This window comes from Ixodes scapularis, unplaced genomic scaffold, assembly GCF_016920785.2.
Source record: "Ixodes scapularis isolate PalLabHiFi unplaced genomic scaffold, ASM1692078v2 PGA_scaffold10__122_contigs__length_95168666, whole genome shotgun sequence".
Lineage (NCBI taxonomy): Eukaryota > Metazoa > Arthropoda > Arachnida > Ixodida > Ixodidae > Ixodes > Ixodes scapularis.
Window position 1 is genome coordinate 33093087 of NW_024609836.1, and position 72089 is coordinate 33165175.

The 72089-nt window shown below is 47.1% G+C and overlaps 1 protein-coding gene and 1 pseudogene across 1 annotated transcript; both read left to right on the top strand.

Annotated features, from left to right (window-relative positions):
* Positions 1–23909: 23909 nt before the first annotated feature.
* On the top strand, positions 23910–24803 carry LOC121834757. Its single transcript, XM_042288517.1, has one exon. The coding sequence runs from the start codon at positions 23910–23912 to the stop codon at positions 24801–24803; it is 894 nt and encodes a 297-aa protein (XP_042144451.1).
* A 1698-nt stretch (positions 24804–26501) lies between these two features.
* On the top strand, positions 26502–47997 carry LOC121834758 (annotated as a pseudogene).
* Positions 47998–72089: the final 24092 nt, after the last annotated feature.

A 72089-nucleotide genomic window follows, 5' to 3' on the forward strand; every position in this document is an offset into this window, starting at 1 on the left:
TGCTTTGCCTTTTGACAGAGAGAGGGCGCTCCATTGACAAAAAGTAAGCGCGCTTTTGTAAGGAAGCGCGCCAAAAACATGTCTTCGGCGCGGAGGTCTGCTTTGGCGGACGAAGATATACAAAGACTTCTTTTTGAAAGTGATGAATGCGCCAGTATTTCTGACGACGAATCCTGCTGCCTTTCCGATTACTCGGAATCCGATGAGAGTTCAACGGACAGTGAGAAAAGTGTTGAAAACGATGCGAATCCTGGAAGCATTTCATCGACTTCGGCGTCTGCACGTCAGTGGAACTGGGAGAAGAGGGACAACCAGCCTGCTCAGTTCACCTTTGTAGAAACCCCAGGTGTGTCAGCAAGGGTTCAACGCAGTCTTGGTGAGAAGACAAGCGCCTTGTCGACCTTTTGCGTGTTCGCAAGTCATGATTTTTGGGCGTCTGTCTCTGCTGAGACAAATCGCTACGCCGAACAAGAGATGGGCGACGAGGATCGTCCCAAGAAATGCTATGAAGAGCAATGGTTTGACACCACTCCGGATGAGATAAAGGCATACTTTGCCTTGTGCATCATTATGACGCAAGTGAAAGAACACACAGTCAAAATGAACTGGTCCAAAGGTCCATAGTGGAGACCCCAATTTTCGGCAAAACGATGTCCTATGTGAGGTTTCTGCTAATCTCTCGATTTCTATCATACTGTGAAGAACTACTGAAGAAGAGGAAACGACCAGAAGTCCTGGTATAGAGCACGAGACTACGCCTGAAAGTCAAGGAAACGTTTTTCTTTATTTTGACGCAAATTGCTTGATTTAAATAAAGCTTTCTGTACGATCTTTAAAGAAAAAAAATGAGTAGGCAAAGGGTTAACTACGTATTCGACATGAATCTTCAAAAAAAAAAAAAGGTTTGACGTTATGTGAACTTTATGATATTTATAAACAGACACTGCAGTAAGAGCTTTACTGTTACGATGGTAGGTATCAGGCACATATTTAGAACGTGACACTCTTATTGATTTGCATTTGTCAGTGTTTAGTTCCATTAGCCACTGATTACACCATAGGTTACACCATAGCGTTATCAGGTTAAGGTCAGACTGTAAAAGGTTAGTGTCGGATATGTCAGTGATTTTTCGATAGATTACGCAATCGTCAGTAAACAGGCAGATAGAACAGGAGATGTTTTGCGCGAAGTAATTAATGCAAATAAGAAAGAGCAGCGGGCCAAGTACGGAGCCCCGTGGGACACCCGAGTTAACTGGAACGGAGCTAGAATTGCTATTATTAGCAGTAACAAATTGCAGACGGTTAGATAAAAATGCATGTATCCAATTCAGTATTCACGAATCGATGTTAAGTGATTGTAATTCATGAAGTAGAATTTTGGGGGAAACTTTGTCAAAGCCTATGGAGAAATCTAAAAAAACACAATCAACTTCGTAATGACCATCAAGATAGTGATGGAGATCGTACATGGATGATGTTAGTTGCGTCTCACATGAGAAACGTTTCCTGAAGCCATGCTTCGAGTTTGTGAAAAGTCATTAGATCCAAGAAAGTTTATCAACTGCGAGTAGATTATGTGTTCGAGAATTTTACATGACACGCTTGTTAAACAAATTTGTCGATAATTGAATACGCATATGCTTTTCACCAGATTTATGTATATAAACCACCTGTTAAACTACCCAATCGCTTCGTACAGTACCCTGGTTAAGAGATTGCATATCAATATATCAGAGAATTATCAAGCAATACATGTTAAATTGTTTTAAGAGCTTGGTGTTAATTTCGTCGATTCCGGCACGGGATGAAAGTTGCATAATATTAATAACGCCAGCCACACCAATTGCGTCTGTGGTTACAGGGTTAATTGTAAAAAAAGGTATGGACGGGGAACGTTCGCAATTGATTAACATTGGAGGCCGTGAGGGACATACAAAACGCATCGTTTAATACACTAGCACTTTCGAGGACCGCTATATCTACGCCATCAATAAAATTCAGAACAATGCTAGATTGAATGTTAGGATTAACGATATTCCATGATTGTTTAGGATTATTCGCTAAGACTACCAAACCGCAACCTGTATTTCGATTTCAAACGCGTTCCATTTTTCTTTCGGGTGGGTTGGGGGGGGGGGGGGCGGGGGGGGGGGGGGGGGGAGCGGGGGTACGGGGGCGCCGCGAGCCGCTCTTTAATACGTGTAGAGCCGCAGCTTGGTCACCCCTGATCTAAATCATGAAATACAAGGTTCTCTCTGCGTGCGTGGTCTTCTATTTCGTGTAATCTGAAGTGCCAAAAGGTTGTTATTTTTTTCAACGCGCTGAACAGCTTCGTAGGCTTTAGCCAACTCATTGTGAAATTCGACGATTGAAGCTGCCTTTAACTCGATAGTAGAAGCCCTCGTACCGATATTCGCAACCGTGACTTTTAGTTGTTCATGACTTGATTTTAGTTCGTTAATCGAGGTAAGTATGTTGTTTTGCCCTTGTTCAACCCTCTGAGTACGCAAATTTGTATCTTGCAATAACTGCGTTACTTCATCTAGTTCCTTAGCCAGTTCGGAATTAGTTGGACCGGGGTTAGCCTCGACGTGACCACCAAGTAACAGTAACAGCACTCTAAACGAACTCAGCAAAGCTTCTGGGAATGGAAGCACTACAATACAGACATCGTTTGACTTAAACAATAACAACCGTCTTGATTACAAACCTTTAGGGTTAAGAGAACGAAGTTTAAAATGTGAATCTTTGGCGTGCATCCATGCCCACTGACGATCCACGGTAAGGGGACCAGTAGTGCCACTAAATAAGCTACGCTTCAGAGTAACGACACCTGACCATGTTGTGGCTTAACATCATGGTTGCCAGTTATCTGAAGCTTTATCTGAAATCACAGGAAACGCTTTTCCGCCCTTAACAAATGATTAAACAGTTCGCTACAGAGAAAATCAACATTGCATGAGTTTCCTAACACCGAGTCTAATGTTGAGGAAGTCGCACTTTTGAATCATGACGATCGACAGTTGCGTCTGGTCTGCACAAGCCCCAAAATGGCGCCGCTCACAACAATGTTGGGGAACGGAGTGCCGATACTCTAAACGCAGCTCATTTAGTGGCTCTAGGGACCAGCTTTCTAGCCCATTGTGATGGTTCAGGTGTCGATGGGGCTGTTCCGGAAGGGCAGAGGCGAAGCTGGTTGCTAACGGGCACGAAGAATGACGCGGTTGCCTGGCCCAATTTCTGCTTGGTTATACTTGAAACTCCGGTAAAGGAAACGGCTTCCATGCCGAGCGAATCCCTTGGTGCAGACAGATTGGCGACCGAGCAGCCAGGTCGGAGACCAAAAGCCGTCCCGCTCGGCAACTTAAGGGTTAGAAGAGCAAAGTCTAAGATGTGCATCTTTGGCGTGCATCCATGCCCACCCACTGCGGGTTTAAAAAGAAACCCACAATTTAGACGCAGTTTTAGAATTCGGTTTCCCATCAGAGCGCATCTTTGCGTCAGTGGTTGTCACATGGCCGTGGCGCGGGGCTACGGGCTCGGCTTCCTCGTAGCATGGAAGAATAACGCTGGTGCGTGCAGCGTCTCTCGGTCACCGATGGAAATGACCGGTGGTGCAGAGACGCGCTACGATAGCAAGCCGAGACCTAAAAACTCGTCCAAATCGAGCAGTTTTTTAAACGCCTAAAATGCTGCTTCCGCCTCGCATCTGTCTAAAATCAGTTGATTAAAAGGTTTCCGATGATGCTCAGGAGGGTTATAAGTGGAACAACATGCTTATCTTCACTATTTAAGAAAAAAGCAGATTAATAAATTTTAGTTACTAAAACTGCTTATGTCTTTTTTTCGTTTTTGCAATTCGTGACGTTTACCGTGGCGGGCAGGTTGTTCCCGGAAAGTGTTTATTTTTTTTATTTCTTAACCACATATTTTTAGTAATTTTTGAAAGTATTCGGTAAAACACCCGGAAGTTTATACCAACACAATTTTTCTTCCTTGACGACCTACTACGATGTATCTGTAGGCAGTTCGGAAAATCAAAATGTTTGTTATTTTAGAAGGTTCTTATCCGAGGTGTTTTATAATTTTGTTTGGAACATAGAAGTAGGAATGAAAGTACCCTTCTTTCCGGTAACCCTTTTGAGAAGTATTTGTTTAATGTTGAGCGATTCTGCTTTTATGAGTGGTATAAAAAATTGATATGATGCTCATTAGCTAGATATTTGGTTATTCCAAAGTCAAATCCTCACATGTACTTTTTAAATGTTTGTTTCTTGTTACAGAATGATCACCTTTTTACTTTTAGCTCTAGCCGGGGTGTCAGCGGGAGAGAATGGCGAAAAAAAGAAACCACCTCACATCGTTTTTATTCTCGCAGATGACTTGGTATGAAACAGCTCAAATACTCACGCAATGAACAAGCAAAGCAAACTGTTGTGTGTATGTTTATACAGCCGGAAGTTAGTCTGCCTCAGTGGGCGTCTGGTGTCTCAGCTGTAGTTGAGCAATTTAGCCAGTGCGGTAGAACCGCTAGTCTGGGGTCTTTAACGTGCACCACGCAGTAGTGATACACGACCGCACACCGGTACGATGCTCATCCAGATCGAAATGGGCAGGGGTGGGGATTGAGCCCAGGATTCCTGGGTTTCTGCAGCGCGAGCTTTCGCTCTACGTGCTCCGAGCTGGTGTGCGCTAGGCCACTCGGCCATCGATCCCCCACTCACGCACGCGTTTTAAAGGGACCATGAAATGACCTTTTTACTTTTTCCAGAGAACTTTTACATTAAGCCGTCAATGTTCACTGAATGCCGAACAGGCATCCGTTTTTGTCTCGGTTTATTAACTTCTACACAAAAAATTATTGAAATATCGACTTTTTCATTCTCTCCAACTGACCGCAAAAGAAGCCGTGACGTAGGCCGTTTCCGGAACCGGAAGTTCTCTCGGCAGTAGGAGAATGGGAGTGTTAGCGGCAACGAGTTGGGGTGCGCCGGTAGGTTTTACTGCGCTGATGTCACCGACGTATTTCCTGAATCGGCGCCTCTCATCGCCGCATCGCAGCTGAGCGAAATTCAATGAGATATGTTGCGCTACAGCGACAGCATGGGACTAGTCCCATACGCCGGTATGCCTGTTGGGAAGTGCAGCGAGTCTTCCGGTGAAGACTCCAGAAGTCAACCACCCCGTCATTGTTGGCAGAAGGGCCGGCCCGTGTCAGTCGTTTGCAAAGCGACGTAGATGGCGTTTTTCGCGGCCTCGGAGATGCAGGAGCGAGCCGACGTTAAAAAAGATACGTTTGAACTACGAGTGTCAGCAAGAGCCACGTAAATACCTGTTTACACTCGGAGCGGACGCGCGCGCTTGATGGAAGTCTTGTATTCGCGCTGTTTGTAAGCGCTTCGGGAGCGTTCTTTTACGATTGCCACTCGATACTGACGCGACACTCGGCAAAGAAAGGTTGGACCGGGGTTGTACGTGTACCTCCCACGAACTGTTATAGCTCGACAGTGACGTGCAGTCTGTCAGAATAAAAATGGCATACCAATAACAAAGTGTACATACCGTGTTACGAAGGTAATCCATACGGCGTTTATTTCAGCTCTATATCACACAAAACAAGAAGATAGAATCGACGAGAGTCCCTTTTCGACGAGTGTTCGTCAACACTGCCTCGGAAAACAAGGGGAAGAGATTGACCTCACCTCTTAATCTAGAATTGAGGTCAGTGATCAAACTATAATACGGGAAGGGTCCACAAGGGTCGCGCGGGCATATTCCATTTAGCACGCCAGCCGATCGTAGGCAGACGGTCTTGCGACGAAGCAACGCAGCGCCGAGTCGGAATGCCTGCTAGGCCTATACGCCTCGTCGGAGTCGGTGGATCCAGCGTTCTTGTTCGTCGTGGTCTGTTTTAAGTACTGTTTTCTTGCTGCTTGAAGTCGGCACGCGCGGGGAGAACACGTAGAAAAATAAACGTTCAGTCAGTCAGAGTTTTGAGAGGAAGGAAAACAAAGAAAATAAACGTTCGTCGCTGGCCGCCACCCAAGTAACTGTCGGCCCTGCCCTACTGCGCACGCGCAGTAGTTGCTTCGTTTACCACACGATAGATGGCGCCTGGCTCTCAGCATTATCAAATTTGGCAATTTTCGCCACACATCTCTAATTATGCTACAAAATGTGGATCTGAATATTATTTAACAAAACTTTTAGGAAACATTCGCCGGCTATTTATTGTTTACGATCGCGGTGCTGGTGAGGTAGGCTCTTACCCAATAGGCGACCTGGATTTGGCTGACGTGCTCCATTTCCGCGGATGCATCGTAGTGAACAGGCGAAGGAAGGAAGGCGCAAAAGAGTCCAGTTTTCTTTTAAAAGTTCTATAGCAAATAATTTTCTTTGGCTCCCTATTTTTGTGTTTTTTGTGTTTCTTTTCACACCTTTTACGACGTGCGGTGGATGAAACTCGATTTTAAAATCATTTCATGGTCCCTTTAACTGGCAGTTCCCCTAAAATTCAAAAGGGTTCTAAGTTTTGAATTCTAGAAACTGATTCTTAAAAAAAAACAAAGATAAATAAAAAAGTGCATGGGAAAGTTTATTTGTCTAGAAACTATGAATGAAACGCCTTTCTTAAATCCCATTGTCAAGGCTCCGTATAGGTGCAGCCAGTGGGTGCAGCCGCTTGCCGCTCCCTCCCTCTTGCGAAGAGCCGCGACATTGAAACGGGCGGCGTACACACTGCTAAAGGCCGTCGTTGGCCAAGACACTCCCGCAGTTGTGGTGTCCGAAACTCTCCATCTGATTTTGCACCGACGCTATTTGCTAACGAGCAGTTCGTTAAAACGCCGTTTGTTAAGATGCAATTTTCGCATGCGCAATTAGTTGAGATGCGATGTTCAGGGGGAATTTCTTGACCCACACCTTTGCATTATCCGGAAACGGGACTCGCAAGTGATATGTGTGAGTGACGATACGTATGAGGTGAGCGCTGACAACGCTCCCTGTAAGTAAAAAAAAAAAAATAGTAGTGCAAAATTTCATGTTGTACCGCAGCGAAGGCTAGAAGCGCGAGCTCATAGCGTTGGCAGCTGCACTTAATGTACGAGAGCCATGCCGCCGAGAGCAGCTTGCGCTCGTAGCCTTTCCTGTGGTACATCGTAAGGTGAAATAGAGTATAGAGAGTGTCAATGCAGATTGGACACGAGTGTTGCCTCAGTGTTCGGCTGACACTCGTGTCCTCATCGATTGTTTCTACGAGTCTTCTTCGGATGACGGCAAAAATTTAGCCTTTTGTGTTGGCGATGACGTGCTTTTACGTGACTCAGAGCTGGTGGAGTGGGAGCGTCGATACAAAAAGGGCGGTGTCGACGGCCCCGAACGGCGGCAACGCCTGCACACATCCCAACGTAACTGTTTTAAAACACGTTAGGGATTAAAAAAATAGAAGAAAAACTTTTAGCCTTTTCACTCTGGTGAAGAAGGAAGAGCAGCGGAGCTGTAGCTTTGTTCTCGGCGGTGGCTTTCCAGGTGAGCGATCTGCTCTTCTTTTGCAAGGGAGTTTGAAACGCTCGACGCAGTAGAACTTGAAGCGATAGCGGCCTCGCGGCGGCTGCGGAACCCTTCGCGCTGTTGCGCACTTGGCCGCTCGTTCCTTTCCTGCTCTTCTTCCTCAAAGAAATGTTGCCGCCATCTATGAGTGACGGCAGCAACGAGTTGCCTGGTTTCCAAAGCTCGAAAGGTTGCCGCGATCTATGAGTGACGGTGACAAGCCGACAACCGGCAAACTCAATACTCTGGACAGCTAGCGCCATCTATGAGCGACTGCAGCAACCAGAGTGCTCTGTCAAGCACGGGTGTCGACATTTGTTTGGTACCGGGCATGATCCTGGGGGAGAGCAGTTCTTGAGGAGCAGGAGGGAAGGGCACGGAGGGGAGGGTATGCCCCTCCTCCCCCTCCTCCCCTCCTATTTCCCGCTCCCCTACCATTTAGCGGAAAAGTTTCGCTAGATTTCCTGCTAAATTGAGCGGAGAAAATTCCCCGCTAAATTTAGCCGGGAAAGTTTCCCGCTAAATTTAGCGGGGAAGTTTCTCCTCTAAATTTAGTGGGCAAATTTTTCTGCTAATTCTATTGGATAATTTTTTCGTTAAATTTAGCGGGGAAAATTTTCCTCTAAACTTAGCAGGGAATTTTTTCCTTCAAATTTAGCGGGGTAATTTTTCCGCTAAATTTAACGGGAGAGTTTTTCGCTAAACTTCGCAGGGATTTTTTCCGCTGAATTTATCGGGGAAAATTTTCGGTTAAATGTAGCAGGGAAATGTTTCCGATAAATAGACCGATCTCACCAGCCAGTTTGACTACGCCACCGCTGCCGCAATGCATCGAGGGAACTTTAGTCTTTCTGCGCGTGCGGCAACCTCGCTGGAACTCTGCGCGTGCAGGGCACGAAGTCTCGTGCACTGCCGAATGCCTCCTGGGAACTAAAGTTATGGCTGCCTCGCGCAAGCGCCAAGCGCTTGGTGAGATCGGTCTATTTAGCGTGGAAATTTTCCGCGAAATATAGAGAGTATATTTTTCTACTAAATTTAGCGGGGAAAATTTTCCGCGAAATTTAGCGGTAAAATTTTCCCGCTAAATTGAGCGGAGATTTTTTTCCGCTAAATTGAGTGGGGAAATTTTTTTTTCTACATTTAGCACAACATTTTTTTCGCGAAATTTAGCGGGGAATTATTTCAGCTAAATTTAGCGGGAATATTTTTTCGCTGAATTTAGCTGAGAAATTTATCCATAATATATAACGGGTAAATTGTTTGGCTCAATTCAGGGGGTAAATTTAGCGGGTAAGTTTTTTCGCTCAATATAGCGGGGAAATTTTCCCGCTTAAATTGACGGGGGAATTTTTCCTCCAAAATTAGTGGGGAATTGTCCCACTAAATTTAGGGGGGAAAATCATCCGCTAAATTTAGCGAGAGAATTTATTTCACTAAATTTAGCGAAAAAATTTTGTCCTCCTCCTTCCTTGTGACCCTCGTGACGTCACGCGTGACGTCACGTGTGACGTCACTATGGGAAACGTCCCATAATGCAACGCGCGGTTACGCCGACGGCGACGCCGACGCCGCTCAAGCCGGAAACGGGCGCCTAAGGGCTGCGCTGTAAAAACAAAGAGGGGACAGTACGTTTGCCATACCTGACATAATCGTCACACGTAAAATAAAAATTTGGGTCAGAAAACTCTGTACAGTCGTTTGTATAGCGACACTCACAAGGCGAGTTCCGTCGAGTACGCCATTGGTTTTCGTTATGGTGAAATTACTGCTTAGCCAACCAGTTAGAGTGAAGCGCCACCTGCAAGGGAAGTCCAGACTTGGAAGTAATCCGTGACAAGTAACGGGATTACTTGTAATTATTACTTTTCTTGTAATTTAGTAATTAATCCGGTACTTTTTGTAAAGGTAATTTGTAATGTAATCTCATTACTTTTTTCAGTAACGAATTACTGAAATCACTTTTACAATTCTTCTGTCCCGTCAAAGGGAGAAATAGGGGGGAAAGGTGGCGATGCAACGGCCTTCGCTCCTTTAGCATGGTAACACAGGACTCTGGCGAGATGCTGGTGAGGGAAAGGAATTCACGGAAAGCACGACAGCCTAGCCAGAACCAGAGCTGGCAGTAATGTAATTACTGTAATGAAATTACAGTAATTTAATTACTTGTTCCAGTAATTAGTAATGTAATTCATTACTTTTTGTAGCAGGTAATTTAGTAATGTAATGAATTACTCCAGCGACGGTAATTGTAATTAAATTACCTAATTACTTTTTCGCATAAAGGCATATTTTTTGTGTTCACAATACACAAGAGCGCTTTTCTTTTTATTTTACTTTTTCTTTTTCCTCTCCACCTTTCAAAAACGCTCTTTGGCCGCCGCTATGTTGCTGATGCTAATGCGGCTGGTGCGACTCTCGCGCCCGCTATCAGCTTGACATTTTCTGCCACTCTCTTGAACTGTGAAAACCCGCTCAGCGCGATTCTCTACCTAAGTTTTGCGGTGTTGCATTCGACGTTTTCTGGCCCCTCTTGAAAGTTTCCGCTTACTTTTTCTGATGCATACTGCGTACCCTCTCTGTGTTATCGTCCAGTGTGAGAAATAGGGCTGGTAAGTGCCTTCCATTCGAGCTTTTCTGCTCGACATTCTCGGGAAACGAAGGAGGGGAAGTAGGTCGAACCAAGGCCCCTGGTGGAACGGCCCTCGACGCGATTTTGCGAAGAATGACAAGTGTTCTCCCCCTCCCAGAGATAATCCGCGTTGGGTCCTCAGTCATTTCCAAAAATAGTTGTCCGGGTTGGAGTGGGAAACGGATCAGTCGCGTGGGTTCCTCTGTCCATCGGTAAACATGCAACAGAGAGTTCTAGCTGTGTGCCATGAACTGTGTAAATAATGTAAATAAAGTTATCTGTAAAAGGAAGTTATCAATAATTCCTTTATATTAAAAAGTATTCAAAAGTAATGCGAAAGTAATGTCATTACTTTTAAAAGTGATTTGTAATGGTAATTAATTACTTTCTGGCTGTGGTAATTTGTAACGTAATTTAATTACATTTAAGCAATTATCAGCAAAGTAATTAGTAATGTAATTTAATTACAAAATATGAGTAATTTGGCCAGCTCTGGCCAGAACCCGTTTCTCGACTCGTTCGTACAGTCAGCCAGGCTGGGAGGATTCGACGCTCTACAGAAAGGCAACAGGCTTCGACTTCTTGGAAAACGAAAGGACTGTTTCCAGCTTACGAAAAAGCAGAAAACGAAGGGACCATAAAACCGTGGCGTGGGGTTCGTGTCGAGTGGGACCGTGGACAGAGTGACCGTAGTGCATACGTCCGCTCCCTTCCTCCCCCCCCCCACCCTCTCCTCTACCCTCCTTCTTCCCTCCCCACCCCTCCGCGCCTTGTTCCCCCAAAATAATTTTTGTTAAACGAAACCAATGTTTCGTTCAACAAAAATGCAATGTTTGCTGCATGTTGCCTATTTAGGCAACATGCAGCAAACATTGAAAAACCATATCTTCAGGGAAATCGTGTTTTGAAGCTCGCCGACGACAAACTCGAAATAATTCGAATGGTGTGCGTGCCTCCACCGCCCAAGTGCATTCGACGCATGTTCGTGGGATTTAGTTCTGTCCCGGTTGGAAGCGCAAGGCTCGTTTGTCTGGAACACCTGTTCAAGTTTTTTAAAAACTTTATAGATTTGTTCTCCTAAAATTATTAACCTGAAATATTAGGTAGAAAGTAAGAGATATGTTTATTTTTGTTTTAATTTTGATCGCGCTCAAAATTTTTCCCCTCAAACATGTAATAAATAGTGTGTCTTTTGTGCTGCTTTAGAGTAACGCAAAAGTAATCGAGTAAAGTAACGAAGTCATTAATCGATTACTTTTTACGGTGAGTAATTTGTAACGGTAATCCATTACTTTTTAGCCCAAGTAATTGTAACTGTAATTAATTACTTCTTTAAGTAACGGGCACAAGTCTGAAGGAAACCCTGCCACGTCGGTGACATATATGCTCGCAGCAGGTCGTCTGCTTCTTGTGCAGGAGTTGCGGTGATGTGAGTGCGACGCCGAAGTCAAGGGATAGTGGGAAGAACTCGATGCTAGATGCCTCGAGTTCTGTCCTCTATTCTTTCCAATAAGCCAATAAGAGCACGATGTTCGGACATCATCGCAACCCCTGTGGAAGAAGCTGACGAAAAGGGGGGATCGGTGGCCGTGTGGGCTAGCGTGCACCAGCTTGGAGCAGGAGGAGCGAAAGCTCGCGCTGGAGAACCTGGGGATCCTGGGGATCAAGCCGATGATCCTTTCGAAAACCGTTTTATAGTTCCGTGAGAACATCAGTACTCTCGACCAAATAGGTTATGCGCAAATTGAGAATGTTTGCAAACACCCTGTATGCCATTCAATAGCTGTGACAGTGAGAGGGTGGTAGTCACTCAATCGTTGTTTGTTGCCTCCTTTCTTGGGAATGAACGTGGCTCGACTACGTATCCAATCACTGCGAACTTGTTAATCTTCGCGAGCTATGGGAGTAAATAGGTGCGCCAATTGATCTCATGAATCTGATTTCAAGCGTTTCAAAACCTTAGCCAAGAATCCGTCCAAGCCCTGCGATGTATTCGTGTCTAATCTCGTGACTGCTTGATCTATTTGCGCCCGCCGCCAACGAGGGTTACATATTCATCTGTAGAGGCCGACGATGGGAAGTTTTCTTTGAGCCACGTGACTGGCGCCCTGCTACGGCGAGACGCCGAAACACGCTTCTCCCGAGCGAACAAGTGTGTGTCGGGTCCTCGCCGATGCAAAAGCTATGCGCTGACATCCAGGTTCCCTGAGCAATGACTCTTTGCAGCTCTGTACTACCAGATCCTCGCGCTCCAAATCTGCGACCGGGCACTTTATGGCTCCGTCGTCGAGCTGCCATGCTTTGTGAGTATAGAGAAGGCTATGGTACTGCCGAAAACAAGTCCGAACGAGTCCTTTTTCGCTGTGTCCCCTGGGGTGGTTTTATCACCTCGCGGACGCGGCCACCGTTACGGCAAAGAGGTAATTTTATGTTACGTGACGAGCTTCATGGGGACATGGAAGTACTTAGCATGCTTGCCTAATGGCAGAGAAATCCATGCCACTTTGAGTACAAAACTTTACTATCGCTCGCAGGAACAGATCGCAAAGGCTTTCAACTGGAGTGCAAATAACCGCCCCTTTATGATTTAGAAGCGGCAGGAAAAGTTAGTCAGGAGAGGTAAATATGAGCCAAAATAAAAGAAATCACGCGAGATAAAACGATGGCAATAGATTTATATATCTGCGCCAGGCGACTCGACTCAAGCCGGGTGCTGTAGTCCTGATAAATGTTCCCACCCGAAAATCAGAAGTGCATAGAGCCACCAAGAAGCAATAGGGCAACAAATCGCCAGGACCTGACGTGATCGGCGTCGAACTATCCAAAACAGATAAGCGGACCTACTTTGCCCCAAGCTGGTGAGGGTCTTTCTGGACATTTTTCGACGCAGGCTCCTCCCGCCGTCAATGAAGGAAAGTCTGACAGTGCTCATCCCAAAAAAAAAGACAGCGGACAGCCGTCATTCCAAACGGTGTTTATGCTAGATGCAGCGACTTCAATTACGAATTCCGGATGCATCACTTGGTGTTAACCAATTGCTGAGAAACAGTGCAACAAAGGCGGGCAAAATAAATTGAAGTGAGCAGTACGAAAACCAGGGAAGATAATCTTCCTCTTCCCCACCACCTCCATCGTCCTCCCCCACACCCGAGTAATTACAACGTTTCTGGTGGTCTGCCGGGCGTTATGATCGAATTCGATCTGCTCGCTATGGTCGAAGAGATCGAACATTATGGGGCGCTTTGTCCAGCTTCTTTTCTACAGAGCCTGTTTACCCATCACAAGACCCGTGAACGTAATATGTTACTGTCACGATCTTTCTAGAACGTGGACGAAGGGGGCCGAAGCACCCGCCGAGAAGAGACGACACGCAGCCTGGTTGCGAGGGTGAACGACGACTGACCGGAGCGGCGTGCGCTCAACGGCGTTTATTGGGCGCGGTGACCAATGTTGCCCGCCGAGTCTGGCGGCCACAGACGGGCGGACTGGAGGGGGCGCTACATACTTCTTACATTCCTCCCCCCCCCCCCCCCCAGTTCGTCTTTTCTAAAAACAAAATAAATACATAAACAATGCACACGGCCGACACCGACTAGGTGTCTGGTCGTGTCAAGTCCTGGACGGTCGACGGCGAAGGTTACCCCGGCGAGTAGCGGTCAGGTGGCCTTCGCTGCCGTGTACTCCGCCTGGGCACTGGAGTCGACGGGCCAGGTGTGGCAATACCGGGCGCTGCCTGAACCGGTCGCGCTCCACCCGGTAGGGCTGCAGGGACCGGATTTGGGTGTGAGACAGGTCCAACTGGTGCCACAGGACTAGAAACTCTTGTCGTCTCCGTGTTGGATGGCGCTCCACTGGCCGCAACTGGTACTGTCGTTGGTCCCCCTGCGGGCTGGTCCTCTGAAGCGACGGCCGAGGGTGCAAGACAGGTTCCGGAGCGAGGCCTGACATGGTCGGCGTGCCGGCGCCAGTTGGTCCCGTCGGACATGCGGACGAGCAGCGACGAGGCACTCGCTGGTGAAACTACATGTCCGGCAGACCAGGGTGGGCCAGGACGGAAGTTCCTGGCGTAGACCGACGCTCCCGGCTCCGGCAAAGGCCCGGGACGGCACCCTCGGTCAGCAGCCACCTTCTGCTTCTGCTGCTTCAGGAGCGCTGTGGACCGGAGGTCTGGATGCAAGACGTCCAAGGGGGTCTTGATCATCCGGCCCAGCAGAAGCTCGCAGGGGGCACGGCCAGTGACCTCATGGGGTGTGGTCCGGTACTGGAACAGTACCTGGGCCACCAGCGTTCGGAAATTGCCGGGTTGGCTCTTCTTGAGCTTGTCCTTGATGGTCTGTACCACCCGCTCTGCTGCACCATTGGAAGCGGGGTGGTACGGCGGAACCAGCATCCGGCGGATCCCATTCCTCTGCAGCCAGTCCAGGTACTCGGCGCTAGCGAAAGCGGGACCATTGTCGGAGACAATAATGTCCGGCAATCCCTGCGCCGCGAAGACCTGCCGCAGCGCCGCAATGGTCGCGCTTGCCGATGGACTGGTTACTGGCAGTGCCTCCACCCACTTCGAAAAGGCATCCACTACCACCAGGATGTAGTGGCCCTTGAAGGGTCCCGCATAGTCCACGTGCAAGCGGGACCACCGCCTCTGTGTGAACGGCCAGGGGGTGATCTCCACGTGGCGCGAGGCTCGCTGGTTGTCCTGGCAGACCTGGCAGCCTTGCACCTGGTGCACGATGTCCTGGTCCAAGCCAGGCCACCAAACGTGCGACCCTGCCACCATTTTGGTCTTTTCAATGCCAGGATGCCCCGCATGCAGCAACTGCAGGACCTTGGCCCAGAGACTCTGTGGAATCACCACCCTGGAACCCCACAGCAGGCAGCCCTGCTCCAAGCTCAGCTCTGCGGTCTTGTGGTTGTACGCCTGGCGACGCAGCTCCTCCCCTCGGGCAACCGCCTTGACCACCTGAGACAGCACCGGGTCCCGGCTGGTCGCCTGCGCCACCGCAGTCCTGGTGAGCACTCCCGGGTAGGCCCGCTCCAGCAGGAACAAGTCAGCTGGCTCTGGAACGGCAGCAGGCGCCTCCGGCAAGGGCAGGCGGCTCAGGGCGTCAGCAGGTCCCAAATCCTTCCCAGGGCGGTAGACAAGCTTGTAGCTGTAGGCCACCAGCGTCAAGGCCCAGCGTACCACTCGAGGTGAGGCTTGCACTGGAATTGCCTCGTCAGTTCCCAGCGGCCCCAGCAGTGGTTTGTGGTCCGTGACCGCCTCGAATTTCCGGCCCCACAGGTACTGGTGGAAGCGCTGGACCCCGAAGATGAGGGCCAAGCCTTCCTTGTCGAGCTGGCTGTAGCGTTGCTCCGCCGCATGAAGCCGACGAGAAGCAAACGCCATAGGGTGTTCCTGACCATCCTGACCCCGGTGCGACGGGACGGCTCCTACCCCGTACGGCGACACATCCACAGTGAGGACTAAAGGCTTGGCCGGGTCGAAGTGCACCAGCACTGGAGACTTAACGACCAACTCCTTGCTGTGCTGGAAGGCCAAGTCCTGCTCCTTCTTCCAGGCCCACTGCTGCTCATCACGAAGCAGGCGATGCAGCGGCTCCAGATGCGTCGACAGGTTGGGCAGGAACCTCCTGTAGAAGTTGACGAGGCCGAGGTAGCTCTGAAGCTCCTTCTTGCTCTTTGGCTTCGGCGCCTTGAGCACGGCCTCAATCTTGCGGGGAGCCGGGGCCAGGCCAGCCTGGGAGATGATGTGTCCCAGGTACTCCACGCTGGGGGTCAGGAACACGCACTTGTCCAGCCTCAGCTTGAGACTGGCCTCCTGTAGTCGCGTCAGGACTTTGCTCAGGTTCTGCAGGTGGTCCTCGTCGTCGGTACCGGTAACCAGGATGTCGTCCAAGCACACCGCCACGTGCCTCATGCCCCTGAAGAGGATGTCCATCTCCCTCTGGAAGATGGCTGGGGCTGAGGCCACGCCGAATGGTAGGCGCGTGTACTGGAAGAGTCCCATAGTAGTCGAAATTGTGACATACTTCCGGGCGACATCCTGGAGCAGCAGCTGCTGGTAGGCATCTCGAAGGTCGAGCTTGGAGAACTTCTGTCCCCCGGACAGAGCCGACCGGAGATCTTCTAGCCGAGGCAGCGGGTACTTCTCGACGGTAGCGACGGGGTTGATGGTGACTTTGAAGTCCTCGCAGATCCTGACGCGGCCGTCTCGCTTGAGGATTGGAACAATCGGTGCAGCCCACTCGGAGGTCTTGACGGGCACCAGGATACCCTCTCGCTGCAGCCGTTGCAGCTCCTGGGTGACCCCGTCCTTCAGGGCGAACGGCAGCGGACGCAGCTTGAAGAACCGAGGTCGGGCTCCCTCGGGTATGTGGATGCCGACCGCCGTGCCGGCAAAGGTGCCCACCCCCGGTTGGAACAGGGACTGGAAGTCGGTCAGGAGGCTCGGGACGTCCTTCACCACGTGCAGCGCAGCTTCTTGGTACTCCGGCAGTCGAACACCCAGTGCGTGAATCCAGTTCCGGCCCAGCAGCGTCGGCGACGACCCCTTGGTTAAGTAAAGGGGAAGCATTGCCTCCCTGTCGCCAAGGCGAACGCTGACTTGGACCCGACCCTGGACCTGGGAAAGCTGCCCGGAGTAGCTGCGCAGCATGACGTCAGACGCCTCGATGAACACGCCGGGGTAGGTCCGCTTGAACAGCTTCCCGGGCATGACCGACACGCTGGCCCCTGTGTCCAGCTCCATGGTGATGGGGTGGCCGCAGATTTCGACAGACACCAAGTAAGGTGGCACAGACGAAAGTTTATTCATATGCCACACGTCGAAAATCTGCGGCTCCTCGGCCACGACATGGAGCCTGGCTGAGGAGGTACCCGGACCTGGTGCCGCTCGTCCCCGCCGCGTTTTCTTGCGACGGCCACCCTGGCCGCGGGCTTGGCTGGAACCCGGGCTTGGACCAGGCTGCTGCTGCTGCTGGCCGCCGCTCGTCCTCCCCCCTCGGCAGACATGTGCGAGGTGCCCAGTTCTCCCGCACGTGAAGCATTGTGCTTGGACGAACTGGCACTGTGAGGGGGAGTGGGCAGCACAGCAGCGGCTGCAGGCACCGCTCCTTGTCGCCATCTTGTCTACCGCCGCTTCCGTCGACGGGGAGCCGGCCGCACGCGCAATCTCGCTGGCGTCCTTTGCTGCGGCTTCCATCGCCTGCGCTGCCTTCACCGCGTCGTCCAGCGAGGGGCCGGGGAGCTCCAGGAGTCGCGTCTGCATGGCGGGGTTGTTGATGCCGCAGACGAACCGGTCCCGGAGTAGCGAGTCCAACTGGTCGCCGAAGGCGCAGGTGTTCGCTAACCCTCGTAGCGCAGCGACGAACTGCCCGAGGGTCTGCCCGTCCCGGCGGCTCCGGTTGTTGAAGCGGAACCGCTCCATAAGCGTGGACGGCGCCGGACGGAAGTGCGAGCGCAGCGTAGCGAGCAGCTCACCCAGCCTTTTGACGTGTGGCGTGGCCGGCTTGAGGAGGTCGAGTAGGAGGCTGAAGACGCGGGTCCCGCAGCTGGCCAAGATGTCCCGTTGCTTCGCCTCGGGCGTGTCGTTCACCCGGAAGAACACGTGGATCTGTTCTTCGTAGACTGGCCAGGCGGACCCATCTCCCTCGAACGGCTCGAGCCTCCCGTACAGCGGCATGGCGAGAGGAGCGGGGGGCGGTGTTCCGACTCTCTCGGCGGCGTGGGCCAAACCGTGCATGTTGGTGGCCTCCAGTGCCACGGTTCCTCGTCGCCAGTGTCACGATCCTTCTAGAACGTGGACGAAGGGGGCCGAAGCACCCGCTGAGAAGAGACGACACGCAGCCTGGTTGTGATGGTGGACGATGACTGACCGGAGCGGCGTGCGCTCAACGGCGTTTATTGGGCGCGGTGACCAATGTTGCCCGCCGAGCCTGGCGGCCACAGACGGGCGGACTGGAGGGGGCGCTACATACTTGTTACAGTTACGTCATTTTTATTCATCAAGCGGGGAAGATTGAACACGAGTGTTAAGGAACGAAGGTCTTTGTTAGAAATAAGTAAGATTTGTTTTAGAAAAATCTATCTTTCTACAGTTGTGTCGGCATCGTTTTTTTTTAGCTTTCTTTGTGAGTGTCGGCGTTTTGGAGGGAGCATTTGCGTGGGCAGAGTGGCCGGGAGGGGGGAGCGGTTTCCCCGCGGTCGTTAAAGGGGCGGTGCAACAATTTGCGGACTTTGGCTAATTAATTGCGGGAATTGATCCCGGCCACATATAAAACGAAGGACCAAAAACTGTTCTCTCCTGCTTGCCCTAATTTTCATTAAAAAAATAAAAGAAATTGGTATCTCTGGCACCCCTCAACTCAACATTGAAGCGGCACTAGCGGCACCAGCTTCGCCTGTGACGTCATTCGGAGTGGCGTTGGTTTCCGGTTGGGTGCTTCTGGCTTCCGTTTCCCCAGCGCTCGCCGGCTCGCCAGGCTCGCCGCTCTCCCGTCGATTCCCGACCAACATGGCGGCATGGGCGGACGGCATGGGCGGACGGCCTGAGCGACGTCGAGCGCAAGATGCTTGCGTATAGTAAGTCAGTTGGACTTGTGCGGCCGGCAGTCGAAGTCGAGATCGAGACACCAGGAACAATAGCGATACCACGACCAACGCACTCCGTCGACCGAGTGAAAGACAAAACGTCCGGGTTGCTCGTGTAGCCGCTGTAGGCGCCTCGGGCGTCGACGGATGACGGCGACGGCAGGTTTGGTTGACTTGCGGTAGACGGCGCCACAAATCATTTAGCGGCAATATTAGGCTTTTGAAGCTTCTCTGCATGCCTAAACAACAAGATTTTTTAAACGTAACCTTGAATCAAGCTTACAATTGCCTAACACTGTCACTTACAAAAACCACTCCGAATGACGTCACACCACAGGTTCCATTTGCGGCCACCATGTGGCCGCTGGTTGGGAAAAAAAGCTGATGGGAACTGAGACTAGACGACGACGACAACACACACTCGTCTGGAGCCGAGCGCGCGAGCGGCGGTTCGGCATCCGCCATCATGAAGTAAAGACGTTTACTGTCCTGGCTCTTCAGTTCTTAGTAGAACATATCGCCACACCGGCGATTCGGTAGTACTTTACTACATTGGCGACAAGGAACACGGACACCCACGCTGGAAACGGTCCCCTGATCGGCGGGTCACCACCGGTCATCTCAGCAAGGATGGCGTACAACGTTCCGCCCTTCAACGAGGCTACAGACAGGTGGGACTCTTATTTCATTAGAGTCGAAGCCTACTTCGAGGGGAATAAGATCACGTCGGCGCCTCAGAAGCGTGCGCTTCTAGTCTCTGCGTTAGGAACCAAAGCTATTCGGGTGTTGTCGGCAAGTTGCGCGCCATTACAAGTATCCGAGCTGAGCTACGACGAAACTGTCAAGCACCTTGATAACTACTTCACGCCGAAGCCAAATGAGATAGCGGAGAGCTTCCGTTTCTTCAGCCGCCGACAAGGAGAAAACGAGACAGTTCACGATTTCCTGGTGGAGCTGCGGCGCATCGCGGATAAATGCAACTTTGGGTCGATGCTCGACCGCATGCTACGGGACCGGCTAGTGTGTGGGCTGCGTAACGAGAAGCTACAGCAGACTCTCTTGGCACGCCGGGACCTGACGCTGGAGTCGGCGGTGGACATGGCAGTTGCTGCAGAAGCAGCGACAAAAGATGCCACACAAATGGTGAAGCCAGAGGGAGAACTCCAGAAGATAACCGCGAGAGGGAGCAAGACCTCTCAAACCCGAAGTCCTGGCAGGATCCAAGAGAAGGTGATAGCATCGGAGGCCTGCTACCGTTGCGGGAGAACTTCACACCTCCCTAAGGACTGCGGGTTTCGGAAGAAGACTTGTTTTCGCTGTGGGAAGATTGGACATGTTGCCCAGCGTTGCACTTCAAGCGAGACTACGTCGCGTGCAGGGGCCAACGCCTTTGCTGGAACAGAATCTGATGACGACTGTGGCATTGACAGCCTTTTTCCACGACCGCAGCGAGAGGACACGTTGAACCTAATTGCGCCGGTCCGACGGTTGTTCACGTGGGGGGGTGTTGACCTACTCATGGAACTAGACACCGGCTCCCCGGTCTGCGTCATTCCAAAAAGGGTATATGAAGAAAACAAAGCAAGGTGGCCTCGGTTGCAAGAAACCACGTTAAGTCTGTCATGCTACCTCGGTAGGGTGCCAATCATCGGGAAGTTGAGCTTGACGGTCAGTTATGAAGGACGTCAAGAAAAAGCCGAGTTAACGGTTTTGGGATGTAACGGACCAAGTCTGGTTGGCCGTGACGTGATTCGAGCCTTCTGCCTTCTTCCAACTCAGCTGTTGTCCTTGAAGACAGAGCAACATGGAGACTTGAATCAGGTATTGGCAGAATACCAAGAACTTTTTCAACCGGGTTTGGGTCTCATCAAAGGACCGGAAATACATTTGCACGTGAGCCCGGGAGCGACACCAAAGTTCTGGAAGGCCAGACCTGTGGCGTACGGGCTACGACAGAAGGTTACCGACGAGATCGACCGCCTGGTGGAGAACGGTATCCTCTCTCCTGTTACCCATTCTGAATGGGCAACCCCAGTCGTGCCGGTCGTTAAGAAAAACGGCTGTATCAGGCTCTGCGGGGATTTTAAGCTCACCTTGAACAAGGCTTGTCCAACGGAGCAGTACCCGTTACCACTGATTGAGGACATTTTCGCATCACTGAATGGCGGTGACCTTTTCAGTACGCTGGACCTTCGGGAAGCCTATAACCAAATTCCATTAGACGAGGAGTCCAAGAAGTTGACGGTGATCAACACGCACAAGGGCCTATATTGCTACAACCGGCTACCTTTTGGTGTTGCGTCGGCCCCTTCAATCTTCCAGAGGAGAATGGAGACCTTGTCACAAGGCATTTCTGGAGTTCAAGTGTACCTGGATGATGTCCTGGTAGCGGAAAAGAACGGGGACAGCGGTGAAAGGCTACGTCAGGTACTGCAAGTTCTCCGTGATAACGGAGTCAAACTGAACAAGGAGAAATGTTGCTTCCGGAAAGCAGAAGTTATCTACCTCGGACACAGGATTGACTCAAAAAAGCTGCATCCAACCGGCAAGAACCTGGAGGCCCTCCAGCATGCCCGAGCACCAACGAACGTCAGCGAGCTTCGCTCGTTCTTGGGCCTCATAACTTATTATAACCGGTTTGTGCAAAACATGGCAACATTGTTGTCCCCCTTGTACACACTGTTGCAAAAGGGAGTAAAATGGCATTGGGGAACAGATGAAGACAGGGCGTTTCAACGAGCAAAAACAATCCTGAGTGAGTCCAACATGTTAGCTCACTATGACCCAACGAAGCCCTTGCTTCTTGAATGTGACGCTTCACCACATGGAATTGGCGCCGTCCTTTCCCACCGTTGTGGAAGCGAAGTGAAGCCTGTCGGTTTTCGTTCTCGGACACTGACGAGTGCTGAGAAGAACTACTCCCAACTGGAACGAGAAGCCTTGGCATTGGTGTTCGCGGTCACGAAGTTTAAGGACTACTTGTTGGGTAGGGAGTTCACTCTGGTTACAGATCACAAGCCCTTGGTAGGTCTCTTTCATCATGACAAGGCCGTGCCGACAATGGCTGCGGCTAGAATTCAACGGTGGGCCATCATCCTGGGTGGATACAGCTATCGCATCGAGTACCGGCCAGGGACAAGCAACGCCAATGCCGATGCCATGAGTAGACTTCCCCTTCAAGCGGATTCGCAGGAACTACAAGAGGAGGATCTTCCTGAAATAATTGCTTCCTTGGAGGAGCTGGATAACGGCTTGGTGTCAGCGAAACAGATGGCACAGATGACCGCGGAAGACAAGACGTTGCGTAGCGTCATCAGTTATATTCAGCGCGGATGGCCGCGGAAGCTATTGATGGAGCAAGAGGGGCTTCGACCTTTCTGGAGCAGGAAAGACGAGCTTTCGGTGCATCACAGCTTGCTGTACTGGGGAAACCGAGTCGTTGTTCCAAAAAAGGCTCGCGAAGCTGTCCTCAAGCTCCTCCACGAGACCCACCAAGGTGCGTCGGCCATGAAGACGATTGCTCGCTCAAAGTTCTGGTGGCCCTCATTGGACTCGGTTATCGTAGACCTCACCCAGAGATGTGAGACATGTATTCAAGCGGCTTCTATGCCAGCAGCGCAGAAACCTGTCGATTGGCCGGTGACCGGTGAACCCTGGTCGAGGTTACACTTGGATTATGCCGGGCCCGTCGACGGAAAGATGATCCTGATTGTCATCGACGCATACTCGAAGTGGATTGAAGCTACAGCTACCAATCATGCAACGTCGGATTCCACAATCCGACAACTTCGGGAGCTTTTCAGCCGCTTTGGAATCCCACGGACTGTCGTCACGGATAATGGTACAGCATTTACAAGTGAAGAGTTCTCTCAGTTCCTAAAGAGGAACCACGTGGAGCACTACCGCACGGCCCCCTATCATCCACAATCGAACGGCCTCGCCGAACGAGCCGTACGTACTGTTAAGGATGCCTTGAAGAAGACAAGCGGGTCCACACTGGACGTCAAGTTGTGCCGACTGCTTCTAAATCATCGGCGTACGCCTGTGGCTTCGGGCAAGTCTCCATCCCAGTTACTTTTGGGATACCAGATCCGGTCACGTTTGGACACGTGCTTTCCGGACAAGAGGTCAGAGCTGACTGCACAGGGCGGGAGTCAGCCCACTCCACCATTTTTTAAACCGGGCAGAAAGATATTCTTCAGAAACTTTGGTAAGGGCCCAAAGTGGCTGCCGGGAATCGTCAAGAGCGCAGAAGGCTCACGCATGGTGACGATACAAACCAATTCGGACCTGGTGCGTCGCCATCTTGACCAAGTTCGCCAGCGGCACACAGAAGACCCATTTGGGTTTCCGGAATGGACTGACCCAGAGGCGCCACTCACACCTACATCAGAGGGCAAGGTTCCCTGCGACGGAGCTCTAGCTGAACGAGGGCTGGACCCATTGCCGGGCCCGAATCCCACTGATTCAATTCCCGCAAACCCAAGTTCATCTAAAAGTCCCTCAACAAACCAGAACCAGCCCCTCTCAACTCCTGTGCCACTTCCACGGCGCTCGACTCGAGAAAGGAAAAGGGTTCAGCCCTTCCAGTCTTCTTTTTAAGGGGGAAGATATGATGGGAACTGAGACTAGACGACGACAGGCAGGAGCGGACAAAGCTCGCTCCTGCCGGAGTGAGGACCGTGGCAATATCTACGCGAGAAGCCCGGGGGGCGGGGGGGGGGGAGGGGGGGTACAGTTACCCAAAAGGAGTGGTGGCAGCTGACGGGTGGTCCTGGGCGTCATCTACGTCGGAGAACAGGACGGCCTGTGGCTTCACCTGCGGACCGGCGAAGCATCTTCAGCGAGCGGCGACAGAATATCGGGGCAAGCCTCAAGAAAAGAGACGAGATCGTCGCTGCAGTGCTGAACTTCGTTGTGGTGCCGGAAAATTGTGCGTTTTCTTTTTTTTGTGTGCGATGTTTTTTTTTCTTATTTTCGGGGAACGAAGAAGGAGCTGAGACTTCCAGACGACGGGCATGATCGCCAGGCCGAGTGGGGACACTGCGGCAAGTGGGTGGCGGCGACTGGAGGAGCAGCTAATTGGATTTTGCCAGGCAACAGTGGGTGAGTCCCATTCCCGTTTTCTCCAAGGCTCAGCATGACCAGAGAGACTAGATCGAAGACCCCAGGGTCTTCCCTCAGTGGCGCCAACTCGGAACCAGACGCTGGCACCAGTGAGGGAGGGCAGCCAACAGATTCGAATGACCTTAGTGCTGAGATAACGCTCATGAGACTAAAGATAGAACTCGAGAAAATAAAACTAGAGCAGCTCAAAATAACGGGGCAGCCTCATGAAGAGAACACTCGGGGTACGGGGGGAGTCGGAAGGTATGCAAAGGAGCTACGTGCGGTGCTGGCGCCAATGCCCGAGACGGACGAATTGGTACCTGCATGGTTTAAAGGCGCTGAAACAATGTTGGCAAGTTGTGAGGTTGCACAGGACCTACACGGGGCACTCATCCTGTCATTTCTAAACGAGAAAGCGAGCGCCGTTGTGGCAAACAGAGCAGAGGGACGGGTATTGCAGTACAAGGAGCTACGAGACATTATCCTCGACGAGCTCAGGATGACTCCGGATGAGTATAAGTGGAGGTTTCATGTCGCACGCAAACAAGAGGAGGAGTCGTGGGCACAGTTCTCTACCGAACTGAATACCATGTTCGGGTACTACATGGAGAGCCGCAAGGCAGAGACACTAGATGATCTAAGGCAGCTGATCATTTCAGATCGGCTAAAGCATGTCATGTCGGATGATGTCCGGGCCTACGTACTTCAGAATGAAACCAAAGAATGGCTAAGGCCAAAGGAAGTAGCGGAACTTGCTGAGAAATTCGAAGAGAGTCACCACGATCGAAACTGGGAGCCCCAGAGGGCGGCCGAGGAGCCACAGGTGAACATGCGCGGTGGGCCTGCGGAAGTTGGGGGCGACCAGCGAATGGTTGAGAAACCTCGACCGCAAGGTGCTTTTCGTGTGGGAGGCTGGGGCACCTGAAGCAGAACTGCCCTGGAATAGTGCATGGAGCCGTGGACTCCGGGAACAAACCGGCCTCCGCGTGTCTGGGTGCGGGGGTAACACCTTTGCCTCGGTCACAAGAGACACTTGAGACGACGGGGACGCGCAGGCATGGAGAAACAGATTCGGGTATAGACTAGGTATAGCAAACTTTTTTCTTTTTTTTTTCTGTTCGCGTTTGGATATCTTTGCCTGTAGCCAACGTTAATCTTTTTTTCTGCTTTTGTATAAATACTGGTCATGGTGCAATCTGGAACGTACGGGTTTGGGTCTCACCGGACTGTGTTTGCTTGTTTGTTTTTGTGGTGTTGGTTTTCACTGGCCCAACAGGTTATTTTTTTTTTGGCAGGGGGTATAGCTCCTTTGTTTTTGTTTTGTTTTTGTATGCTACGCGTCTTTCTCGAAAAGGGGGACAGATGTTGCGCGAACAGCAAGTGTACTTTCAACATTCTTGGTTGGGAGGTGTGAAGGAAGGAAGGAGTTTGTTAGAAATAAGTAAGATTTGTTTTAGAAAAGTCTATCTTTCAACAGTTGTGTCGGCATCGTTTCTTTTAGTTTTCTTTGTGAGCGTCGGCGTTTTGGAGGGAGCATTTGCGTGGGCAGAGCGGCCGGGAGGGGGGAGCGGTTTCCCTGCGGTCGTTAAGAAACGTCTCGGGTTTCGGGAGTCTGCTTGGACAGATCCCTTCTTTCAGCTGGCTGTGGCTTTTAGCCGAATGTGCCTGTATATAGAGGGTTTCCCCGCTTAGTGTAAAATTATCGCTATTTGCCCGATGCAATAACTTAGCGGTTGGCGCCAGTCAGGCTGAAAAATTGCAGAGAACAACCCTACAAGGAATTTAGGTTTGGCGGTTGCAGCGACAGGATGACAGCTCGCCGACCATTGGACGACAGTGTACCACGTGGGAGTGGTGAAATTTGAAGTGATTGGTCCATCTCTGGAGGGAAAGGAGGCATCTACGAGGCTAGAAAAGGGCTGCCGAGAGGGTTCTCGGGGAATTCGGCTCTTGAGACTGGGGACTAAAGTATGGGGTTTTAATTTTGGAAGTTTTTTATATTACCGTTGACTTGTCGTTTTGTTTCGAAAATAAACGTGGCCACACTGGTCACCGTAAACCTACCAACGTCGTAATGTGTCCAGCGGGATCGAACAACTTTTAGTTAGTTCTTGTTGCATCAGGGTTTGCTTTGACTCGTGTTCAATCGGTGCTTCAACGTGAACTTCAGCAACAGCCGAACACTGACGCACCGTTGAGCTAGGGCAGCCGAGCATTGTACCAGAAACACAAACAATTTATGTTGTTGTTGTCCCAGTGGGTTTAGTTTTCAACTAAGCTTCTAGGGGAGTATAGTTGCTATTTCTCCCCTGTAGCTGCGTATAGCTTTTCAGAGAATTTATTTCGTTGTTCACGCTATATTTTCTGGGAAATAATATGTATTCTATAAATTCTGTAGCCGTCACGCTCTAGCCTTTTCAGCGGCCACTAATTTTTTTATGTCCTGCTTCATAATGTATGGCTTGAGCAATGTTTTTTTTTAGCCTGCATGCTATGCATGCCTATAAGTTTTCCACAGGTTTCTTTAGCCGTTTATAGCTCGTAGTTTAGTCAGGTAGAACATTTGTATCGCTAATTTTATTACATCAGTAGGGGCGTATCATAGAACTCTATGAAATATGTCATGATTTTTGTGAGAGTTTAAGATTCGTATATGGCCTCGCAACTAATTTCAAATGCCTTTTATAACTGCCATGCTATAGCTGCCTAGAAGTTGTATCTTCGCCTTTCAGCCATATAGGATTTTATATGACAAAGTACATTGTTTTTTTAATGAATGTTCTAATAATAAACCTTTTTTCCATAGGGATGGGATGACACAAGCATTCATGGCTCGTCTCAGATTCCCACTCCGAACATGGATGCGATTGCGGCAGACGGCATTATTCTGAACCAGCACTACGTTCAGCCCCTGTGCACGCCTTCAAGGGCTGCGCTCATGACAGGCCGTTATCCTTTTCACATAGGTAGGGTACACTGCCTGACATCTTGAGCTTGTTTATTTAGAGGGTTCATAAATCTTCCGGTGTACTCGAGCGGCATCTACCGTTGCATTAAAGTTTGTTTTCAACTGATAGTTTGTAGGCTGTTTTTACGCGCAATGTCAGGTGATGGAGCCCCAAATAAAACTAAATGTAATATAATACAAGTTTGATCGAAATGCGTAGGAATACCTACCTTTCGCCCAATTGATTCTAGTTTTCCTAAAGATCTTAGGGCACATCGGTAGTAATTATAGCCCAAATTTGCAGTACGAAATGTTGGTCTCAATTGCGAGCTAAAAACGTGCGTTTCATGTGAGGCTTGTCAAAATGTGAGACGCTGAAGAAAATCAGCCATCTGAGTATATATTCTTTCTTTCGAACACTTTTTGTTCATGTTCCACCTATTGAAAAGAACAGCAAAAGAGCCCAAGTACACAGTTGATGTCGCCACACCGCCGTCTCCTTCCACTTCATAAAGTCCGTCTGCTATGGTCAACGTAATCATGGCAACTGTTCTATCGCGGCCAAGACAGACACGCTCGCAACGCAGAGTTCGGTAATGGAACGAAATACTGGTTTATCGGAAAGCATCGCGTAGCCTCGGCTTATCGGAGCTGATATCGTAACGTCCTGTTTACAGCATTCCCCTCTCATTACACAAGACCCAACTTTTTTCTTTTTTTGCTTGGACTTCCGCTTGAAGTTTTCTGCGGTGTATATTTCAGGAGGTCTTCGAAAGCGGCTACTTTGACGTATTAACGCTGGGTCTTACTGTCCGTCCGCTGTTGGATCAGGACTCGTCATGGGGATGGGGGTGGGGGTGGGCCGGGTCACTTCGATGTTTGCTTTGCTAGCCGCTTGGGGGTGGTAGCCGGAACCCCAATGCTTCGCCGCGAGAACGTCTCGTGTCTCGTGATGTTGACCGGGGGCACTGCCGCTGAGAAGACTCCCAGTGGTTGGGACTGGCGAACGTGCACGATGCGCGTCCTTTCCGTCCTCGCTCCGTCCAACCTCCGGAAACCCTGAGCAATCTTGATTTGGGGTCTGGAGCGAAGTCACGTTACGTTGTAAGTTGACATGGGTGAATCGCACTCGGCCTTCTACGTTTACCATGTAGGTGTCGGGACTGGCGATTTGGGCCACGGTTCCCTGCTGCCACGATACCGGCTGTCCTCTTGTTGCCTTCACATAGACCGCATCACCCACTGATGCTGATCCTCCGCTGATTTTTTTGCTGTTTACGATGCTCCAACTCTTTTTGTGGCCGATTCGCCATTTTACGTGGGAAGTTCCGTTTTAGCAGGGTCAACTTTATTCAAGGCCAACGCCAAAAAAAGATTTTGGCAGGTGTCCTTCTTATTACCGAGTTTGGAGTATTCCTGTACCATACCAGGAAGTCATTTATGCGTTTCTTCATTGTACGCTGCACATGCGCAGAGTTGTCACTCAGAACGTGTTTGAGGAGCGCAGTCTTGTTTGCAACAATGTGACGTGTTGGGCTAGTTGGTTTGAGGTGAACATCTTGGGAATAAACAGCGGCAAAGAAACTTGGACAAGAGCAAAGGAACAAACACGGCAGGAAGGCGCTGAACTAACAACTGTAGTTTATTACACAAAATTAGAAGGAGAAAAACAAGAAGCACCTTAATTAGATAAAAATATATAGACACACACAAAACGTGCAAACCAAGCAGCATAATATGTCGCGATAGGCCCAGTCAGTGGCCACGTAATGCCGGTTATAGTCGATCGCAAATACCCGAACTCTTTGTGAGATAACGCCACTGACGGTTCGCTGACGCATCTCCCGCCAAGTTCTGAGATAAAATAGGCCTCGATAATTTCTCTTGTCACCCTGTCTCTATGTCTGTCCAAAACAGTGGCTTCACTAATATTAGGCTGGCACATGCAGTCCCTGCAGTGTAAAGGTAGCAACCCCCCGACTGTAGCCGTGAGTGAATACGAATGCTCCCTAAGTCTATCATTTAGGCAGCGGCCCGTGTGTCCAACGTACACCTTGCCACAAGACAAGGGTATCTTATAGACCACGCCAGACACACATTTGTAATAAACAACAATTGTTAGTTCAGCGCCGTCCTGTCGTGTTTGTTCCTTTACTCTTGTCCATGTTTCTTTGCCGCTGTTTATTCCCAAGATGTCTTGGTTGCCTTACAAGACGTTCTGCAGCTCCATTGGGAGAGGCCTGGTATGGAGGTGTCCTCGTGTGTTTAATCTCACGGTTCCGTAGGAACTGTTGAAAGGCTTCTGCAGTGATTTGAGGTCCATTGTCGTTCGCTAGCTCTTCGGGGTAGCCGTAAGCTGCAAAGAATGTATCCAGTTTTTGCACGGCTTTCTTGCCCGTTGTCGCATGCATGCAGAAAACTTCAACCCCCTTTGAATACGCTTGTACCAAAACCAGAATGTGTACACAATTATTCATTGCGTAATCAGCATGAACGTGCTGCCAAACTTTGGTCGGGTATGGCCCGGGCTGAAGTCGTTCCGCAGTCTTCGCTGGAAGGATGTCAGTTTTTGCAGTGACGAACGATGTTTTCTATCTCTTTATCCACGTGCGGCCACTACACATATGACCATGCCAACATCATGCGGCTCATTCCTGGGTGGGCTTCGTGTTGTAGTGCTAACACTTCCGTTTGCAAATTCTGTGGAATGACAACCGTCCGACCTTACGCCGCGCAAAAACCTGTTATTCGTGAAATACTGAGGAAGCCTGGCGCGATGTCTTTTACCGTTTGGTAAAGTTTTTTCTTGTGAAAGCGCGACCCTGCAGCGCGATTAGGACGCCCATATAAAAAAACGAATGCTTCCCATGCAGGTTGGCATCCTCGCTCGACGAGCTGACTCCATTTCTGTGCCATTTGGGGACTGCTGGCGCTAGGTGTTCTGAACAAAATATGACAAATTGCTAGGCAATTGTGTTACATACGCGAAGCGTTCCAGAATCACAACGTATAGAGATACTCGGAGTTCGCAGACGGCAGACGCCTACGCTGACGGCGATATTCATCAGATAGTGCAATGCGTACCATGTGTACACTTGATAGTTGCTCCTAGAAGGAAGTGATACTACCGCTAATCAAGCAGATAAACCTGGCGCTCTTCCAGAGCCTTCCACACTCTCGAGCTTCTCTCCCACAGCGCGCACATGTGGTCGAGCTCCTCCTCACCTAGCCCTCTAATCACTTGACCTTCCCGTTAACCAATCGGTGTCGAGCACCTCACCCCTCTCCCCGACCATCAACCAATCGGTGTCGAGCCTCGCGATCACGCGTTTATTCAGGCTTCACATTTGGGCTTCAAGAAATGCCGAACACCTCGCCAAAGAGCGTTTCACGTTAATAGGTAAAACGGAGGCAACAGCATGCTCTGAGTATGCACAGGGGAGCAGCATAAAGGAGGGAATTGAGATCGGAAAAGGGACCAGTGGCACGAGCCACAGCTTTTTAGCCACAAGGATGAGTGCCGAAGTTCAGTGGTTGAACTAATGGCTTAATTGTTCAAGATTGCCACAGTGGTACAGGAGGCTTTAAGTTAAACAGACTATAGCTCGAGGTCCCATATAATTATGTGTGGTAAGACTCGTCTTATGTACAAATGGTTTTTCTGTTTTTGCACCAATGTGTGTTCGCATAAATTATGTATCGTTTTTCTAGGCATGCAGCATTCAGTAATCAAGCCAGCGGAGCCGTGGGCTTTGCCGCTCAACTATACTCTTATGCCAGAATACTTCAGGTGCCTGGGTTATAAAACCCACATGGTTGGAAAGGTAGGCCAATTGTTATAAAAGTTATAAAACAGATTCTGCCATGACCCACACTACTAGTGCAACATCTAGAAAACTCTAAAACTACTTGTGACATGTCTTGGCAGATCTGCTAAATAGGCCAAATAACAATATAATCTACCCGATCGAAATCTAATAACGCAGAGTTGTCCTGGAGTTAAGGGGGGAGGCTGGTCTTTAACTTTTTGTTTCTTATTTTTAGTTGATACTGCTGAAATTTAGAATACTGATGTATTTCTCAGTGGTGATTTCAAATATGCAACTAGTTTTCAGATAGCTTGACTAAGTCACGAGTTATTAAAAAAATTGTAATTTTCATTAGGTCCTCCTTACGGGCCGTTACCATAAAATTGTTCACAATATATCACAAATTTTTATAGCATTGCATTCACCAAGACATGTTTTGTGCGGTGATGCTATTTTAAGTCTGATCTAATTATATTACATTGGTAAAACACATCTGCAACCAAGTTGCACAAAACGGGAAGTTATTTCTTTTTAAGACTAATTAATTGAAATTATTGTATAAGATAAAAAGCAACAAAAATAGCATCACCGCACAAAACATGTCTGGGGGAACGCAATTCTATAAAAATGTCTGATATATTCTGAAGACTTTTACGCTAACGACCCGTAAAGAGGACCTAATTAGAATGACTAATTTATTGATAACTCAGGATGTAATAAAGCTATCTGAAAACTAATTGCATATTTGAAATCACCACTGAGAAATACATCAGTATACTTAATTTCAGCACGATAAATGAAAGATAAAAAACACAAAGTTAAAGACCAGCCTCCCCCCTTAAGATGAAGCCGATTTATTACTACAGAAACCAATATTTCAACAAACTAGACCTTTTTTTTTTTTGGGGGGGGGGGGGGGGGGCAGAGGTTAAGCAAATAAATGTGACCTCTTGCCTTGACTGCAAAGGCGAATTGTGTTTTCGTACTATTGAGTTATATAAAGCAAAAGTTCGAAAACATTTTTTGAGGACTGACTCCTTTAAGCAGCAGGATGTACCGCTAAACCTATTTTGTACCGCTAATTTCTATTGCAGTGGCACCTCGGATACTACGACAGGCAGTATGTACCCATAAAACGGGGGTTTGACACCTTTTTGGGGTTCTACAACCCCTCGTTGGACTATTACAATCAGAACTTCACGGGAGTATGTCTACTCATTTCATGTATTTGCAAAATACACTGCATTCTGGCATTATTTAATTAGTCTGCTGTTTAAGCGATCCTCACGTGTTCATGCGGAAATATTGATTTCTGTTGTTCCAGAACAATCACACGGGTCATGATTTTAGATGTGGTGACCAAAATTACTGGGCCGAAGAAAAAGAATACGCAACATATTACTACACGAACAAAACTGTAGAAATAATTGGGCGCCATAACAAATCAGCGGTGAGAACAAACACAATTTATAAATTAAAAAAAAAGCAGTTACACTGATGTATGGGTGGTGGTGCACATTTTCCAGCTATTAATGCTATGATAATACACACTTTTATTGAAATAAGAAATAATCTGTTGTACATTTAATTCGAGGTGATGAATCAGTGAAAGTTAGAAATTTTGTAATATATATTTTTGTTTGGCTTTTGGAGAACCAGGAACTTCGCATTATATTGAGCTCATCAAATGTCCTGTACACTTTCAGCCAATGTTCTTGTTCTTAAGTCACCAAGCACCTCACGTAAGTGGTGGATGCCCGCTTCTCCAAGTTCCAACTCATGGCGTGAGAAATTTTTCTTATATTGGAGAAAAAAACAGAACTTTATTTGCAGGTTCGTATTGACTTTAATTTCTTACGTTGTCTCTTCCTTTAGTGTCGCTTTTTGTACCAGTTTAATGACATAATTAAGACTACCAAAACGGTGCGTACTCGCTGTTTTACGGGTGCTGCGCTTGCACTGTGATATATTTCCTATATAATGAGCTTGACGATATATTCAACAGCGGTACGCAACACCGCTATGCAATGATATTCGGTTAGAGTGTTTTCTACCGGTGATGAGCTTACTGAAATTAATGTGACCCGCGTGTACTAGCACGAAACACCCTTGGCAAAGAATCTTATTGTTGTGGTGTAATTACAAGAATGAAATCTCTCGTTCGCAAAACTGGATGAGGAAGTTTGGGAATCGCTGTGTCCTCCAGTGATGATCTATAGTCCCCAAGTAACAATATTTCAAGACGACTCATTGATTGGTCTCGATCATTGCTTTAGCACTCCATTTGGGCGCGCGAGAATTTATAGCTCGACCAGGAATTCGAGTAGACACGTGGCCCGTATACAATCGCTGCAATGAGGACAATAGCCGAACCCTAACAACATTTGGAACACAGCGCGTGTTCTGTTCTTTGCCAACCAACCCCAGTGCATGGCTATGATACACATGGTGGCATATAATCTGCCCCAGACCAAGTGGACCCTTGTTGTGGCTGCAAATTGAGGGAAAGAGCGCTGCTCGTCTTTCTTTAATTTCTTTTTCGACTTTAATTAATTTATTTATTTTTTCAAAATACCTAAAGGCCTTTCGGAATTTCGTTAGGGGGGGGGGGGGGGGCAATACAGCTGGATAAAAAAAATGAACTTCACATACCTCACTGCATACTAACATCAGTACAATATCAAAGGTATCGGTATAAACCATAGTTATTACGGAAGTAAGTATTATGCAAAACACGTAAGCGTAGAAACGAAACATATATATATATACATTATTCTCTGAAATGTTGTAAACACGGACATACAATATTCAGTTAATATTGTGTCGAAAACAGAATGAGCTGGCTTTCCCCTACGAGAAATGAATGGATAAAAGAATCTGACACTGTTATTTATGGTAAAATAATAATTATCTCTGACCGAAATGGTTCGTGATCAGGAATAGACACTATGGCTTTGGAAAGATTGTTTCATAGTTTAATGACATGTGGCTAGGCAGAATTGTTGAATGTTAATGTTGTCCCAAAAATACGCTCGAAGGTCTTAGTGTTAAAGGTTCGTGACTCTTTATTAAGTGGTTCTGGAAGAGAGCAGTAAGTTCCACCGGGGCTATAGCATAATCTGTGAATTAAGCATAAAAGAGAAATTATACGGCGCGTTTCCACAAAAGAGATCAAATAATTTTGTTTTATTAGTGATGTGCTGTCGAAACGCGAGTATGGTGATGAAATAAAACAAGCTGCTCGATTCGGAATAGATTCCATTTGATTAATAAGATAGGTTTGGGGAGAGGACCAGATGGCGGCTGCATACACTAAGGAAGAGCGGACATATGTCTCATAAGATAATTTGCAAAGGTAAGGGGGTGCAAATTTTAGATTGCGCTCCAAGTAACTTAGTGTACGAGATGCATTAGCGGTAATCGTGTTAATATGGGGTACCCAAGAAAGGTTTGAGGCTAGTTCAGCACCGAGGTGCTGGTAAACAGAAACGGCTGCGATGGGCGAATCGTTAAGTGAATATGTGAAGTATGAGTTAGATCTTTTACGGGTGAAACAAGTTTGCATTTAGCAGAGTTAAGGGTCATTTTCCACTTAGAACACCAGCGTTCTACTTGATTAACGTCGCTTTGAAGACGCAGATGATCATCAGAATCGTCAATCTTTGTATAGCACACAATCTTGAGCAAATAGACGCACACCCGATGTTAGTTACTTTGGGAGGCCGTTAATGTAGATTAGGAAGAAAAGGGGGCCAAGGACAATACCTTGTGGAACCCCAGAGGTTACATCAGAAAGCTCAGAAGTGAGATTACCTGCTTCTGTGGCCTGCTGTCCGAGGGGAAGGAAGTTTCGAACCCAGGATAGGGTTAGGTCGTCGATGCGGTTTGAGGAAAGTTTAGATATGAGACGGAAATGTCGCACGAGGAGAAACATGCGACGTGTGTTTTATAGGTTATATACGCCAGACATTTATTTCGTATTTACACAAATTACAAAAATCGCTGCACCGCCTGTTTAATCTCCGAATGCAGAGTAAAATCGAAAGATATGTGTGGTTGTTTCCTTGCCTGACTGAACCGTATGTTTTCTATTTACCGGTTTATTATTTTAGAGTTATGATGGCTCAGTTCTGCGGGCACCCTTGTGTGTGGGCCCCCGTCTTTCCTCAGAACTCGCATGCCCTGCATGCTTCCTTTTTTCCTTTTTATAAAGTGCAAGGAACTATGAAGTATGAAATATGCATATGAATGAACCGTATACTGATTAAATGAGAAAGACGTTACCGGTTTGGCCAAATGTTGTTTTTTGGTGACTTTTTAAACTTCATTCTAAATCGTGTAGTGCGTTTAATTCATTTCCATATTTTTACTATTTCTTGTTTACAGACCTGTTTACAGACCTCGAAAAGACTACTAAAATGACCTCTGTCTAATAATACCTAAAAATGTATAGAGCTTTTTTTTTTATTTATTTTAAAATTGCCGTGAAAACTGCTATAATGCGGCTTCTGCAGGTGAGTTATGTGGCCAGGGGGACATATATAGGAGGCGAATTGTCACGGCAGGTCGGATAATGAACTCGAATTTATTAATTAACTTTTACATTAGTGAAAATAAACACATGGTTACATTTCGAAACCTGCTGAGCGTCATCTAAAACCTAAGTAACTTGAGAAGGATTCGGGCACGTGGAAACCGTGTTGGTGCGCTCAAGTTACCCCTCGTGCTACGGGAGCAAGGTCGGCGGCGCAACAATCCGCGCTTCCCAACTGTCCCTAACCTTTCTGAAATTTACTTATATAGATGTTTTTAAAACCCCCAGCGTTTATAATTTGAACCAAATTATTATTTTCACTAATTAGAAAGTTATTATCAAATTTTAGTTCATTATTATACTTATCATGGCGATTTAACTCCTACATTATGTCCCACTGGGGGTATTAGTCATGCTTCACGTACCGCATTTAGTGTAGCTTTCAGGACTTAAACAAAATTGTAAATAAAACAAAATACCATGTATATATCTTTCCATTAACTCTTTCGAGGTGATTAATAATATTAGCGTATTTTCGTTCTTGAAGGTATGGTAGACGCACTTGATCAATCTGTTGGTATCGTGGTCGATACCTTGCAAAAGGCGGGCATGTTAAATGACACCATCATCGTTTTTTGTTCGGACAACGGTGCATTGCCCTGGGGATTCAAGTCAAATCGAGGCTACAATTGGCCCCTCAGGGGTGGAAAGTTTACCCTATATGAAGGTGGCGTAAGGGGTACTGCTTTTCTATGGAGTCGTCGTCTCAAGAACACGAAGCGTGTCTCCAACCAGCTGATGCACATCTCAGATTGGCTTCCGACGCTCTACTCTGCAGCGGGTGAGTATATACAGGGTGTGTTTGAAGCTTCGTAGACTTTAAATAATAATGTAAAAAAAACTCTCTAAATGAAATTTCTGCTTTTGAGTTACATGGATAGGGGAACGCAATATAGAAGGCTAATCATCATGGCAGGTAGATTAATTAACTAATGTTTGTTGCTTTACTTTTAACTGGTGAAGATATACATGAGGTTTAAATTACAAGCTTGTAGAGCGGCCTCAAAAACTATCTAATCAATAAATTTAAGAAAGACCTGTAACTCGAGGCAAGAGCGGCGATGCGCTCAAATTACCACTCGTGAAAAAGGCCCAAAGCTGCAGGTGCGAAAATGCTGTGCGGTCTTTCCGTCTCTCAACATTTATCAGGTGAAAAGTTTGTCGCACTCGTCCGACAAGGTTTACGCCTATCGCATGAGTGATGAATTTAGCTCACTATACCGTGCTCCTATCGTGCTACAAGGAATTTATTGCCCGTCGTGAAAATTTCCTGTAGCAGTTAGAATTCTGACTACAAAATTCTCTGGCAAATTTAAAGGCGTACTCCGGCCGTATATTAAACTGCCCAAACAAATTGTCTTTTCTGACTACCCGAACTTTAGTCTTTACAGTATAATATTTATTTTCTCGAAATTCAGAATAGTAATTGAGAAAACAGTAAATGAACATGATGATGAAACTAAGATTGAAATTTTCGCGCGCCTTCCAGCGGTGTGACGTCAAAAACGGTACAAACTTTCAGGTCGCGGAGGTAATCTTAAAGAGAGCACGTCGAGTATTTTTGGCGTGATTCTCAGTGAATCATCTACTATAAGCATTCTTTTCCGACCATCAAACGTCTTTCAATCAGTTTGAATAATGGCTTACTGCCCACTTTGTACCATTTTTGTCGTCACACTTCAATGTTGCCAGTAGGGGCTTCCCGTTTAAGAAACACGATGAAAACGAAATTTGAAAATTCAATAACTTCGCGAAATATTTTTCTTTTCGTACAGTAGTTGGGGAACTGATGCAGCCGTGTCTATCGGTGTGTTGAGCCAATTTTTAGGCAAATCAGCGACGATGAAGAAATCTCCGGAGTGCCACTTTAAATTTAAGCCGTGAGCAGACGAGATAATGAAACAAGACTCAAAAACAGCGGCGGAAGTCACACCGGAAGTGACGTCAGCCTCCGCAGCGGACAAGGGTAGCGAGTCACGTGGCCGTGGAAAATTTAGGCGTGCTCTACTCTGCCGTCTCTTCGGGCGCTCAGCTTTCTGCGCTCTTTTTTTTTTATATGTTTCGGTATGTCGGAAACTTGACAGGACGACTTCGTCAGAGAAGAGCGCAAAGCAAAATGGCTTTGCAGTAAACTTTAATATGCATTGACTCTGATAAAAGCCATTGAATGATTGATAGTTGTCTTAATTTTAAGAAGTGCTACGGCATATATTGATTACAGGTTGCAAATTTCTATTTGGAATGTCCCAGTCGAAACGAATACTCAAAAATTTCGTAGGTATTAGGAAACTAATTTGGCAATGATAATTTTATACTGTAATTTATGTCCGCCGGGTGAAGTAACGTTATCCAGAAGGAATCAGTTCCCTAATTCCAGTGTCCTGCTATATATATATATATATATATATATATATATATATATAACGGGCATGGTGGCGGGAGGCCGAAGGCGTGGGTATAAAACTGAGAAGAAAAAAACCCTTAGTGAAAACAGCAACAACGGACGATTTAATCTTCGACGTTTCGGCCGGAGTCCGGCCTTCGTCAGGAAGAACTTTTACAGATGAACGCGGGTGGTATTTATACAATGCTACGGTCGAGTCCGAATTTCGGAGGGGTGACGGTTGAAGCTTTCGAGAGAGGGAAGCGTAGGGCAGTTCTTAACCGGGTGAAGAAGCTTGACGGTCGGTGCCAAGTTTCAAGGACGGCGGGGTGACGGTTGTAGCTTCTTGAGAGGAGGCGCAGGGTGACTTTGTGTCCGGGCCGGCAGCGGTGACCTATATAGACGATAGCGTACAATAGACGAAAGTTACACGCGCAAACTAAAGTGCTGTCTCAAAAAAAAGAAAAGGCGGCACGGTCACTTGTGTGCATGCAGGCATGCATGAGTCAAACCTGGAAGGGAACAATGTTAAACCTAGAAGTAAAAAGAAAAACAATGGATATCAGAACCTGGAAATAAAAGAAAAGTTGATGGTCCAGTTCCGGCCCCAAACACAGTACCACTGCTAGCAAAAAAAAGAAAAAAGAAGAGTGTTTTTTTATTGCTGTTGTTATTCATCTGTTAGCATTTTATTCGATGCCAGAGTACCGGGGCTTTCATTTATTCCTTGTTTAATAGTGTTAAATCTGTAAATTAGGTAGGATTCACGCTGTTCACGTTCGCGATTTGATTTAAATCCAGATTCTAGGAGCGTCACTGACAATTTATCAAACGAATGTTTTGGGAGAGCGAGATGTTTGGATAAAGGCAGTGCCGGAAGGCACTGCCTTTATCCAAACATCTCAAGTAAAAGAACATCTCAAACATCTCAAGTAAAAGAACGAGCGCTATTTATCAGGTATATCTACAGTTCGAGAGGGTTTACACCTAGCCAACCCACACTCTCTCCTCATCCACAAAAACAGAAACAAAAAAGGAGAAAGAGTAGATGTTTAAGAGAGAATAACGCACAGACCGTCGTCTGAAAATAGTAGTACAGCGCACACGCAGACAGATAAAGTTTTTCAGGGCCACGAGGGGCCCGTCCTCTTGTCAGATCCTATGTGGAGGTCCTAGAGGGGATGCTCATCACCGTGACCGCCGAAACATCTGAATCCCGTATGTCTCAGGATTCGCTATCAGAAGATTGCATGCAGTGTTTGTGCGAAACAAAAGGTCCTAGGAAAACTCAGTTCATGCCTGCTTAACGGAGCTGTTCAGGGCGTTCCCTAAAGGTTTTCTTTGTATCCTCGTCTCTGACGAATGAGTTAACAACGATGATTAACGCTTTGAGGTAAAGTTCATGTTTCGGAAGTGTTTGAAGGACGGAGGGGGATACTGGTATGCAATCAGGGAATCCCGGAGAAAAGCTCACCGGAGAAAAGCTCACCGGAGAAAAGCTCACCGGAGATAAGCTCACCGGAGAAAAGCTCACCGCAAAACCGGCGGATGCGGAGAAAACCTCACCGGCCATTGAGCGTATCCGGAGAAAAGTTGACCGATATTTTTTCTTCTTTTTATATGGAGGCTGTTGGATCCATGCGGTGACATATATCAATTTATTTTCATTAAAATTCGTCAGCTTCGTAAAAAAGAAAATGTCCTTTTTTGTAATATTTGTTAAGCTTATCGGGTATATTGCTCCCAAATTAATAATTGCGGGCGAGTGTTTTCTGTGGCTTTCTGTGGCAACAAAAGCCTAACTAAAAACTTTATGAACTTGAAGAACAGGAAAAAGTTAAAAAAACTCAATGATGACTGCCTAAAGCCTAAAAATCAAAGCTGTAAATGCCGAAACCCCAAAAGTGCATGCGCAACAACGCGGTGCCTGAAACTCTCTTTGAAGCTTTTGAGGATAAAACAGTCAATAGGATATCGAGGCTTCTTTCTTCCACTGACATGCACGTTTTCTAGCCGTTCGTGCTGGTGTTTCCACACGTTCCCTTTGTGTGATAGTGCCCTTCTACGGTGAGCCACCCATGACCTTCAGAGCCGCACACTGGCACCGTTGTTACTCGTGAGCTATATACGAAGTAGTCTTCTGTAAGGTAGCGAATAGGGCGAGTTGGTAAACGTTATACATTATGAAAACCGCTCAAACGACGACGACGGAGTGAAGGCAACAAACACGACACGCAGAAGCTGTTCTCGCAACTAAAGTTTTGTTAGTGAAATTAACAGAAAGAAAACAGCGTAGCCGACACTGATCACATTAACAAACACCTACTTATTTATTAGGCTCTACACAATATTTGGAGCTGAAACGGTTCACCACACCGCTATTCATATTAGCTCGCAAAAAACAAACCTCTTTATCTGACGGAGCCCTTGACGCCGCACCCTCAGCTGTCAATAAATTGTTGCCTTTTCTTACCGGTGTACGATGTTCTGATTTTATACTTGCGGCTTCGTTAATTTACAGAATGGGTGATTACTAATTTATGAGGAATTAGTAAATATGCCCAATGAACTTCAAGAATATTATTAAAACGAGGACATATTTTAATGAAGGGACGAATGCGAATGGTGTTAAATTGCCACGTTTGACGCAGAATCAAGCTAAGCTCAAAAAATATCGGTGAGCTTTCCTCCGCATCCGCTGAAAGGCCGGTGAGCTTTTCTCCGCATCTGCCAGTTTTGCGGTGAGCTTTTCTCCGGTGAGCTTATCTCCGGTGAGTTTTTCTCCGGTGAGCTTTTCTCCGGTGAGCTTTTCTCCGCCGCCCGCAATCAGGACGGGGCTAGCCGTGCACTAAACAATCTCCAGGGGCTTTCATTTATGCCCTCAATCAAAGCCCAGAACTTGTAAATAAGAAATGATTAATTTTGTTCTCTTTCAATTGATGTGCGAAAACCGGATTCTTAAATGATAACATAAATGTTCTCGATGGTGTGGTCGGGCAGGTTTAGGTGGTTTGAGAGTGGTAGATTGGGGGGAAACACGGTGCGGCGTGAGTTTTGTGATCATTAAACCGCAACCTAAAACCCAGATCCGCTTGTCCAATGTACTGCCTGCTACAGACATTGCAGTGGAACAGGTAAACAACGTCATAGCTGCAGTCATAGCTGCATTTTATGTCCATATAAAGTTTGAGTGTGCGTTTTTGGCCCAAGTCGTTTCTTACATCTGCTTGCACACTTTGCACCCAGCTTTTTGACATCTGCTTGCACACTTTGCACCCAGCTTTTTGACATGTGCTTGCACACTTTGCACCTAGGTTGTGATAGCGAATCGTGAGAGTTACGGGATTTAGATATTTCGGGGGTCACGGCGGTAAGCCGACCCTCCAGGACCCCCACAGAGGATCTGACAAGGGGACTGCCCTCTCGCGGCTCTGAACAACTTCATCTGCCTGCGTTTGCGCTGTACTGTTTTCAAACGGCGATCTGTGTTGTATTCTTGCTTAAACGTGATCTCTCTCTCTTTTTTGCTGATGGGGGGAGAAAGTGGGTTGTTAGGTATATAAACCCTCTCGAACTGTAGTTGTTTAACCTGATTAAAAGCGGTCCCCGCTCGAAACGTCGTAATAAACTTTGTTTTAGGAGTTTCTCAGCTGAACACTTCGTTTACTTATCACTCCTCCCGACTCATTGCTTTACAGTTACTTCACTTAAGCGACATATATTTGCGTTCTTAGAAACAAATACCCTGCATGTTGATCTTGCATACCTAGTCAATATCTTATCGAGGAACTATTGAAAGCGTACGACAAGACGGTGGCGTCACGGTGCGGCTCTAAGAAGAAACATTTCTCTTAGACATCACGTGTAGGAGCCGACCGTAGTTTCTTAATAATGTCAGCTTACCTTAGCACAGCGCTATACAAAACGTTGGGAGTGATAGCTGTGGCAACTACTTCCTCTTTTTTATACAAAACTTGGAAATTCAGGACACAGATCCTCTCCATGCAGTAGCACAGACCGCCTTGACTATCTCAACCCCGTATATCTACTGGGTCCACCAGCGAGCGCGAAGAGCAATGCGATAATAAGAGGAGGGAAAACTACTCCTCATGTCGATTTTAACAGTTACTGGCACGCGGAAATGTGAATGTCGTTCAGTAACGATTTTCCAAACGTCGAAGGCAGTCGCGCCAAGTATAGAGGCGTACTCCAGCGCAGATAAGCGGACACATAGAGGTGGTTTACCGTATTTGCCTCTTACAACCGCGAGGGACAAGATTGAGCCCGAGCTCCGAGCAATTCCTGCGAGTTGAACAACGTGAGGAGACATGGAGAGCAACGCTGGATTGGGGTAGGTTTTCGAATGTCGAGATGCGAAACCTTAACATATCCGAGCGAGATCGGGAAACACGGCTGCGGTAAGATACAGACGCGGCCAAGACTCTTCGGGCGCATTTGATGAGGTCGGAGCCGGGAGTGGTTCGCTATGCAACGCTGAGCAACGTAACGCGTATGGATGGATGGATGTTAATGGCTATTCCCATTGTAACGGGCGGCAGCTTGCGCCACCTATCGCAGACACTGTCGTCGGTGGCGTTTCCAACATGCTACCAAGACGAAAATAAGCGTTCCCCTTCAGGTCTCGCACGCTAGCAATAGGCAACCATAGTAGTAGGACATCGGGTGACTCACCGCATGCTTAACGAGTATCGTCTCTTCCAGGAGGGAACGTCTCAGAGCTTGGCGATATAGACGGAGTCGACATGTGGGACTCGTTGTCTACATCAAGCGATTCCCAACGTGACACGGTCGTGCTCAATATAAACTCAGTAGTAAACTACTCCGCAATTCGAGTGGGTGACTACAAACTCATTGAAGGACGATTCAACAAGAGCTTGTATGACCAGAGATTTGAGACTGTTGGAGGCAAGCGTCCGTTGGATGACCTCGATGCTTTGATGAATGAGTCCGTGGCTGCCTCTGCTCTCAGAGACTTGTATAAACCCGAACCGCTACAATTTTCTCCCTATTGGAGGGCCGAGGCCAAGATAAACTGTAGTGACGAAACGTCGAGTGTCGACATACATCAAGATACATTTTACTTATTTAACATAAAAAAAGATCCTTGTGAAACAAATAACTTGGTATGCGAGAAGACGGAGGTAAGTAATCTGAATTATACTCTCAATATAAGCCATTAAAAAGGAATCGAAATGTCTCCGTACATATTGCACACAGAGACGGGAAAAAGATAAATGTGCTCGCACAAAAAAAAAATACTTAAAAAGATTTGAACGAAGGATGCATTTTTTTGTCGGTTTTCATATTTAAACTGCCACGAAAGAAAGTTTTCACGTTAACATGAAAAAAAAAAAAAAGCTTTGATTCTTGCAAAAAAAAAAAAAAAGAACAAAAGAGAACAGAATGCGTTTTCTTTAGCGCAGAGTTACGACCCGGACCTTTCGCTTTATAATCTGCTCCTCTAGCCCGCGACAGTAAAGCTTTTTTTTATTTTTGCTTACTCATCTGCGACAGCAAAGCGGCCTGGATGAGCGTCGTTACAGCTGCTATCTACTTCCGTTGTCGCTAAACATTTGCCTTGCCAGAGCCTGATCTCACGTAATCAATCAATATATGTTACATGATAATGTCATAACAATAGGCTAAGTGATAACGTTCATTATAAGTGTCACGGAATCTACTAGATTTACGTGATCACGTGCCTATTCACTTTTAAAGTAACCGTTTACCAAACAATAATCAAAGTTTAATGACAGATTTCAACGAATCCTTAACACTCTCTCATTACGTTCGGACATAGGTAAATAACTCACCTTAATAAATTACAAAAGAACTGACTGACGCAGAGTGCGTCGTGCATTCTTGGTACCTAAAAAGCGGTCGGGCAAAACAGGCAGTATGATTCCAAACGGAGCGGAATAGATAGAAATAGGTCGACAGAAACATTCGACACATCCTGCGTCAGAAGGCTTTCTGGGAAGCATCGAATCAACTAAACCACGCTACGCTTCGATTCAAATTCTTTTTTTTGGGGGGAGGAGGGGTAAATTGTGTAAAGCACGTGCGAACCACCGTACAAAACACATAAAAATTGAAGCTTGAAAACGTTTTCCATCTAATTTTCTTTTTAATAGCTACGTGCGGTATCTGAGGTAATAAAATCGTGAATACGCTTGTAACCGGGACATATTTGCGATTCCTTTGCAATAAATAGGCTACATATCCTTGAAAATACAGTGAAACGGTTTTTGTCAGGTTCAGGTTTCCGTACCATATTTCCATGTTTCCTGTTTCATACGCCTGTTATGGAACATCAGCGTGTGCCACATCGAATTCGATATCTCTCGTAACAATATTTGATAAAAGCTAAACAATGCTAGTTAACACAACAGGACTGGTTGTGCGGATGGAAGCGTTTGCTTATTTATGCATTACTTGTGAGTTGTCAACACCTGTACGCTTCGCCTAATTTTTTTTTTATGAATCGCTTAAATGTTTTTGTAATCCTTTTCCTAAGAATGAAAGCATCTGAATACAAGCGCATTCCGATCAAATACTTAGTCACATTTTATTCTTAGAAAGCTGAAATTACGCTTCAGTTCTTAGAAGGATTATATATACTCCGTTTCACGATCACTTGGTGAACTGTGGCGGCTGCGGCCCCCGCGACCCAATAAGGGCGCCGGAGCAAGTCACCTGATAACACTCCATGGTCGAGGCCACCGGGGCCTCGTTAAAGCCACAGCAACAGAGCCCTCCGCGACAAAAAGTAGTTCTAGGCTTCTGGGAAGAATAAAGAATAAATAATCTAAAATTTAGTTTCATTTAATTTTAAACCAAACAAATGACGTCACATCCGTATCTTCTCGATCTTTTTCGCTTTGTAGGACTGTGGCCGTTGGCGATCGCCGGCGATCGCATCCGTGTAATTGGCCGTTTCCGCTCAAAACATCGCACTGTGCCCTGGTATTAGCACCCGTCACAGATGCGCGGCTAAATTGAGCGTATGGTTGTCTCATGAGCTGTTCCCAGAACTCTCTATTCCAGCGGACGGATATGTTGCTGAGGTGGACGTTCATCCGAAGTTGGTTGGTTACGAAGCAGACGACTCTTGGCTAGCAGACGACAGCCGGTTCCTCCGGTCCTCGCATTTGGCGTGGTGATACAAATGCTCCCGTGACGTCGGGTCACGCGCCTCGCTCCGATGCTCTTTTTGGGTTGTGGGGCCCTCCTCCACAGTTCGCCAAGCTTTCGTGAAACGCAGAATAGTGACGTGCTGAGTTCGAAGTCGTTGAACTAGTGTAGCGGCCACTACATCTCCACGAAATAAGATAAAAAAGTAAAACAAAAGCAATGTTTTTTTGGTGTTTGACTCATATCCCTTTCTGGTCTGACAACCCTGTCAGAATGGCAACATTGGGCCGGCACCCGGATGAAGAGAACATTCTGGAATGTCGACGTGTGGTTAGGCTGTCAGGTCGACGAGCACCTTGCTCATCGTTAGATTTTCTGTCATTAATAAAGTGTTGCACCTACTAATGTGCATAACTTAGCCAGGACCACAACAGTTTTTTTTTTCTTTAAAAGAAAAAGTAATTTATAAAATCTTTACTTCGCAAGTCATTTTTTGACAAGGGATACGTAACCTAATAGCTATTAACGAACTGGTGCTGGTTTACCGCTGTGGCGTCTGCGAAAATATTTGTAGCTATCACAGGCGATGGGAGGAGACCCATTAGAAACTTGAGGTCCACGTACATTTTAATGAGCTCCATCTTGACATTGCGTCTGCATAAGTATGCCTCGTGCGATTGCATCACTGCGACGGTCAACCACCTCATAGGTTTCACTCATCTCTAATTGGGAGCTGATGTTAATCTCGGTGGCTTAGACGCGTATCTTGGGCACACAGTGCAGTGCACCTCAGTTTAGCATTAAGTCAGATCCCAGGCAATGCCACGACCCAATGAAAACGATCAAGTGGCTCCAAAAAAAGCGTCGTCACAGCGCTCGTCTTTTTTTTTTTTTTTTTGTGTGCTTTCGCTATTTACTCACTAAACCATGGAGGTATAGAAAACTTCTGGAGGCGACTTGACGCTGTGCATAGGGACAGGACCCCCCCAACGTTTACCGAAACCAAGAGACGCTATTGGACGAAAAGCGTCTCTTGGTTTTGATCATCGTTTGGGGAAGGGGGGGGGGGGGTGGCATCGTCCTCTGCACAGCGTCATGTCGCCTCCAGAAGCTTTTTATACCTCCATGGTCTAAACCAATCACAACACGAAAAAAAAAAAAAAGCGCAGGGTGATAAGGCATTTGCTTTATGGTTTAGCCAGGGATAGCAGACGCAGAGAGATGACGAGTACCGTTACAATGCACTTTTCTTGCTGCTTGATTGGCCCCATTAAAGCCCCCCTATACGGAAAAGCAGCGACATTTTTCGAAGAACGCCGCCTGCTATCTTGAAGCGATTTAGGCGGTGCACAGTCGACGCGCGAGTGTGACAGGGAAAGTTTGCGCGGCAGAGGAGAAGGGAGAAGATGTCGCTACCTTTCCTCAGAGCTGGCAGTAATGTAATTACTGTAATGAAATTACAGTAATTTAATTACTTGTTCCAGTAATTAGTAATGTAATTCATTACTTTTTGTAGCAGGTAATTTAGTAATGTAATGAATTACTCCAGCGACGGTAATTGTAATTAAATTACCTAATTACTTTTTCGCATAAAGGCATATTTTTGTGTCCACAATACACAAGAGCGCTTTTCTTTTTATTTTACTTTTTCTTTTTCCTCTACACCTTTCCAAAAAACGCTCTTCGGCGGCCGCTACGTTGCTCATGCTCATGCGGCTGGTGCGACTCTCGCGCCCGCCATCAGCTAGACATTTTCTGCCACTCTCTTGAACTGTGAAAACCCGCTCAGCGCGATTCTCTACCTATGTTTTGCTGTTTTGCATTCGACGTTTTCTGGCCCCTCTTGAAAGTTCCCGCTTACTTTTTCTGACGCATACTGCGTACCCTCTCTGTGTTATCTTCCACTGTGAGAAATAGGGCTGGTAAGTGCCTGCCATTCGAGCTTTTCTGCTCGACATTCTCGGGAAACGAAGGAGGGGAAGTTGGTCGAACTAAGGCCCCTGGTAGTTGTCCGAATTGGGGTGGGAAACGGATCGGTCGCGTGCGTTCCTCTGTCCATCGGTAAATATGCAACAGAGAGTTCTAGCTGGGTGCCATGAACTGTGTAAATAATGTAAATAAAGTTATCTGTAAAAGGAAGTTATCAATAGCTCCTTTATATTTAAAATTACACAAAAGTAATGCGAAAGTAATGTCATTACTTTTAAAAATAATTTGTAATGGTAATTAATTACTTTCTGGCTGTGGTAATTTGTAATGTAATTTAATTACATTTCAGCGATTTTCAGCAAAGTAATTAGTAATGTAATTTAATTACAAAATATGAGTAATTTGGCCAGCTCTGCCTTTCCTATTCAGGGACCTCAGACTTCGTTGGGCATCGTATTTGGTTGGGCCGCATAGCATCTACCGGAAACTAACTTAGAATGAAACGAAGTATAAAATCCGATGCTAGGTCGGACTAAGCAAAGTGTTTGTGATTCCCGAGTTTGTTGCGCGTTATTATACTTTGTCCGTTACATGTTCGCTTAGAGATATTATAACAAATCACGAGTGACCGAACAATTGATTACTAAGAAAACTTAATGTTTAATGGGGCGAAATTGTGCCAAAGCAGAAATACAATGACCGGCGTCGCGGGAAGTCGATGGAGGCATAGCAGCAGGATCAAGCGAAGGCGAAATACTTACTCGATGCAGCACGCCACGGTTGCTTTTGTACACTTTATAGGTTCGGCGCGGTCTAAAACTAGAACACACACAGTAACTGACGAGAATGTATTGGAACTTTCCGGTGGAGAAGTCAGTCGTAAATTCATAAATTGAAAACAGCTGGTGGGTTTCGAACCGGGCTCATCTGTGTGGGACCAGCATGAGCTGCCAACTCGGCTACGGAAGCGGAAATGTTTCACAAAACGCACTGTCTTGTGAGCTTTTACTGATTCTTTATATTTGTAACTCTTTTGGGCAGCTGTCTGATACGACGTTTACCGAAGCCACATATACTCACTTCAGACGCCTGCCGACAGTGTATCAAAATTGTACTGTTGAATATCGCAGACTCAAGTGACAATTATTCATTTTCTTTCAGGCTGGCAAGCTAAATGAGCTAAAGGAGCTACTCGCTGACCTTAAAAAAGAAGAGGTGAAGCCTCTTAACAAACCAGCCGACCCTGCAGCCTACCCCGAATGCCACAACGGCATATGGGATCATTGGACTCCCACAGTATAAAATAAAAACATCTCGGTCACAATCTTAAATACTTTAGAATACGAGTTCTGAGTCTGACTGCTCTTCGTTATTGAATATAAGACTGAGTGAGAGATACAACTGGATATGACTTCATTTACCTGAGTTTGTTGTACAAAGTTATTTAGTTCTGCTTACGATATAAATGAACGATTATAATCTTCAGGCAATTATTCCTTTGGGTGTGCTGTCTCACTTTTAAATGCAAATGAAAAGCCTTGAAAATATTTTGTTCCTCCAGTATTATATACTACTTCTTATATGTCTTGTCAATCCTTATCATAGTCACGAATATTATAATCAATAACGTTTAATCTTTTCGAACACACCCCCTCCCCTTTTCCGCTATAATATATGACTAACTTATTGATCAAATTCGGGATTTGACCGAAAAAGGTCAGTTACGCAGAACGGTAAAGCACAAGTGGCGAGGCCTTCTCCTCTATGTTAAAACCCAATTCTATTAGTTGTCTGATAAGTTACCCTTTTAAGGCGGTTGCATGCTATCCGCAACAGCATTGTCGCGAACACCACTATTTGTTAATTGGCTATAACTAGAGTAATCGCTCAGTGCTGATAATATTAATAATATAAAACGAGGGTCATGTTGTCTTAGGTTAAATTAACGTACCACAAGTAGCAGACGCGCACAAAAAGTGAACTGGTAGACTTGCACGTGTGTACGGGGTGTGCTCTAAAACAATACACAGTGTTTCCACCGCAGAAATTAACCAGCCACACATTGCCGAATGCTCTCTATCCGACCATATGTAGTGCTAGGGTTCCAGACCAGAAGCTAAAGTTTTCCGGGCTTGCCATTGTCTGAAGGTAAAGTTATAAATGATTTTCAGAATTGTTTTAAATAGAAAATAGCTGCCAACAAAACCAATAAATACATTGAGCTGAATGGCTTGAGCCAACGAGAATAGACCCCATTTCCTCATTGAAGGTTTCAGAAATCACGTGTAACTTTTGAATAAGATGGCGGTTAGTTTGGAGACTCTGGCCCGCCCCGGTAGCGCTTTATTTGGGAGGACACTGAGCACTTGGAAATGCCTATTTCATTTTTGCTGTAAATAAACTACAGTGTAAATTTTTTTTTGTTTATTTCTGCAACACGCTGCATATGTTGCGCGAGAAAAAATACCTTTGATGTTTTAATCAAGAAAAACAAATGTAAGTGGAACTAAAAAATACTTTAGAACAATACCCCCTTTTATAAAATTGTAGTGAGTGCGCAGGCGAGCTGGTGGAAATTAACCATTCTGATGTTAGCCTGAGACTGAGGCAGGAAAAGAGGAAGTTTCAAAGTAGAAGAAAAAGGAACAGTCGAGGATACGTCCTGCCTCAGTCTCAGGCTAACATCAGAATGGTTAACCCCCTTTTATTTTTTATCATGATAAAACAACCTTCTTATAGTGAAAAGTAAATCTGAGAGTTTTTTTAATATTTTTTGACAAAGGATTTGATGCCAAATGGCTACTGAAATTACCTGGACGTACGATACAAGGCTGGATAAAGCCAACTTTTTTTGGTTTTTTTTTTTTTTTTTTTACCCGATGAAATCAAAATAAACACTTTAGTCGACTTTAGTGGTTACATCTAGAACAGATTTCGATTTTAAACATATATGCCCGCTTAACATATTCATCTCGTGTCGCGACCGTATCTTTTCAGAACAAAGTGCGCAGTGCTTAAAACTAACGAAAATTACGTAATGAGTATTTATATTCAGATCTTTCACTATAGAAGTCACTTTCGTTAGGGTAGATTACTTTTCACCGGCAGAATCCCAGCATCAGGTTCATCACTTTCTTTACACATAGATCAGATAACGACCTTTCGCCCGTAACGGCTGCGTATACGTAGTTTGTTCTACTATAGTGCCTGGAACGAGTCTCTTACCGGAGTGCACACCGCGTCGTTCAAAGTGGTCCCTCGGTTTTCGCCTTACGACATCAAAGAAGTGTCATGTTGTCGCCGACCGGGACCCTCCTGTAGCTCTGACAGCAGTAGTGGTGGATGCGGAGGACGCCTGTCCCGTTGCAAGCGCTCTCCAATTTGACAGACCACGGAAGCTTCGACAGCCAGAAGTCGGGACTCTGCGACAACAGCGACACTCGCGTTCGCTCCTATTTCTTGCCGGGGATTCTAGCACCAACCGCCAGGGTCGCGACATCCGATGGCACGCCACTCCGGCTTCTGTGACGTCATTTGTGGCCACGTCGGGGCGACTCTTGTTCTATTGGAGGGATATAGGGAGTATTTACAGGACGCCATATTTGTGGGTGCTTTTAAGAGCGCATGCTCAGGGCCAGCTCACATGAATAGGCTGCTAAGACCGGCAATCTTGATGGTTCGGAATGCACGTTGGAAAAGAACTGTGGAAGCTTGGCTTCAGCACGCGCTCAGCAGTCGCGCACACAGCTATGGCCGCCAGTGAATACTCCCTATAGGACGCTCAACACACTATTCGAAGACGCGTTCCAGGTGCCCTATAGCTTTACGACCTCCTTCTTTGTTTGAAAACACGTATATTCAATGCCCTTAATTTTGCGACCCGATAACTTTTTTTAGAACTTTGCGAACTCGAAACCTTGCGACTTCGGGGGCACGCGAATATTCCTGCTGTCTAGAGATGCGAATTCCAGACCGTCAAAAATTATCGAAATTTAAAGTCCTCCCCATTCGCAAGAAAATCGAGACGATGCCTCAATTTTTTCGTTTAACGATACACGTTTTTTGAGTATGCCATTAATCGTTTATGGACCGTTCGTGATAAAAAGCTCTGTTCTGAAATCCGTAATATTCGGCGAGTACAGCTTGTCCCATAACAAAATTTAGCGTTTTTTGTTTTTTTTTTTTTTTTTTTTTTTTCAGCAGAAAAGTGAAGTATTTATGGCCGAACGCTGGGTCTCAGCCCGAATGTACAGCTAGCGGTCCGGAAAAGACCCCCGAAGGTTCAAGACGAACGTTTTACCTTATTGAATAGTTACAAGTCATTTTCTGAAACTTTCAATATGAAAATGGGACCCATTTCCCGTGGTTCACGCCATTCGCATTCGTGTATTCGGAAACTTTGTTGAACACCATTTGCGAAATGAAAAATAATAAAAAAAGTATCTCATAGCTTTCAAATAAATAATAATTAGTTATAAAAACTTGGCATCTCGTCCGAACCAACAGCGGTATATTTGTGCGAAAACTCAAGAATCTTTTTTTTTTTTTTTTTTGCGGTTAAGGAAGAAGAAAAACAAAAAAGAAAAACGCAAAAAGATTTTTTTTTCTTTTTTTTGGGGGGGGGGGGGGGGGGCGGGGGGGACACGTTGTAGTTGGATGTCTCACGTAAGTTCCCGAAGTATAACCATAATAAAATACAGAAATTTTGCAGCGGCAAGGTAATGATGCTAAAATCGAGTATTTTTCCACTACAGAGCAAATTAAGAACAAAATAGCCAGGAAAAATCTTTTCGTTGGGATAATAAAATATTTGCAAATAGATACTTCCTCACTTTTTATTGCCTAATAATAATAATAAAAAGAAAACCTATGTCAGACGTCGAGTATTTATAGCGAATATTAAGTGAAACATTACACTCTTAAGGCAAATACGATATAGCTTCGCCAATACTGGAAACTCCTCCGAAAACCTATCGGAGCGGCGGCGAACGTGAAAGTAACGCCTCTAGCGGACTCGGAATCTACGGAAGCAGACGACGCAATGGAAATGTATAGGCTCTGCGACGTCCTCGAGCTTTGCGAGCCCCGTTTCTTCAGCCCAACAGCTGAAAAAATTTATTACGGTCTACCCGTTTGCAAAGCGGAATCCACTGATTGCAACTGCAACGACAAACAAATAACAACGCGCTCATAAACGAAGATAGAGCAGTTTATTTAGAGGTCTCAAACGCAACTCAGGGGGATCACACGCGTTTGAAGCGCATCTGGGAAGCGGAAAAAGGCGTTTAGCCACTCGAACTACGTCGTGAGAAGTTACTGTTTATCCGTTACAAACTGCGTTGTCACAATTTCTTACCTGAATAGGTGATTATTAAAACGTGAGCAAACAATATGTTTAAATTACCAGAGGAAGCCCTCCAGCCTCTGCAGCATTATAAAAACAAAAAGTAACAAGAAAAATGACCGTGCAAACACTTTCCGAACTTTGCAGAAAAGATGGAGTCCCCATCCCAGAAGAAAATAAAAAGAAATGGAGAACAGTCCCGAACAGCGGCCGGCGATTGCAACGAAAAAGTTAGCAGACGATACAAAAACAAATCACCCAGCAAAGACCTCCTTTAACACTGATCTCTATGTCTATTTGCTGGATCGCGTTTGACCAGCTCCGTCTATAGACCGGAATGCGGCCACGGGCGGCCATCTTTTTGGTAGAGTTATATTATCTCTAGCCATCATAGTAATATGGCCAAGGACGCTTAAACCACTGATCTCAATGACAATTGCTGGATCGCGCTTGCCGCTCCCGCAAGTGAAGCCACCGGACGCAACCCCGCTGGGATACGATTTCCCGTTTTGCTACCGTTTGCTGCGGTTTTCCAGCGTGCTGTAGACATGTTTTCTACTCGTTCGTCGTCATTCGCCGAGGAAGTTTTTTGAGACTCTGTGTATTGTTGAGACTTGCTGTTGTGAACACGTGGAAAATTTTACAAAAGTGCAGTGTCGCAGGAAAAAGGCACAACGCGTCGAAAGGAAGGGCTGGCGGCGTGTTCAAAGCTTCCTTGGCACGCCGAAGTGCCGTATCTCTGTGCCTTCGCGCGCTTGGATACCGACCAAGAACCGACGCCGTGTGAATGTGTTTAGCGAGTGCAATGTGCGTGAAGCCGTATCAAAAGGTACAACTCGTCGAAAACGTGTCGCCGGTGTCGCGGCGTGATCAAAGCTTCCTTGGCACGCCGAGTGACGCATCTTTGTGCCTTCGCACGCTTGGATACCGGTCAAGAATTGACGCCGCGGCTAAGTTCTGAACGTGTGTCGCGCGTAGATGCCTTTAGATCATTTTTATATATCGGCCACGGAGTTCTGGATCGTCCAGCTGTTCCGGTGAGTTGCTATCAATGAAAGGGGGAGATCTGTACGTGTTCTTATGTACTATATTAACCATGGCTATGTCCCAAATCTACTCTAATAGATTCCGTGGGAGCACGAATAGGGCAACGTTGTGGAGCAAGGGGGGTTTTCGAATGCAAAAGTACAAGACGGCGAGAATGAAAATCTTTGAAGCGCGGCCGATTTGGTCGTGTGCAATCTGTTGATCAATTACAATTAGGCGAGCCGCGCTCAAACGTCAAGTGCAATTAAGTAGGTTGATAATAAGCCAGCACTGATCAGTGATGAGGAGCTGTTGTGCACGGTATTGTGTAAATCGTCTAAGGACGAAAAAAAGACGTACCGTCCCCCCATCTTCCGTCGCTAGTGGACGCTGGATTAAACTCGTTCCTAAACCGCGAGGGGAAAAGACGCTGATCCAGAGGCACGAACAGCTTCACGCACATTGCACTCGCTAAACACATAAACACGGCGTCGGTTCTTGGTCGGTATCCAAACGTGCGAAGGCACAGAGACACGGCACTTCGGCGTGCCAAGGACGCTTTGAACACGCCGCCAGCCCTTCCTTTCGACGCGTTGTGCCTTTTTCCTGCGACACTGCACTTTCGTAAAATTTTCCACGTGTTCACAACGGCAAGTCTCAACAATACACAGAGTCTTCAAAAAACTTCTTCGGCGAATGATGACGAACGAGTAGAAAACGTGTCTACAGCACGCTGGAAAACCGCAGCAAAGACTAGCAAAAACGGCAAATCGTATCCCAAGCGAGTGAAGTCCGGTGGCTTCACTTGCGCTGCAGCGAACAAGCGGGGAAGCGCGATCCAGCAATTGTCATAGAGATCAGTGGCTTAAACAGACAGGACCCGGCACGACGTCAGCCTGAGTGAAGCCGGAAGAGGCGTTTAATCCCAGACTGCCTTGCGCACCCGTTCCGAGGCCATGGGGTAGCGCACCGGCGGTTCGTCTGCTTTCTAATCTGCTCCGGCGTGTGCTTCACGAGGCTAGCTTTCGATGCGGTCGGCGTCCGCCGTGGGCGTCCACGATGCAAATGCTTTGCAGCATGAGTGTTTATACTTAGTTCCACATTATGTATACGAGCGAAGTCAGAACTGGAAGCGTGAGCCCGTTGTTCTGTGCGCTCCTGGCTTGCATGCGCGCTCGTGCGATCTGCTGCTGCTGTTTATTAAAAAATGCGTTGCGCACCGCCAAGTCCTTCACGGTGCGTCGTCTAGAGCGTCTCAATTCTAGTCACTTACTTTCTGCTGGGCAACCAGGCGGTCGTTTATAATAATCTCATCCAATTCCGACCGTGCCCGTTTAAAAGTCTCCCGTTAAGCGCTGTTTCAAATAACAGTGGGTGCCGCCATTACTTTAGGTGCACACAGTCGCGTTGCCACGGAAATGTCATCGTAACGCGGTTGTTTGCACCGAAATTAATGGCGGCGCCCACTCACTAGGCTTCCCATTGGTCAAGAAATGCTCGTTGCGGCTCGTGGCCACGCCTACTTCCGTTACACTTCGCTCCATGCATTGGGGATAGGGACGCCACCTCCTGCCCATTATAAGCTCCTTGAATATGGCGGACACCGCAATGGCGGCAGGCTGCCATGAAATAGCCGTGGATCTAGTACACTGTACCGTGGGTGATATTTCGTGCTTCATTGAAGTTGTTTAACGAAGCAGATTCTTGAAACCCGGCGTGAACGGTAGCCTCATCTTTGGGGACCCGGCGAAAGTTCTACGAAATCGCAGCACCGGACGAAAGCAGCGCAGCTCGCATCGAATGCAGACTCCGTATCGGCGTCTGCTTTCGATGCTTCTTTCGATGCGACTTTCAATGCGTGCTGAGCTGCTTTTCCTCGGTGCTGCGATTTCGTGAAACTTTCACCGGGTCCTCAAAGATCGGGTTACCGTTCACGCCGGGTTTCAAAAACATGTTTCGTCAAACAATTTCAATCAAGCACGAAATATCAGTCACCCTATTTTGACGGCAGCCTGCCACCAAACCTGCCAAAACGCTGTCTGCCATGGATGGGTGATAGTGGCTGCACAACGAGGTAGAGGGGCTTAGAGTGATAAACCGGAAGTTCGGAAGTGGCACCCCCCCGGTTGCCGCCATATTTTACGCAAATGTGACCACTCGTCACGTGACCCCCCAAGAGCCGTGACGTCACAGGTAAGATGGCAGCGCCCAGAGCTGGCGGATGCGAGTTTGTTCGGTGCGCGGTAGCCGTGATGTGCAGCTGCTTTCCGACGACTTCGGGCTTCTTCGTGCTCGCTGACGCAGATATAATGTGAAAATATGAAGGAATGAGACTTTATACCGTTTTTGCGCAAGATCGCTCTGGATCATCTGGATATTAACGTCTGTGAGACAGCATCAGCTCTGCATCGCCGTACCGGTGCTCGGATTCCGGGATGTGTCCGAGGACCGATAGAGCTTTGAGTGCTTTTAACATTAAATTTTCGCATTCTCTTAGCTTTGTTTGAACGTTGAAATATCTGAGAATCTACGCGAAATGTATACGTCGCGTTAGGGCCTAAGGGAAGTTGTTTCAGCCCTCCGTCACCAAACAACCATAGCAACTTTTAGCGAGGAAGCTCCTGCGATTCTTTTGTGCTAATCCACGATTCTACATTCGATCGCTTTTCTTCCTTTTTTTTGGTGTGTGTGTGAGTGCGAAGTGCACCCTTATTTTCAGCTACGAGGATGGCGTTTTATTGAGTATGGGGAAGAATAAATCGTTGCAGGCACCTGCTTCAAAGCTATTCGACTTGCTACAAGAACAACTGTTTTGGTGCATGCATAGATTAACTGCGCATTTTTTCTGTTTTGTAGGATTTATTGCAGCTATACTCTTTTCCACCAAGAGTGCATTGTATTAGTCGGTCAATTATTTAATTGTTCTAATTACCTGGATAAGATGATTCATATTTGTATTCATCCCTTGCCTGGAGAGCAGTCTTGTTGAAAAATGTTGACTACCATTCCTTTCGGTCTCTTCAATAGACTCTTTTTAAAAGTGTAGGGTGTCTATACTTCGCATCACCGTAACTTGGAAAAGGCCAACCGCCACAGCCCCCTCGAGCCAATCAGAGAGACTGAGCGAAGGTGTGTGACAAATCTGTGCAGACGAGCACTCTGGTGATATCCCAAGCAGCACGTTGTGAATGGGCCATCGCTGGCAAGTGTACTATGGCCAACCAGATTTTCGATGGCCCAAGCTTGGCCAAAGTGCTGCTCGGCAATAGCAGTGTTTTCGTCCTCGTCTGGTGACTTGCCATTCACTTTATGCCAGTCGCTGGCCATTCACTTTAGGCCAGTGACTGGCCATTCACTTTAGGCCAGTGACTGGCTATTCACTTTAGGCCAGTGACTGGCCATTCACCTTTGTCCAGTGGCTGGCCATTCACTTTAGGCCAGAGAATGGCCATTCAGCTTTGGCCAGTCACTTTCGGCCAGCCACTGGCCATTCACGTTTGGCCAGCCACTAGCCATTGACTTCCGGCCAGTCACTGGCCAAAAGTGGCTGTAGTTATACACTTAATACATAATTTATCACAGACTGCCAGAAAATTTGGGTGTTCCTCAGAAGACTGTCAAGAGTTTCGGGAGGTCAAGTTTGAGAACTCAACCCCAGAAACATTTACATAGTAATGACACGCGAAGCTGCTGCAAGTCTGTTCAATATTTATTGGACCTTTTTGAGTACTAAGTCTTACGACGCTGGTTGCGACCACCATTCCAGTCGTCGTGGGTTCAGGGATGGTATGTTGTCCCACCATTAAGATCCCCCGGTAGTGCAGCAGTAAAAAAATAAATAAAAAGAAGTAACTTTAGGTGAAGGGACAGTGCAACAATGGAGAGTTTTAGTAGATAGTTCCGATACCTCCGATAGCCCCGATAACGATACTATGCATGCGCAAGGGAGGCGGTGGCGGAGTATCGGGTATCGTTATCAGAGTCATGGGAGCGATCTACTAAAACTCTCTACTCTTCAGTTACAATATTTTTCAGTTTACACAAGCTTACTGGCACTAATGGGAAAGAGAAGCCTTGAGTACACAGTAAACGTTTTTACACATTTAAGGGTGTAAATCAGTTTGTCTCTGGGCTAACACCCTTATGGCGTCCAGGCAAGCACCCTTCATAAAGGGTGCTTGCTAACACCCTTGGTAAAGGGTGCTTGGCATGAAATGGGCACCTGCTGGGGTGGCCCAGTGGATGCTGGGCCACCCCAGCCAATCTGTCGCCGGGAGAGTATCATGCGACGTTTTGGTTATGTGGAGTACAAGGTCACATGACGCTCTCCCGACGCTGGACTGGCTGGTAGCGTCCGCCGCGCTCGGACGAAGGGTGAAATGAAGTATAGACCCCAGTGAACATTTCATTGGAATGTGTCCAATACACATAACAGAACTTGTAAATTGTACAAAAATCATATATGGTATTGCATATTCTTATATTATTATTACATGATTTACAGCTTATCATGTTTACTGAACACATTTACACTTTTTTCACTTAGAGGGATTGCCACATCACCACATACGAGGCATGTGATAAAGAAATAATGAGTCACACTAAACACAACTCACTTCATGAAGTAATACAAAAGAGCTCCTTGCAGGCCACATCATAACCCCGTGGGCAATTGGGAAGTGCTACGGCACCCCCCTTTCTCGAACTCTAAGTGAGCAAGCAGTGGCCCCAAGCATCGCACTGCGCGGCTGAACCATTGTGAACATTATGGTCTGCCACAAACGAAGCATGTAAAGCTTTCCTGTTTGGAGATCAAGTGACATGTTTTGTTTGTCTCAGGGGATTGCAGGCAACCCACGCTTCGCATATCACTTGTCTCCTACGCGCATCTGGCTCAACTCACAAATCGCGCATTGTACCAAACGGTCCAAGAAGACGGAAAGGAAGGACTCCCCTCATTCTCGGACACTCGTTCGTGCAACCGGAAAAAGCCATTCTCCCCCTAGAAGATTAGCCCGTCGCTTAAAACTCGAACAAAAGTTGCTTTCCCCATCCCGTTGAGCCCTAAGCTGACAGTGTTGTGGAAGCTACGTGCTCCTTGGGCCAGCCCACGTGGGCCAGCCACACGCTCGTCACGCCACGGGTACTTCGAACGGCTCGGTTGTAACGCGCTGACGTAAAAGAGAAAAAAATTTCACTCCCACTCTCCCCCGCAAGCTGTCCGCTCCGCCGAGTGGGCTGTAGCTAGCGTCCGGCTGGCGTGCAAACTCTGTTTAAAATCGCGTCATTTTGGAACTTTCAAGCGCAGATGCGCAGATTTTGGTATGCCAGTTATCGTGTAATACTATGCTAGATAAAAAAAAACTCACAGGGTCCAATTGCACTATTACTTGCGTGCAAATAAAAAACAAAAATAGGGAAAACTGTGTCAGATTGGCCGGTCTCTTTGGCGAAAAGAAAATCCGGTTGCTGTACCTTTTTTACTATACAAAAGTTCGTACTGGTGTAGGCCTTTAGCGACCATGAGTGGAAGTCTGAAATAATAAATAAAAACGTGCTCTCCTGCCGCAATACACGCAGTAGTTGAGGGTAGTACAGCCGGCTGACTCAACTGCTATTTATGTAACGGAAAAAAGATATGCTAGTTTATCATTTAGCAAAATAGAACAACCGAGACTATAGGCTGATTTTAGAGTAGCCACAACTATTCTAAGAACGCGAACCACTTCACAACGGCAGCCACGAGCGAGAGTTCTGTGTTCGGTAGAGCCCGCCGATACAGCCCAAAGATGGAGAACGGCAACCTCCCGGTTTGTCGTCTGCTAGCGGAGTCGGCGGCGTGCCCTCTCTCTCGTTTTACCCCGCCGAACCCGCTGAACTTCCCGGATGTGTGTAGAGGGCGCTGCGGTCGAACAAAATGGTGCCGCCCAGAGAGCGCTAAATGGAATGGTCTATTGACACCACCGCAACGCTGCCAGCGCCACCAAGGGCAAAGCTGATAACCACGCCTGCCTTGCTACTCCACGAACGCGGGGAATCTTTTCTTTCTGCTTTTGTTTGCGCCGGATATCCCCTGACGCATCGCGCTCTCCGTTCGCTTCTCTTCGAGCGCTTGCTGGAGTGCACCGTCTGGAACGCAAAATATAGCCAGCCGTTCAAAATACAAACGTGCGATTATCATTTACGGTTATTATCCCTCATACTTGATTCCCTTCCAAACGAAACTTGAATATTTCGATTTTTGTTTCCGTACCCCTTTAAAGAACACAACTGTGATGATGATTTAATGAATGATGATGATGAAACAATTTTGACTAAAGAGAGTGACCACAAGGGTATACTGAAAGAATCACTAACAATGATGAAACCTAGAAATATATTAGTGCCTTCCCTGTGTTTTGCCATTGAGTGGAAGAAGCTTCTTGGCCTATATTTTTGTTAGAAACAGGTGTGATGCCGACGAAGATAATCCCTGGAGCAGGGGAACAAGAGGGACAAAGGACAAACATAAATCTCCAAACACAGCTAGGTGACTGGTGAGCGTCTGAAAAAATCCGCCTGGTCCGGGTATCGAACCCGGGACCTCTCCATTACAGGTGGAGCGCTCTACCAACTGAGCTAACCAGGGGTTAGACGTCAGTAGAGCAAACGAGTTTTATCAGGTGCCACCAGTCTGACACCAACAAGGGTGAAGCTCGCAATTTTAAGGTTATAATTATAATGCAATTAAATGCAAAGGTGCAAGCGAGCTGGACAAGAATGACGAAGATAATCCCTGGAGCAGGGGATGGAGAGGTCCCGGTAATGGAGAGGTCGTGGGTTCGATACCCGGACCAGGCGGATTTTTTCAGACGCTCACCAGTCACCTAGCTGTGTTTGGAGTTTTATGTTTGTCCTTTGTCCCTCTTGTTCCCCTGCTCCAGGGATTATCTTCGTCATTCTTGTCCAGCTCGCTTGCACCTTTGCATTTAATTGCATTATAATTAAAAGGTGTGATGCGTCCGTCTGTTTTTTTTTTATCTTGATGTTGTGCAATTTTTTATTTCCTAGGTTGAAAGCTCAAGGCATTCCCTGTTGTTTGTTCAACCACATTTACCCAAATGTTAGTAGGTTGCTTTTTTATGTTTACTGTCCTTAGGTATGTCAGGGGTTGTGAACAGTAAAACGTTGTAAGGCCCAGGAAGGAATTCCCTTTGTAAAGTGGTGGCAAGCAGAAGAGGAATTGTAAAAACTGACTTCATGTCTTCTCCTGCGTTTTCTTTTTTGGGTCGCCTATTCATTTTTTGCCCATTAATACTCAGCTGTGTTTGATACTTCTCTGCGTTTGTGTCATCCTTTAGAGAACCCGTCTTTAATAAATTATGTGTTTAGCCTGTTTAGCTAGCTTGCACCCTCCTTTTTGTTTTTGACCATTAATAAATGACTGTACGATTCAACTGCAAGCACAGTGTTAATGCATAGTAATAAATAGCAGCATACTTTTATTGTCTAGTGGTGACGATTGGACTAGTTAGTAGCCAATTATTGAAAAGAAATCATGAAGAATATGGGAACAGAGGATCTGAACACAACACAGCGCTGTGTTGATCTCCTCCTTCTTGTCCGTGCCATTCACATTCCATGTTTTTAATAACACATTTATTAATAATTTTCTGCTTCGTATCATCTGTATAGGGGTTCACTGGAACGACCCATCTGCTATTGCATTCACTTTAGGGCAGCTCCCCCTTCCTCATGGTGCCATCGCTCAGGAAGTGCAAGGCGGGTGTCACTCTCACTCTTGTGGTTCAGTTCCCCAGGTTCCCATAGGTTTCAAGCTGCTAGCCAAACTGAGTCAGGCCTTCCAGCCCTGCAGGAAATGTCAATTCCACTCTTTTAGACGTAGACACCCACATATTGCGTGTACGTGAAAGAAGCTCTAACACAGAGGAAACAAAATGATTGGCCTTTTTTTAATGCATCCTTTTCTTTCGCTGAGAACATACATAAACGTTACACGCTATTGTACATTCAGTGGTGCGGCTTAATTTAGGAAAAACACTTTTTTTCATATAACTTCTATATAAAGAAAAAACTCAATATAATGGGTCGGACATAAATGGTTGCTATGAACTGCAATATACATTTACACATTACCTGATATCATCAAAAGAGTAGAGTAGCGTAGGGCTGCACTGCACCAATTACGTCTTTGCAACCAATTAATAGTTGGCATTTATTTGTTTATTACTATTGGCTATTATTCTTTGACAGAAAGAATAACCGGGCGAGTTGGTACGGTGGTAGTCTTTGAACTCCATCAAATATTCAGGTTTGACATTAGTTAAAGGGGCCCTCCGGATCGTTATGCGATGATCTATTTATGGCGGTAACTCGATCTACAGGCCCTAAGGATCCTAAAAATCATAAAATTACGGTCATGCGCGGCGGATTTCTCTACTAAAATTGCTATCAAAGTCCACGGCACGCCCCCCTTTCTGAGATGAGCCCGGAAAACGGGAGGGGCATCTCTTTACGCGTCAGCCAATAGCAAGCGAAGGATTCCGGCGTCACTGCGCGTCACCAACGCGGCCGACCGCCGACCCGCGGAGGAATCTCTTGAACACGCGCGGACCGTCGTCAAGGGGCCCGGACTTTGTGCTCGGCAGTCGTCGTTCGTCGCACCGCACCGTCGCGCTGCTATTGCAATACGCAGTCGCATTCCACAGATGACAAGGAAAAGTTTGACTCGTTGACGTGGAAGGATCGCAAAGCTGGCTTCGGAGTCGGGATCCACGGAAAGGAGGAACATGTGTCCCGCAAACGCACGCCTGCAGACGCCCCGGGAAGCAGACGAGCCGACGCGCCGACACATCGCCCACTAGCAACAAGCTTGCGGGGAGAAAACATAGTTCGCTGGTATTGGAGCGATAATTGCGGACTATGTTTCCCGCACCACAATCAGTTTACGTTTTTCTCAAACTCTAATTTACAACAAGCTTAAAAAGTGTTGCAATAATAACGTTCGCATTCACCGCGAGATGCAGCATTTCCATTGGTCAAGTTTTAGCGATGGGCAGGGAATGGGGGATCGTCTTCCAAGAGAAAATAGTCCCGATATATTTCTTCTGCCACCTGCTTAATAAACGGTTTTGTAATCTAAAACTTTGTATACATATTAACTTGCACCTACTATGCAATATAACAACATAAACAGACGATCACAGAAAGCTCCGGAGAGCCCCTTTAATTTTTTCCGCCTTTTTTCATGTTTTTGTTTTTTCTAGCTGCTCTGATTTTTGTAAGGGCTTTCGCCACTACTAAAAAACGTGACATCTAAACTCCTTTTATTGTTTGCATCACACAATCGTAAACTTAAAAAGTGTGCCGGTTCGGTAACGCGAAGAGACCTAATTTCCGAGGGTGAAACCTCTAAAAACAACGGACAAGTAAAAGAAACAAACAACACAGGGCGTTGTTTGTCCGTTGTTTTTAGCGCTTTTACCCTCGGAATAATGACGAAGCGACCGCGCGTCTCTACGCACAGGCATTAGCTTATGCAAAAAATCATGCTGCATGCTCGCTCTTCTAACGTTTTTCTCGCTCCCGCTTTATGAAACAAATCGGTGGCGAGCGGCTGTTAGGACAAGATGTCAGAACTAGCATGACCTGTGATTAACACTTTGGGACGGCGACTGATTGCTTGAACTGCCGTCAGACGGCACTTGAACGCTCCGCACAAGCGTCGTCGGACGAGCGCCGCACAACGGCGCAAAGAACATGCTCTAGGTTCCGCCGCACGGGAATCTTTCTCACACTGCGGAGCGAGCCACAGGTTTTGAAGAAGATACGCCCTTTTCAAATAACGAAATAACACAGGGCACAAGCATAGTTAGAATCAAGCATAGCTTAGCAAGCACACGGTACACGACAAAGTTGGAAACAGCAGCCCACTTCGCGGAAACAAACGAAAGTTGCTAACCGGCGTCTGCACGAGTCGTGCATGAGCGGTTCTGAACTTACGGGCGTTGCCAAGACGCAGCGTCTCCCAGCTCTCAGTCATCGGTTGTTATTCTTGAACACGGTATTCGTAAGGAAGATATTTAAAATACCCACTAAAACGGCTAAAACGTAAAAAAAAAGGAGATTTCCGAAGCTTCTGGAATTTCAACGACCATTCAAACGAGCCCAACGGAAGCTGATTGCGATAGCAATGGTCTTGCGCAGTCGCAGTCTTCAAGAGTATCTTTTCCTTTTTATTTACTGCTATTTTTTTTAGAACTATACTAAGCAAAATAAATTATATTAGTAACAATAAGAATTTCACTAAAATAATAATGTAAAACATTACAAAAAGTGAGTAAATCTTAGGTTTTATTTAAACTTTATTTTTTTCTTTTTTGTGTAAACCGAAACCGAAACTAACTCAAGCAACGCTTCCTTCGTCGTAATTGTTTGCGTGTGCGTGTGTGCAGGCGCGTGCGTGTGTTTGTGCGCACGCGTGTGGATGCGTCCACGTGCATGCGCGTGTGCGTTTCCGGTTGTGCGTGCGTGTGCGTCTGCGCGCGGGCGTGGGTCTGCGCGTGTGCATGCGTGTGTACGTGCCTGCGCGCGTGTATGTGTGCGACTTCGAGCGCGCGTGTATGTGTGCGACTGCGAGCGCGCAAGCGTCTGTTTGTTCGTTCTATTGCACTGCGCCCGCAAAAACAATTGGATGTCCCTGGACACTGTTAAAACACTAACTTATTGATTATTATTATTATTATTGTTGTTGTTGTTGTTGTTATTGAAACATAGCCCTGAGACTTTAGACACAGGGCCCTAAACTTTTCTATAGCTGGCTGTAGCTGTATCTATAAATTTTTAAGGCCGACCATGCGAAGCTACAGGGGGTGATAGCCTCCCATTGAATTTCCCATAGACGACCATAGGCCATTTTTTATGGGATGTCTCGGCCTGGTTTATTATGGGATTTGCCTCTTTATGTGTGTGAGTTTTTGTGCATGTCACCATATTCTCAAATTAATATTTTACTCGGGTTGACATGGTCATGAGACAGGTTCTAGCAGCATGTCATGAATATTTGTCAAACATTTTCACAATATTTTGATTTCATGTTGCCAGATATAAACTCGAGACTAACTGATTTTCTTACTGTACACTTCCATCAATCAATATTTGTAAAAAAATGCTAGTATAGAGCATTTCACCCTACTTTCCGATTTCTGAGCATGGAGTGATTTGTAAGAAAATTAAATATGAACTCATATATAAAATTTTATTTTCAAACATAAAAATTGTATGCAAAAGCGGCACTTAATTATCAGCTATTTGCATGAATTACAACTGACATTATAAGAAACTAGACTGCTAACAACTGTTGCTTTTCAAGCAGAAATCTTACCTGTACATTATGTACAGAGCCATATATAAGCTTTCCAAAACCATTTCACATTATTTATTTAGCACCCTCTTCTACACCCTTCTCACATTCTTCACTAAATGTAGGGTGTAACACGAAACAGCACCTTTTTCGGTAAAATTATGAGGTTGTATTCCTAGTTTTAGGTTGTTAAAAAGGTGTACCCGAGGGTGTAAGTTGATACAACACCCATTTTACACCCTTAAATGTGTAAAAACTTTTACTGTGTAGTACGGCCGAGCATCACTGGCGTCAATCACCACGATAGCGTCAATAGCGTCACGGCGTTGCCCACCACCCGCCAACAATCACGTTGTTAACAACAAAACCAGCGTTCTGCACATCTAGGTCGAGATGTTCATTTTCTTTTTCTTTTACGTGTGGCTCGATTTATAACATTTCCGTTGCGGTTTTAACCGAAGCTTTTAGCTTTCCTTGGCTCAGGAAATCAGTATCCTAGCACTTATATGAAACATTACTGAGACTAGCTTAAGTTTAATCAATATATGAGAGACGTCTTGCTTAGGCTCTTCCAAAACACAAAGTCTGAAATATCCAATCTTATCCGATTCAAGCACAAGCTGATCGGGGTGCATGGCTAGCGTGGCGGTTTACTAAGCTGAGTGCATTGATACACCTATAGGTTTTTAAGGTAGAGAAGGGGGCTTATGGTCGGTATACAGGTACACTGGCTGGGTAACGGTGGGTGCGTCTTCCAGGAAAGGGGAGCATCTTCGCCCGATGCACCCGACTACAACTTTTTTTTCTTCGAGTGCAGTTGGGAAGTAAATATGTGGAGCGGTAACCGAAAAATCGCGGATGTGGCATTCGCACTAAAGCCTGGTTCACATGCAGCGGTTTTGGCCCTAGAGCGGCGCGATTTCTGCCGTCGCGACGCTCTGGCCAGCACCAGCGGTTGAGCGGCACGAGCGCCGCGACGGCCAAAATCGCTGCATGTGAAACCTGCTTTAAGCGTGTTTCACATGCAGCGATTTTGGCCCTAAAGCGGCGCGATTTCTCCTGTCGCGGCGCTCGTGCCACTGAATTGCTGGTGCTGGCCAGAGCGCCGCGACGGCAGAAATCGCGCCGCTCTTGGGCCAAAACCGCTGCATGTGAACTAGGCTTTAGAGTGCCGCGCGGCGACAGAGCGGTATAGCTAACGCGAAGATGACGTCGGCGTTGCTTTCGTATTTTATTTTCATAGAACAACGACGGGCACAATATTTTCCCACTTCTAGTATAATGTTCCAAATGAACATATCACACGACAGTGCTAGTTAAGACAATAGCTTTTCAAGTCTAACGAAAAAAAAAAACTGAATAAAACGGTGATCGTTTGCTTGCGCTAACAGTGTTCGCGCGATGCACGCACTAATATTCTGCCAACCACTCGCTTGTGATGCTTCTCTCGCTGCCCGTCGTTATAACAAAGTTTCGTCAACGCGATGAAAGTTTAGATTATGGGTGTCCCTGCGGCGAAACTGAAAATCAGCACTATTGGCAGAACACTTGTCGGCCATGTTTATGTCTCCGGCGGCCAAGCTGAAAATCAGCACTGCTGGCCAAACACTCGCCGGCCGTGTTTATGTTTCCGGCGGCCAAGCTGAAAACCAGCACTACTGGCCAAACACTTGCCGGCCGTGTTTATGTCTCCGGCGGCCAAGCTGAAAATCAGCACTTGTGGCCAAACACTTGCCGGGCGTGTCTATGTCCCCGGCGGCCAAGCTCAAAATCACCACTGCTGGCCAAACACTTGCCGACCGTGTTTATGTCCCCGGCGGCCAAGCTGAAAATCACCACTGCTGGCCGAACACTTGCCGGCCGTGTTTATGTCCCCGGCGGACAAGCTAAAAACAGCTAGTTTGTGGCCGGACCCTTGCCGGCGTTGTTTATGTCTCCGGTGGCCAAGCACTTAAAGTGGCCAAGCTGTCCAGACACTGGCCAACCGTCGGCCGATCGAAATTCACTTTCTGGTGCTGCTTGGGATGTTGTCATGTGCCTCTCTCCAATGTGTGTATTGACTCACCGACACCGTAGCCTTTGCCGTCTGCCAAATTCTGATGAAACAAATTACAGTAGCTACTACTGTAATTACCCCAAACTTTGAGACTTTGGGCATTTGTTCGACAAGGATGTTATGTCCGCCATACCTGTGAATTCGGCTCAGCACGTATTGGACTCGAATGCTGCATTAGCGTTCGACGTGAACTGGGGCCCATTCGTGTGCTTTACGCCGAAAAAAAATGGTGACAGTTGTGTTGCTTGATAAGGTTCTGCAAAGGGTCTATTGCGTCATACATATAGGAAGTGTCATGCTATATGACAATGCATCAACACATACTATTAAACTATATGCTCAGAGGTGTGTTTGTTTTTCCAATTAACAAGTTACAGCAGTGTGCTTTAATGCTATTATCATGTGTGTAGTTTTAAATATCCTCTCTGCAATGCCTACGAAGGCCCCTGGAAGGAATAAATTAATAAATAACATTTTCACATCCCTGGAGTTGGTTTTCAGATGCACCACATGTTCAGGAAAGGTTGAACGAGCGCAGCCCCTTGCAAGAAGTCTGCGAGTCTGGTATGACCCCTTAATTAATATTGAAGGGTCAGAGATGCGAGTGTCCTCGTAAGGTCCAGAGCGTGCAGTGGACACATTTCTCGGTGTGTAGACTCTCAAGGCATGAAGGCAAGCGGAAATATGTTTATCTGGTTAGTGTATCAAATATGTTTATTTCCACTTGATTACATAATTATTGATTCTTAGTTAATGGTTCCATAACGAGTTCTTTCTGCGACAGTCTCGTGTCAGGCGTTCAGTCGTAGTACCTGTGGACCTTGTTGTCGGATGACGCTCCTGGCACGTCGGTGTTCAGTTTGGTCGAGTGGCAACTTTGACCGACTGATGCTGTCTTGTAATCATACGTCATGTGCGGCCACTGACGTCTGATGCACTGAAGCTGCAGGGCTGGCTTCTAATCCGAAAATTTTCCTGGTAGTTTTCGGCATCAATGCAGCAAGCTCGGGCATGTATTGCTTACGTGGCTGTGCCTTTTGCTGTACCGTTGACCTGATAGCTGGCAACAATTTTTGTTTGCTATCCAAGTCTGGTGATGCTTGCAGTTCACTTTTGAGAGCAACCAACCATTCTATTCCTTCAAGTCACTCAGGGGCATTCTCCCTCAAAGTTGGAAATTGTGTGCTTCGTGGAGTGGACACAGAAAATTGATGTCAGCAAATTTTTAGGTATTGTCCTTGGACGACAACCGACACCAAATCCACTGTCACTGCATCGCCGCTCACCTGCTTTGTCGTGCTTACCTCTTGTTGAGGTGATGGACATGATGAGCTTCGGGGTAATCAGGGATTCAGAATCTTCGATTCAGCACCTTCAACATCAGGGACAAAGGTCGCCGAAGGTAATCCTTAATCTCCCGTGGTCGCTCCTCGAGACGTAATCGAGGGTCGTTTGGCACGAACCCTCGCAGACCAATTCATTGGTACGGGCTGCTTTGGTAGACATGGTCGACTTCATGCAGTGGTAGCAAAGTGGTTTTCGGTGGCACATTCGCATCACCTACGTTTTCCTCGGTGTACTTTGTTGAGCTCAGACCTACACACGATGTCGGGAATGCTTCGGCGTTAGAGTGTCTCATTGAATTGGCATTGAATACTAAGGGGCAGCCGGTGGCGGTCGTCGTGCCATTGTGGCGTAAGTTGCCCTTGGTTTGTCAGATGCCGCTTCGCTCGCAGAAGTCTCGGTTGAAATACCTGTCAAACTTGTTCCGAAACAATCTCGGCAATCAAAATAAAAGCCGGGCAACTGATCGCAGGAAGTAGCTTCCTGATCTCCTCCCAGACAACGTTGTGGATGCCTGGGAGGCTGGCGTCGAAGTAGTAGCTGGACAACTCGAGTGTCGAGACGCCAGGAAGTTGTTCATAGTGGCAGGCTCGGGCATGCAGTGCACATTCCATGTTGGAAGCCTCGGTGATATGAACACTTCGACTGTTGTTGGGGGTTGCGGACAAGGCTGCCGAAGGTGTTGTCCCTCACGTGAGGGGCATGGGATTCTTAGGTTCTTGTCTTCTGTAGCATCAAGGTCGGCGTGGGCGTGGGCGCTCGATCAAGCGCAAAACATCCTCCACGAGTGCGGTGGCGCTCTCGTTGGGGCAGTGTCCTGGACAGAATCAAGAATGCGGCTCTCTCTCGTTGATGGTGGCTGACGAATGCGCGCTTCAGCTCGATCTTGCAAACTTCCCATGACGTTAAGGAGGATCCATGGTTCTCAGACCAGCGCCGGCAGTTTCTTCCACGAGAAGTATAGGTTCTGCAGGAGCTGGTTGTCTGTCCACCCAATGTGGCTGGCGACACTGTCATATTGTTCAATCCAGTCCTTGACGTCTTCATACAGCTTGCGTGAAAAAGCGTCAGAGTGTGATTTGCGACGGGCATGCAAACAATGGTAGGAGGGGACACGGTTTGCTGCTACAGGTTTGTCATTGTTGGCTTAGTCAGCTTCGGATTTTCTGACAGGAGACCGAATTCCGGTAGTTTTTCCTGGTAGCAGCAACTTGCTCGGATTTCAGGTGCTTTGTGGTGTATTTCCGAGGTTACTCCTTGTGGTATTCGGTCGTCTTGCGGTTGTTCTGCCAGGCTCGGGTCAGGACTTTGCTTACGGCTCGACGGGGGTATAAGACGCAGGATAGTCCGCCAGCCGTGTCCCATTATCGAGTAACTCGGCTGAAGAGCCGCCGGGTTCACACAGAGTGAAGGGCTATGGGTGCCCAGTACCTCCACCAGAACATACGATTACAGCTGAGCATGACCTGCAGTGTCCCAGAATAGTGAATATTGATAGAAGATAGGACTGGAACAAGGATCCGTGACAGTATAACAAAACTCGCAGAAGAGAATCTATCCTGACCACTGAAGAAGCTGCAGTGCTTTAGTGGCATTCTGTCTGAATAAATCCTCTCCTTCGGGGTTTGGCGACTGCCGTGGACGAACTGAACTGAAATGGGTGTGGGACCACTTTTCTGGTAATGAGCCACTGCAGACTGTTGCCACAAAGCGGCGTGAGCTGGGTACGTAACACGCTCGATGAAATGTCCGGACAGCTTGCAATTCGCGTAACGAGTGTGGATGAAACGTTTGTGTTGACGAAACGTGCGACAGACCAGCGGGATCAATACCAACTGCAACACCTGTGCTCCGTGAAAGTGCACGTCTACGCCGGAACAATTTCGGAAGCACCACAGCATCACCTAAGCATGGCACAGGAACTACCAGCTTGAAGGCAGCTCTTCGGTGCGCCGCACACCTGTGCTCCGTGAAAGTGCACTTCTACGCCGGAACAATTTGTAAGCAGCACAGCATCATTCAGCACGGCACGGGAGCTACCAGCTTCAAGGCAGCCTTCCGGTGCGCCGCACAACCGAAGTGAGCCCTCGGTCATTTGATCGAAGCTGCACCACGATTGCACACCGCCAATCACGACTCACGGAATTTCCGTAGCTAAACTGTGTATCCAAATATATTGCACACGCTTCACTGCAAACCTCGAAGATTCCGATGGTCAACGAGAGCACAGAGACGTCGCCTTAAATTTTATCCTAGCGGTATCCGAATCAATCCGAGGTCCGAGCAACGTAGGTCAGATTGTCTCTTCCGTGGCAATATCCCGGTCGGTCACCAGCGAAATGCACACCGTTCCTCCGTATTTTCACGTTATACCTACGTCAAACACCACGCTGAACTCTGAACTCGCTTTCGACCGGCTTCATATGACGGCTTCCGCGTCTGAAATCAACTCGCCGAGACGAACGACAACCAACAAAGCATCTGACAAGCTCCGGCCCAGCTGGGGCCAGCCGCTGCATGGGCGCTGCCATCTTTCCTGTGACGTCACGTATTTGGTTTGGTCATGTGACGTGTGGTCAAATTTGCGTACAATGGCAGCCGCCTTATGGGGGTCACTTTCGAGTGCAGACCGGAACCCCGGTTTATCGCTCTAAGCCCCCCTACCTCGTTGTGGCTGCAGGAGCTGTACCTTGGCTAGAGGTAATATAACTCTAGCAAAAAAGATGGCCGCCAGTGGCCGCTTTCGCGGAGCGGGCAGACGCGACCCAGCAATTGTCATAGAGATCAGTGCACCTCAACGACGACGATCGCACGGGCCGTCAGTTGAAAATTAGCAGGTGGTGCTGGCCCTCGGTGTTGAGACCACAACAAACAAAGCGAAAGCAACAAACGAAACTATTAAAAAACAAAAAAAAAGTCCTTCACTTTTTTTTTTTTTTTTTTTTTGAGCTGCACGTTACACGTTTGTGTATTTGATAACTTTCAGGGCGCCGAAAATACACAAGGACAAGATACAAGAAAGGAGGCGTGAACAAGGCGCACTCGCAACTAGCGTTTATGAAAAAACCACTCTCTTATATACTCATGGAAAACAACACAGTCATACTACACAGTCATACTGCGTCCGGTGTAGCCCCCTTCGTAGAAAAGTGTGCTCTTTTGCCGATAGTGACACAGACGTGTCACTAATGCAGTCCTTGCCCTAAGATCATGCGGGGATGGGTTGTCGTTCACGCATGAAGAGCCAGTGAACGGGCATATACAGTTCTTGGACCTTAAGCTAAGTCTTGAAGAAAATCACATATGCTGGACATATGAGCCACGCTCTAAGAAGGGTATCCTTCCGTACAGCTCGGCCCATTCGAAAGTTGTAAAAAGAGGAATTGCATCTAGTTGTCTCGAGGCGTCACTAAGAAGATCGTGTGCACACACCGCTCAAGCGAGCTTCACGAGACAGGCAGCGAGGTTGCAAAAAGCGGGCTTCCCGCAGAGAGTTCTGGTGGATGTAGCGGACACCCTAATAAAAAAGTTTAAAGGTACACGGAGGCAGCCCCGTGAAAGAGCAGCAGTGAGGCCGGTGGTAATCCCCTATGTACACTCACTAACCCACAATCTTAAAAAGGTTGCTGGTAGGTACGATGTGCCTATTTTGTTCTCCGCACCAAACAGACTATCGAGACTGTGTCGCAGAATCATCAATCCCCGTGAGTCAGCAGATCCTTGCAATACGAAGCACCGCAACAGGTACACGGAATGTGCCACGGGCGTCATATACGAAATCCCCATGTTATGCGGATCATCGTACATTGGCCAAACGGGCAGATGCTTTAATGATCGCGCCCGCGAACATGCTGCGGCTACACAGGCTACCCCGTCGGGACACCTCGCCACGCACTGCAGCCGTTGCTCCTGCACACCGTCATTTAGTGACACAAGGATTTGGCCAGATACGCTGATCGGATATCGAGGGAGCTGCACGAGGCCTTCGAAATAAAAGAAAAGGGCAAGGACTGCATTAGTGACACGTCTGTGTCACTATCAGCAAAAGAGCACACTTTTCTACGAAGGGGGCTACACCGGACGTAGTATGACTGTGTAGTATGACTGTGTTGTTTTCCATGAGTATATAAGAGAGTGGTTTTTTCATAAACGCTAGTTGCGAGTGCGCCTTGTTCACGTCTCCTTTCTTGTATCTTGTCCTTGTGTATTTTCGGCGCCCTGAAAGTTATCATGATCCAACTAGCCCAGATTGCCATTCTAAT

What these genes read in the sequence shown, in the direction of transcription:
- LOC121834757 (XM_042288517.1), top strand. Translation starts at nt 23,910, where the DNA reads ATGACCAGAGAGACTAGATCGAAGACCCCAGGGTCTTCCCTCAGTGGC.